The sequence below is a fragment of the Trichoplax adhaerens genome, genomic scaffold (assembly GCF_000150275.1).
Source record: "Trichoplax adhaerens TRIADscaffold_7 genomic scaffold, whole genome shotgun sequence".
In the NCBI taxonomy this organism is placed as follows: domain Eukaryota; kingdom Metazoa; phylum Placozoa; class Uniplacotomia; order Trichoplacea; family Trichoplacidae; genus Trichoplax; species Trichoplax adhaerens.
The window spans coordinates 2,709,392-2,763,312 of record NW_002060949.1 but is presented as its reverse complement, the minus strand read 5'-3'; the positions used below and the strand labels follow the sequence as shown (position 1 = coordinate 2,763,312).

Below are 53,921 nucleotides of genomic sequence, written 5' to 3'. Positions count from 1 at the left end.
TATAAGTTATTATATTTTATTATATTATCAACAATGGAACGTATGATCAAGGAATATCCATCTTAAAATATTATTTAATAATGACTAATTTCATTCTTAGAATGATATCTCAAGCTTCTGCGTGCTACTTCAGAGCGATAATTAATTAACTGATGTAGACTACAATAACAGATCAGCTCAGGGCAATTGCGGCCTCAGTACTAGAAATATGCAATAGGCCGTCGTAATATAAATATTGACTTCATTGGTATTTTATACCATTTAATATTAGCACTACTATATAGTAGTTTTGATCGTTACGTACGATCAGAACACATCTGATAAAATCGGCAGCATTTTATAGATTAAGTAAGATTGGGATCGATAGATCTATAAGAAGCGCTAATCTACCGTCAATTTTGACAGTTCATAATGGAAATGAATGCTTCTATTTGCCATATACGGTGTTGCTATAACTTCACTTATAAAATTGACGAAACTTGTATTTAATCTATACATGTATATAGATATATTCTAATATGATAAAGTATGAAATTACGTAGCATAGTATAAAAATGAGAATAGATATCACAACATAATAAATCAAACATATGGCTACAAAGTTCAGAGACAGCTCGCATTATCACATCTACGTGTGTACTCTTCGTAATACAAAGGTTTGATAGTACTGGTTCGAAGTTAATGCTACGATAAATGTTAAATATATAAAATTGTTGATTTCACCTTAAAATACTTGCTAACTATTTTTACTATTAAAAACAAGTTTGATTCATTACCTAATCAGTAACATCGGCGGTAATTCGGTGTATATGCACAAATAAAAAAGTAAACAATTATTTTTACCTTTATTGTAAACTTTAATAGCGAACAAATGTCATTAACCTTTTATCTATACACATTTTATGTTAATAAGTTACGCAAATAGCCTGTAGATAATATTCTTAGCCCTAATATAATTGAAGTCTTATTCCAATTACTCTCGAAATTAATAGAATTATATTGTTTCAGTAAGTCATCAATGTTTACGAGTTATACTTGTACTGCAAAATCATTCATATGTTTACTGTACCTTATCATATTTTATCTAACAGCCATATTCACATTTGAAAAAGTTGGTGATATGCATTTTACATCTTAAAAATGGTATACTTTCAAAGAAATTGGAATGATTTTCAGGGAAAGTCACTTTAAAATACTACTGTTATGAAATCACTTTTAAGAGAAAATTACTTCACGTAAAAATAATATTAAGAAAAACAACCCGAGTTTCATATTAATATCGCTTCAGGGTATAATTAATTTGCTATTGATGTTGTTATTATCATTTTCTGGACTTTTTATTTTGAATTTTATGGCTGTCAAGGGAGGATTACATGATTTTCCTTGAGATTTATAAGGTAGGAATAAATTCTTAGAAAACGTACATAGGTATCTATACAAGGATATTTTTATTAAAAATTTACGACCAGCTTCATAATGTTTTTAGACAGTCGAGATAACTATGACTTAACTTATCTATGAATACTTGAATAGCCATTAGCGATAATTTTATAATGCTATAAGGTGAGTATAAATGATTTGTATTACTAAAAAATGCCGAATTTGACCGTTGTGATGGTAATTAATGGCATGTTATTCTTGGAAAAGTATTAATCAAGTCGGTATCCTCTTTTGTTTTCAACCAATATTCTTTGAGGATCTTTTATACAATTATTTACACGAAGTATTACTTGATTGATTTGTTATAGGCTCCATGAAGCCCAAAATTGCTTTTAATTACATATAAGAGGATAAGTCAACTATATTTGGTAGCATAGCCTATAAATAGCAAAGTGATCTAAAATTTTTCAATCTTCAATTATATAATTATCTGATATTGTAGTAAATACAGGAAATGTCAAAAATTTTATAATTCATATAATTAAATGTTGTCGATGATATTTTTAATGGAAAGAATGGACTATTTTATTTATTGCTACTTCTTTTCAGAATGTACGTATATTGTTATCTTGATATGATAAGAAAAATTAAATAACAATCGTGGATATTAACTTAATGGCACTAATATAAAGAAGGAATTAATACAAGATTTAGAACAGATGTTCACTTAGTAGTCATCGAAAAGAATTTCTTACGTGTGCATAATATTTTCAACTAAGCTATGGTGAATATTTGACAACCTTTAATATTTCGTTTTGATTTGTGTCCCATGACGATTGAAATTGATATCTAGTAATTGTATTTATATCATTAATTAATAATTTTATTGTTCATAAAAGTAGAAAGGGTCGTTTTTTCATGTATTTATATTTATAGTATGACTCTGTCTATCATCGCTTTGATATACAGTAACACATATGAAATATGCTAACTGATAATTTAGATTCAAAAATGTTCAAATTAAATATGATCTGGTACACTTTGTTATCATAGCTAATTGTTTAATAGCATGTATTTTCGGGGTTCTCTAGAAGAAAATAAGAGTAATATCCCGTCATCCAAATCAATTCATCAGTTTCATCAATTACCACAGTATCTTACAAATGACGACTTAGGCAAATAATTTTATATTCAGTGGCATGTTTACTCTTATTCAATAAATGATATGAAGATGACATAACATTACATAGAAGCCATGATCAACATGAATTAAAGCCTTGATTAAAACATTACGTATATTATTTGATACCCAAATAACTACTTATGCTAGATAATTGGAGTATACGTAAATTACTCCTTTTAAGAAAAGATGCTACAACAAACATAAATTACTTTGCAAGCAAATAACTGATTCTTATTTTTATTGCCAACCAAATAAATATATAAGCATATCAATCATAGATTTTTTGAATAATATCTTCTTATTATTCAATAGACAAATTATATCGATGCCACGGAAATTTTCTTTCATTCAAGCTATAACTAATCATATGCTTCAGAACTATCTTGCTACTCGAATTAGGAACTTGAATTTACGCTAAAAAATTAGGTCCTGATAGGTATCATACTCTATTCTGCAGTTTAGCTATACGAGCATGTACGTAAATTATTTTTATTCAGAATATCTATGAATTAAAATTAAATACCGTCACATTTTAATAGATGTAACATTCAACATCAATACTTTATCACAATTTGAAAATTTGTTTATGTGTGCTAGTATCAGCATATTTTTCTTTGATTTGCATTACTATCGCTTCGTGGAAGTTAATCGGATACGGACTACTGAAAGGAAATGCAGTCTACTCAGTAGTTATCGTTATTTATAGCTTTGACAGTAAAACACTTGGTAATCAATTTTAAAAGAATCCTTAGTCTAGTAGCAGTAGTAGCAACAGATGAATTAGCATTGATTCTTTGTATTTTGGTCATTTACTAACAATTGACAGTCTAATGCAAATGAATTTCATGATGCTAAAATGCTTGATAGCTACTTTATTGTTGACTACGTTTGGAATTATCCTAACCTATCGTTTGCTTTCTAACATTTATGTATTCCTATATTAATCAAATGGATACACATTTTTACAATAAATCAATGCAACTTGATCACAAATAAGCCGTGAACTAATTGCTACTGAAAATTTACTTGACTCGGTGACTTGTTCACTAATTTCGTCTTCGCTATTAGTTGATATGACTAAAAGATCGCTAAGTAGTAATTACCTTATTGAAGAACGAAAACGGCCTTACCACTACTCTCATATCGTTGCAATCAGCGATAATCAATGCAGCTAATAAACATAGTTATTCATTACTAATTCACTATCTTCACTTTGTAAATATCTTAGATTACCGTAATTTACTTAGTTATTGTATTGTAGCTAGTGAAAGCTTTGGTTAACTGCGTAGCATTCGATTGCAGTTTAAATTGATATATCTCTCGATATTACAATGAAATGCGTATAGTAACAATATGAGTATGTGATGATTATAATTAATCAGTATTAAATAAACTTTTAATTCTCAGTAGTTCTATCCTATGTTAAAACAGTTAAGAAAGTTTACTGGGTCTTCACAACTTGAATTAGATTCATTAGAATTAAAAATTTATAAATGATCTTTTAAGTTAGAGCTAATGGGCAGTATTTTTACTTTTAGATGTAATGATTGTAGTAAATATATATGATTGATTTGCGGATTTTAGAGTGATGATATCAGTAAAATGTTGGCAGCATGTTCGTATTTCTTACCGATGGTTTAGTGATAAACGATGATTAGCTCATAGTCATAAATATATACCCTAAGATATCTGTCATTATAGTTACATTAGAGTATAGAACAAACTCGCTCATAAAACCTACTAGACGATCATTTTTACAATGTTCAGAGGGATGAGCAAATTTGGCAGGCTATGATACTCTCACTATTACCGCTATCATGCTATAAATAAAATACGGTTCAATCAAGTAGCTTAATAAACTATCTATCTACTTCATGAAGAGAAGTATTTCGTCGTGTGAACGCAAAGCACTCATTTTAAATTTGAGTGATTCATCCGAATGTAGCCAGCGAAGTATGCGCTTAATCATAGAGTACGAACGCTATTGCAGTATACACTAGTACACACTGTAAACACTATAAAACCGATGTATACGGTAATTAATATAGTAGTCTTAAATACTGGACTGTATAATTTAGTAATTATCGTTTGTTAATGTAAGCGTAGAATATCCATACAAACTCATTACGTTGTGTAGAAGTCACTTCCGATTCATATGCAAAGGTAAACTTAATGTATTCATAATATAATTACTATACTAATCACATAAATTAGACAAACAACATAATTAGACATTATGCAGTATACGGCTTAGTAATGACAGGAAAACTAATATATGCAAGAATTAATAAAGCAGTCAGTGCTAATTAGTCGTAATTGCTAATTTACGATAGGATACGTATAGCTCCATCTAATAATACAATACTGGGTGGTAACTGCCGTGATGAAAAGCTATTAGATTTGGTAAATAGTAGATGAGTAATAAGAATCATAGTTATTAGGGTACATCAAATCAGTGCTATAACTGGATTTTTGCTAGAGCTAGTTTTACTGACTTGACGAATAAGTAACCGATGAATCTCCAACAACAAAGAACAGAGATTTAATACACTACCAATAAAGTTCAGGTACGATACCATGCTATTACAATTATAGTTGCAATACGCACTAGTAAAATAAGATTGGCTTCGATTCACCATCATTAACATTTATCATTTTGTCATTAACTGATTTAATCGGTTATAAATTTTATTTTTAAACTTTAAAGATTAAAAATCAACTAACCGCCTAATTGTAAAGACATGATCCGTTGTAGTAGTATATCTTACTCACAACACTAAACATAGTATAGAAGAGACAATCAATAGAGATGTGAGATTTTAATGAAACAAACAAATGTTAAGTTTAGTTAATCTTGATTATTGCTTACTATGTACAGTATTTACTGTGCCTGTCGTATATCTTTACTGCACGGCATTGCCTCTACATATTCGAAAGCAAAAAAGCAATGCACAAGAATGAAGTGCAACTGCGTTCAAGACTGTAAACGATCGAACTTTAACCGATGATTTGAAGGCATGAATTTTTATTGCAGATTGTGATAAAGTGTCTTCAAAATAATAAAACACCAACTATAGTTTATTATAAAATTCACTTTATAATAAAAATTAGGTTTGTCTAACAAATTATCTAGGACTATCTAGCTGTAATCAGACTATCTAAATTACTATAGTATAATTCATCATTTATATACACTTAGTTAATCTTGCAATCAATCGTTCAACTTATCTATTTTCGTGCAATCCTATAATTAGACCTGTTCATGGTTTTACACAGGTCTTGCTAGATTCTATTGCACCTTTAGTGCTGGCTGTATACAACACAATTCAATACAATAATAGTGTCTTTATGTTATGTTACTAAACAATATAATAGCTCATGTTTAGAACTAGTTCAACTTTATAAGCCATGTTAACTAATAATCCAATTTTCAAAACAACTATCGACTATACGTGTACATCTTTTCGTATCTTGTCATCCGATAGTAATTACATGACGGGACCCATGCGATATCATCGAACCTAGTTCTAGCTCTTGTCTCAATTTACAATATCTAATGCAAACAGTAGAAAAGATTTATAGTAGTAATTATCTACGTCTCTGTAATGTGAACCTTTGACTTTAATATGAAAAATTTTTTAAGTTGTGTATGTTATATCGCTCTTATATAATGTAAAGGGTATGTGTATTATTCGTCAGTTTTAAGCAGCGTACTGTTAGTACATACCATGAAACTTTTATACAGATTTTCTATAGTCCATTTAGAGACCTTCATCAAATAAGAAAAAATAATAATGATATTAATAAATTATTAAATAAAAGGATTTAACCCTGCTAGTTTTTAAATTTTTCTTTACTATGATGTTCAGTAAAGATTCCAGATATTGAATGACAGTTTCAGGACATGTACTGGCCATAGAACACCAAATGCTAGACGTTAGTCAGTTTTTTTAATGTGTAAGCACGAAGATGATCGTAACTGAGTACGGCTATGCAAGATTATAGAAGATCGCAAGCCGCCGCTAATTTTACATTTTAATGAAAATTTTTATACTTTAACCGTGATATTATCTTTCAATATAAATCATAATACTTCAATGATTTCAACGTATAACTGAGTTTTCTTATTTTGTACTAAATAGCACTAGTATTACTAAGGTAAATTGAATGAAGGTCGCTAATAAGATGATCTTTGAATATAAAACGCAAACCTTAACCAGCTTAGCAGATAAGACTCAACTCAATCGAATGGCGCAATATACGTATATATATACAAATACAAAGATTTGAATATAATAACTATAGTACGCTAATACTATTTAATTATATTATAGGAATATTGTGCTTTGCTTATGTAACTCTTCAACATGATATCCTTGATAGTAATATAGTGTAGACGAAATCACGCAACATACTGTACTATGATACATCTAGTGCCGTACCATATTACTTGTACAAAGTCTTTAGTGTCATGGCCTATGGGCAGAACGGCATTTCCTAGGTGGCTTACAGAAACTAAAACGTCTATTTATGTAAAGCTGTTGTGAAAATACAGCGTTGAATGTAGAGTATTGTGTTAAATACTTTTCTACTACTACTTGGATTCTATGTTCATAATGTCTATACGAGCCTTCTGACCATAAATCAATAATAAAAGTTATCAATGACTTACTATATACATACATGCTATTTTGAATACGGTAAACATAGTATTTGATTTAGTGTAGTTTAATCATCACGACAACGTATTCGAAATTTAGGCCTATGAGTATTCCATACGAGATTTGAATAATCTAATGGGATATCAAAATAAGGGTTTTATGGCTATGATAGTAAATTTTTTTATAAAATAGCACATAACAGTACGTAAAATAAGTATGTCACCTTAACAGAACGGAAAATGCAGTAGTTCGATTTATTTTAAGTATCTATAATATCATTTGACATTCAATTGAACGAATAGTTTCTAGTAAAAAATAAAGATTTACTAAAACTATGATAGGGATGTCACTAGCAATATTAATGGTATGGGAAATTAAATATCGACGATCACCTATATTCGTATTATGATCAGTTTATGATGGTTTTGAATTCGCATTGATTCATTACCTATGATAAATTGTCATCTCATAATATAGACGAACAGCAGCCGTTAATCCTTCTGTTCGATGTGATTTATTGTTTCGGTATGAATGATTTATAAGACTATCGTGGTGTTTAGCGTTATTTTCCTATGAGTCTTTCTAAGTTCAACTTGTGAGATGATGGTCAAAATAATATTCTACATCGTGCGTTCGTTTATTCATCGGATATCAACGTGTCACAACAATCTGACTATATAGTACCTTCATGAACTGATATACTGTGCGTATAAAATGTTATTTTTGTTCTAATTTAAAATTTAAAATTTACCGTAGAACATCAATCGAAATTATGATTTTACAATTATAGTTTATTCTCTTCTGAGTCTACAGTATTCCAAGTAGTCATTATTACTTATAATTAAGTCATGATGACGTCTATACTCGTATTGTAGCTGTATTCATAATAATTATCATCGGCTGACGATAATTGCGTATAGAATGACTGCCATTTTTTCGTTACGTAGTTGAAAAAATAGCGTTTAGTGTGATCATTTAGTAGGCCATACCGTCTGACTATAGTGAGTAAAACTCTACAATGCCACTGTACGTCAATGGGTACAAATGGTACGCGAAGTTATTCACTATGCTTTTATTTATTTATTTATTTATTATTATTATATAACCGTATTATTATTCTGGCTCCAAGAGCGGTAGCAGCAGTAATTTCACTTAATATTCTATACCTAGTTGAAATTGCATTGGATACTTTTCTTGGTATCGAGAAATATTTGCAACGTGCAACGAAGTCGACTGAGTGCAGAAGAAGTGAGTAGGCGCCAATAAATTAAGTTATAGTATAACTTGAATTTTGATGGTTCAACTGCCCACCCGGCCAGCGCCGCATCTTTTACATTTCGTCGTTGTTGCCCTCTCTAGTATTACAGCAACGGTCGGACGAGTTTTTATATATTGTACTCTATACTAGGCCACTACTATACCAGATCAATCAGACCCAACCACTTTGTACATAGGTGGTTGTCATTTTTTTTTTTTTTTGGGGGTGCAATGATTCAGTCAGGGGCGACTAATGAAATGAAGGAAAAATTGAAGGTAAAGCTTTCTTGAGTAGCCCCTGGTTCTGTACCGCCATATTTAATATTGCTTGTGGTATAGTCCTACTACCACCCCTCGCTCTACGTCCATTTAAGTCCATGGTATCTGCAGTACTCTACACAAGCGTATGGCGCGAGATCAACAATGTTGTGTCAAATCAATGTAATAAAGTATTACCTCATGGCAAGATCTAATCTAATCTTTTTACCGTACAACACCAGTATCAACAAGAGACGTACGGACTATCACATGACCAATCTTTCCGTCTGTCTATTGGTGGAAATTTGCATAATAATCATTCCCAACAACATGGCGATGATCGCGCGTAATTCCGATCTGGTAGTATGTCGTGAAATTATGCCAGTTGTAAACTTAGAAGTTATGTTCTAATTGTTATTTTCATATTCTAGATGTGTTAAGAAATAGCCAATCTACCAATTGGTAAATTCAAATTGAGGCCTATTGATCGTTTAAAGTGTACATTTTCAAGGTATGTTGAAAGTAGAATGCAGGATGCCATGAGTAAAATGGATTCAGATTGAAACTTTAAAGTTACGAAACAATAAAAAAGAATATTTGCGTCTGTTTGCATTACTATGCTTTTCGTCATACAGTTCACATTTGTACTAGCATTCTAAAACATTAATCATCTGCTATTTTAATAAAAATAGCGGTCAGAAACGATCTTCTTTATTCAATATTATAACTGTAACAATTGGAATGGAGGCCTTATTTAATTGAATATATAAAAATGGTGATGAGGCAATGGTTGAGATCAGTGCTATTTTTTCCTTCCCCTACGCCGTATCCAAATAGCACACATACACACAAAATGATCATGTCTTGACGCAGCGCAAGATAGTACATCATGTAGAAATCAATGATTTCGATATTTTTACATATTCTGTTCAATCTTGCCAACTGCAGAGTCAAATCATTGCCGTAATCAAGACGATCTTGGACAGCACATTCGATAATACTATACAAATATTAATTAAGTTGACTGCAATCAAGGTGTGCTTCCTGCAAATAATAATACTTGCAATGCCTTGGGTAAATATATCAATTTGTATGAAAAGTGCTAAGCTATAGCGGCCCACTTGACAAACGTCTACTTATTAGTAAATTATTCGCCTACAATATGTAGGATTCATTTTGGGTCGTAAGCGTTGGCAATCCTATATTGACAAGCAACATCTGCTTGTCTTTGCGTTTCAGTATTATCAAGATATGGAATAGCGATATGGAATATGCTTAGTCATAAAATTGGTAATGTTTGCACAATTCGGACACGTTGCTACTAGAGTGAATACAAGCCTTGAGGGCAAGGAAAAAAAAAAATTGGTTTAAAAAAGGATATAGCGGTACGAGTATTTTCTCCTTCTACTTATGAAAAGTTCAAGCTAACAGAACTCTTGTATCGTACTGAAATTTCTTTCTAGTTGATAATAATAATTATTATCAAGTACGATCAGATAATTAATTTATTTATATTTATACCCATAATGTATAACGTGCACATAACTCCCCGATTCAGTGTCGGCTTTAAATAGTATTCCCTCTTCTATTCCTCTACTCCGTATATGACACTGACGAGGAATGGCCAATTATGAGGGCTGACGGTAACAAAGATATCGGTAACTATTTTAGGTTATTATGGAAGTACGTAGAATTTTTCAACTCTCCCTAATTGCAGTCTATTCATATTTCGTAAGATAGTAGAAAAGGTACGTGTATGGAATATTTTATGTGAACAACTAATTTATCTGTCTGATAAAAATTACTTCCTTTTGCCGCCTTGACCCTGTAGTTTTACGAAAGGTATAGAATTAACGTATTGTCCTGAGTTTGGGAGGAGTCTTGAAAGTAATGCGGATTACATTAGAATTTAAAATTATGATTTACCTAGCGTTGTTATTCATAATTTTATGATCATCATATCTGGAGATTGTAGAAAGCATCCAAAAAATTTTATATTGATTAGTTATCCCACTAAATTTGACCAGATATTGTCAATTCTTGATAATTGCTATCCAGCTTGCATCAATCCTATTGATACGCTGATTGAGTGGAAAGAATTTCCCAATTCTAATACACTTGATTGGGTTGGAAAGACTGATTATAGCTAGCGGTAGGGGGGATAGAAAAGAGTGGGATGTCGTAATCATACTTTCGCATTATTGCATTTCATCGTACTATATTTTAGTTATCAAATACACGTATTAAAGGTTCGCTTTAAAATCCTTCTATACGTATATTGAAAAATATGCTGACCGGCGCTTTATTTTGAATGTTATGAAAATTCAACCGTAAAAATTAGAGGATACTGCAAGAAAAACCCATCATATGACAAAGAATAAAAATTCAATATTGAACTCTGAAATTTGAAATGTTTATGCAGATTGTCATCCGTAAGTTATACTCTTAGTCTTTCAATGATAAGTTGACATCGTTGGTAGCATTTAGTGATAGGAATGTTAATAATGCCATAGTCATATTACTTAACATACAACTTGGCTAATATCGAGACGGGAATTAATATATCGCTTGCCGTTGAATGTTACGGATGGAACTCCTTTTGAGCTATTCGTATTGTATTATTAATAATTTTAATTATAATAAAATGTAAACGTCATATTATAATACACTTGGGGACGGACAGCAGAGATTCAATTTAAGTCTCCTTCATAAAAAATAGTTATATGACTTTATTTCAATTCATATTGCCTTAAATTAAAAATAGCGATGATAGATGAATAATCGACTTCGCCGATCACGATGTAATTGATTTGATACACTTGACTTAAAGTCCATACTAGGTAGGTATCACGACGTGACAAAGTTAGGAAAAAAAGACGTTGTGGCTTAAAATAAATAAATAATGCAACCCAGGCGTCCAGGGAGTCTGTCTGTGGTTTTGTAAGGTTGTTAATTATAATTAATGGGAAAGAGAAATATGGCGTTAGCGCTGTTGCTAATGCTTTACTATAGTTGCTACCACTTCAGTTGGGACATATTCAGCTTGTATTTCGATATCGAAATTTTTATTTGTCTTCTATCCATCGTATAGTCTTACTGTGACAATTATATAAACTACGCCTACAATTTTATGTCAGAACTGTAAATTAAAAAATCAAGTTACACTGAGTGATGTTGCAAGTAAATATCCGGTAGTCAGTGAAAGATAAAATAATACTACGCGTAGTGGTTCATTTAGTTACGGTATCCTTATATCGATTAATAAAATTATTATGACTGAAATTGAATGCAATGCAACTTCAAGTAGAGTTGATAGAATTAGTTATATGGCCAAGCCGTACGGCATAGTGTAAACGGTGTAATCGAACTCGTAAAATGAACCCATATTTTATGGATTTACTCTACCATACAGAATTATATATATATATATCTACACCATGTAGAAATAAATCATACGTAATAACTAAAATTGCACTGCTGACGGACTTTCATTATTAATTGGAAAATCGATATTCCATATTTAACAAATAAATTTTTTTGTATTATTTGTATAAATTGAAGGTGAAATGAAAAGTTAATACTTGAGGGTGATAATGCGATTGTTATTCCCAAACAATCTATTAAGTAGTTTTGCATAACTTGCAAAAGTATCGTGCTGAGGATAGTCGTGGTATGTTTGAAATCATTATTAATAACCTTTTTCTATAGGGAATACGTAAAATGAGTGTCGAGAATATTAAATTACTGCAGTAGTTATGGTATCGTTTTTGTAAATGGTATACTGTATATATATACTGTGGATACCAATATCTTCTAGTGGAGCCCTTGCGCATCAAATGGTAATCTTGAAACGTTACTCTACAACAGCTTGGAGGCATTGAAAATATCTCACTGCCGTCAATTACCTGGTTATTAACTATTTTTACAAACCGAAAATAAAAGATACCAAGTTTGACTGTAAATTCATATAGAATGATTAAATGAAAAGATCTTTTTAAACATCAACGATTGTATAAGCTGTAAAATGCTTATGATGGTAGCAATAATGTTTATGCTTAATTCCTCATTTTTTTCTGTCGATAAACTAGTTTAAAATGATAACATCTAATTCCGATGTTAAACATTTTTCAATAATATTATAGAATTCGAGCCTGGATTAATCATTTTGACTATAATTATAATTTATAGCCGTTGATGTACTATAGTGTCATCATCACAAAATCTTGATATAGGGTCGTAAAAAATAGACTAGCATAAGGTTATCAAGACGGGTAAGATACGGGTATATTGCAAATATTCATTTTTTGCCTACATCAACTTTCATTGAAAGAGATAGCTATATACAGTATAAACTTATTGAAACTGAAATAATACAGTAAATTGAATATATGGATATAATTAGAAGTATGGTTTCACCCTGTCGTTATAGAGAAAAGTTTATAACAATAAATACAACGTACGTAAGGCGATTAATCCAAACACTATGTACTATATATGTTTCAATCGAATAATGATATTTAGTATTATAGGCATGTGATGCAGCCCTGTCATGGTAATTGCTATGTAGGCGATATTTGTAGACTATCTAGTTTGCCAGTGCTCAGTAAGTAGATATGTAATTTCTATATTCGGTAATTAAATGAAATTGAATTATCCAGTCTACTTCTATACTACATTGCTACCCACTCGGCTATATAAGACCATACGATGTTATTGATACAACCATTCTAAGCCTTTGTTATTTGGTACTGTATGCCCCTCTTTCTATTAATGGAATAATATGCGTATACGTCGATGTGGTCTAAAGTCATATTTCGCCCTTGATGATCGTCGATATGTTCTATAGTTTACGTCCAATAGGTAAAGGTAGGATGTTGCCACTGTGTTATAGAGATGTTAATAAAGTAATAGGTAAAAAATATTAAAAGGAAAAGCAATCATATTGGAAATTATACTTCGAAAAAACGACGATAATATAAGACAAGATATGTCAAAATCGTTAAGGCAATTCAAGCCTTATAGGTAGATTAATTTATCCATTTTGTGGTTTTTTTATGGTGGTACGATTTCCAAGCTTTCTTTTAATTGTCGACCGGTTCTTTTTTTACTTTTTTTTGATACATAAATTCTATTAGTTTTAGTTGTCGTAACGTCTACATTTTTTACAATGTATTCCTGCAACGCCAGCGTGGAGTAATGGTCGACAATTATTATTATCTGTAGCGATTATGCTTGCTCAGCAATGTCTAATGGACGCGAGAAATGATGATTGTTTTAGGCAGCACGGTGTTAACATCAACTTTATGACTTGATATGTTCACGATACTAAATTATGAGTTTTTATCTAGCTGTAACTGTTAATCCCTTATTACGTATTCCCCGTAGTCCCAAGGAATAATTCACCAGTAATTTTATTTTAACTACTGGTAGACTGATGGCCGATTCTGTGATTTTTTCTTAATACCGGCTAGATTTGAAGTCATGGGGAATATATAATTTTTTAGCATCACGTCATTACAAGTAAATCATAGCAAAAGACAAGTAGTAACAATTTTTTATTTCATATAGTCGTTTGTAAATGATTCTTGGGTATGGTTAGTCTTTCATTTAATTCCCTTTTACCTTATTTACAAATTAAGCTACAGTAATACGGGTGCTCGTATTAAAATGTCGATTTCTACTAAAGGAATTACTTTGACTGTGATACTGATAAGATAATTACGACTTTTCAGCCTGTAAAGATTATTATTTTATTTCAGATAATTTTTTCACGTAACCCGCCAACTAATTGTTTATGAGAACGACTGACGTATATAATTATTATAATCTATAATTAAATATTCTCATTTCAGTTTTAATCACCGTTATGGGCCCTTTTGAATTAATAGGATCTTAAATGCTGTACAGTATAGTGATTGACTGTAAACTTGGCTGCTTTAGATTAATGTTTAAATTAAAAAATAAATTTTAGTAACTGCAATCAAATCTTTCTAGTATAATACTAATGAGATGAGGTGCTCAGATGTGATCTTCCTATTAGTAAACTTGCTAATTGTTTTTGTACTTTCTATTGTATTATCCATCTACTTTTCATATTACTGTACTCGATCCTCTTACGGTAATTAAATGAGGGGATTATAACATTCCTATAAAGCTTTATGATAGGCAATACTACCTATATACTTTCTCTTCAAAATTTTAGAGTTTCTGCTAAATCGAAAGCCAGAAATATGTAATGGCAAACTTTCTTATTCCCAATAAAACTCATCTAAACGTTAGATTTGAATATATAGGCTAATATATGCCCTTTATTACATTCGTTATTAAGTGTCTCCATTTTAGATATCCACCATTGTTAATACAACGAAATTTTTTACCAATGATATGCTGTACTTTGTGCTTTATTTCGTTATATAACGTACCCCATAAATAATTGTAATGATAATGGATAATACTGAGTGACGGTTAAGTGTTAATCTAAAATGGCGCTGTGTCGATAAATGCAATACGCGTAAAAGTATTTCTACCTTGGAAAATTGGCTAACAGTTTATCACAGTTAAATATAGTTTTTATTTTATTTTTTTTAGCATATCATGATGTCCAATTTATCTAATACCAACTATGGTAATGGCACTATGAAAGAAGCTTCTGGAGTTTTCAATACCATTAAGAATAATCAATCCTCTACTAGAACTTCACAAAAATTCTCATTAAATTCAGTAGCAAGTTTTAACGCATTAGAATGGGATGAAAACGGCTTTGCAAAGGTTTCTGGATCCAATCTATATTTCCAACGTACTGCTGATGGTATTAAAATTGTGAGTACTGTTGAAACTGACGATGGAAGAAGATTTGTGTGGAGTACTACTGCCGATTCCAAAAATCTTGATAATAAAAAATCTTTTCAAGGTAGACAAACCAAATATTATCAAATTTTCACTATTGGATAAGTAAAACATTATTAGATCGATATCAATGTAAATAAAAATCAGTAATCTTATAGATGCATTTAGTGACGTTGAAAACTGAAATTTTTATCACATCCCTTTCTTATTTATTGAATTAATAAACTATTTTTGTAGATGAAATTAGGGATAACAAAAATAGTTCCAAGAGTGCACACAATCAAAGCGATTCTGGTATCCTTTGTTGTATCAATTGCGGCAAATATGGTGTATCTAGCAATTTTACTGCGTCTGGTCGATTCTGTAGTCGGCAGTGTGCCGGTATGTACGCTGGAAAGCGCAAGTATTTGTTGAAGGATCAAAACCCGTCAAAGGCAAAGAAAGTTCATTCTGAACTTAAACGTGATGATTTACCTGATTGGCATAATAATAGTGCAAAAGATGAGGAACGACCACCTTCCAATGGTGCAATATCAACTAGGCTGCAAAATCGACAAGTAGTGCTGAAAAAAGTATATAGATTGATAAAAATAGTTATACACTTATTTAATATCGTATTAGAATGAATTAAACAAACTATTGATAAAAGTTGGTGTGGCTATTTAATTTAGACAAATCAGAGAAAATATGGCTGATCATAGAGTTTAAAACAATAAATATTTCTACTTGATTATACAGAGCCCAAAGTCTCAGATGAAAGTAAAAAGTCTTGCACCGGCAGGTTTGTCATATTTGATAAAAAACGATCTATTGGCAAATTCTATCAGTAATTAATTTCTGATTGTTGATATTTTATTGTAAATACATAGAAAAAAGCATTAATAGTATTTATGACTACCTTTTAGACAAACTGGAAAATCGTCATTTCGATTGGCCGAATTATTTAGCTGAAACAAAATCTGATATCGTTCCTGCAGAGTGCTTTGTTAATGCTTTACCACCCTTATCGAAGCGTGCATTTGAAATAGGTATGAAATTAGAAGCAGTTAGTATCAGACAACCCGATATTATCATTGTCGCAACAATCATCAAAATTCAAGGCTACAGGATGTTACTGCACCCGGATGGTTGGCCAGATGATTTTGATTTTTGGGTTAGTATGGATTCACCAGACATACATCCAGTTGGTTGGTGTTCAAGGAATAAATATCCTCTAAATCCACCCCCACGTATGTCTACTCTGTCGACCTAGAATACTCATCATTTTTGGATTTTTAGTTCAGCATATATTATCAAACTTATTTTTATATAACTATCCCTAGATATTCCTGATGAGAGATTTAATTGGGAAACTTACCTTAAGGCACAACATGCTAAACCCGCTTTAGATCATTTATTTAAATTGGTAATTATCTATTAAACTAATGCTGTATCGCTATTTTTATTTTAAGAGTATACAGATATTATTAATATTTTGGTAATGGTTAATTTTGTAATATAAAAAGGTAAAACCAGCCAGACATTCGTTTCGTATTGGTACTAAACTGGAAGCTGTGGATCGCCAAAACCCAGAATTAATTTGCGTTTCTACGATATCGGCATTACGTGGTGATCGATTTTTAGTACATTTTGATGGATGGGGTGAATCTTTCGATTACTGGTGCGATGAAACTTGTCCTTATATCCATCATATTGGTTGGTGTGAAGAAAATCACAAGACACTGATACCGCCAAATGGTAATATATAATTTTAGTCAGTTATTGCTTTAGTAGTGTAACCTAATACTTGCATTTATACGCTATAATAAAGGTCACTATACACCTGATATTTAGAATATTCTTGACATTATAGGATATCAACAGCCTTTTAATTGGAAGAGGTACTTATCGAAGTGTAATAATGCCCACATTTCGACAGCTGACATATTCAAACCGGTAATATATTTAGTAAGTAATTGGAGTGTATATAGATTGCGAAATTTTAATTTTCAGTTATCCTGTATTCTAGCAACGCCGTAGACGCATGGAAGCCGGAAAAAAATTCGAAGCAGTTCATCCTCTAAATCCTGCTGTTATTGGAGTTTGTACAGTAATTAGTGCCGATGAAGATGTTGTAAACTTTCGATTTGATGGCTCTGACGAGATTTTTACAGTTATGGTAGATTCTACTGAAATCTTTCCGGCTGGCTATTGCAAAGCTACTGATCATCCATTGACATTTCCGAAGACGTAAGACAATTGACGATTTATACCTTGAGGCGATGTATTTACCAAGCTGTAAGATTTTGGTACTAGACGTAAATCGCAGCGATTAAAATTTATTTCTATTCAATGTAGGAAAAAATTAAATTCAATAACTGATAGAAGATGGTCAACCAATAGCATACAACAGAACAGCACGAAGCTAGAAATACGTGATAAAAGTAATAGCATATGAGACAGATTTCAACAGTAATATCTTTTATATAAGGACGAAGCGATACGACATTAGCGTTCTCTTTTTATATATCATATTATAGAATTAGCACAAAATCATAAAGTTAATTCGGCAGATATGAAATCACTTTCTACAGGTCCAAAACCTAAAGCACTATCTGGTCGTGGCTCTAACGGTATTGCAGAATTGCACTCCTATCCATCAACGGTGATCACAAAAAATTGTGCTAAGAGCAATCCCGAAGGCGTCCCACGATCTGCGAATTATCCTATTACAAGCTATAGTAAATCAGAAATGTCGCCAACTAACGTTAATGTAAGTCGATTTACATTGCTAAGACATACGGCTTAAGTTCCTAAAAGTAGGATACATTTTTATAGGGCGGTACTATAACAAATTTACCTCGAATGGAAGAGGTACTGAACTGGGGTGTTACTGATCTTATGAAATATATTATTGCGATTGGTTGCGGAGAAGAAGCAACTATCTTTGCAAGAGAGGTTATTACCAGTTCAATATCACTGACTTCCTTTAACGCTCTTATTAGGTATTGTTTAATGTTGAGCTATCGTGTCTATTTTTCTAGTTAATTGATGGGGAATCCTTTTTGTTAATGACACAGCAAGATATGACTGAGCATCTACAATTTAAACTTGGACCAGCATTGAAACTATTTTATCATATCAGTTCTATAAAATCCAACTAAGCTTAAATGAAATACTATAAACGTTCTTTTTTCTGTTAATTTAATGATATATGATACAGTACTAGAAGAATACCTGAAGCATATTGTAATAATTCAGTTCTTTCTCTCAAATATCGTTCAAATTGATTAAAAAATGTTCACATTGGAGTATCTGTGCTATTATTAAGAAATAAACTGTTCACTTATAGTATTTTTTAACGGTTTCCGGTCTAGCTAACAGGATAATTTTCTTTTAGTCATGGGCCGCACTTATTCGTATGATTAAATATTAAGTCAATCTATCAATGAGTTATCTTGGATATACGTTCTTCTTATCTGAATTCATCGAAACTGCTCATGTCAATGCAAAAGTGTCTAATTTTTGTCTATGCTGTACTTACAGCATTACTCGTACGACTGACTGGACTGATAAAGTACTTCGTATAAACTCATTTTCAAAATAACCGGATATTGAACCCTGACGATTAAATATTGTTGTGACATATTTTTTAGTTCAACCCTGAATTCACGATAATACGTTCATAAGTATCTATGAATACTTAAAACAAAATATAACTTTACGTGCTAATACTGTTGATTGCAGATGGTCCAATATCACGATACTAGATGTAAACATAACCATCTTAGAATTTTAACAATTCCCTAAATTAATAATCTTACAGATGATACTTATTGTAGCAATAATATAATGGGCTATGATCTAAGCTAGTTCGCTACATAGTGCCCTAGTTGTCTGGAAATTTAAGGCTTAATTCATAAAATGATACCTAGAACTGCTTCAAATTTAAGTAGGACTAACAAACTATACTTTATACAGGAGTATTTACAGTCTTGTTAGCTGATTCGAAAGTTAATCAACTAATACGAGTAATTTGACGAATTTGTCTTAGCAATTCGCACTTAAAATTCATGTATTGCTGCATATATCTAGAACTTAGTGCAGTAATATAAATAAATAAATCACAATAAGTGAATGAAACGATCAGAATAGTAATCTTAACACTTCATCAGATTTATTAATCATAAAAGGGCTACATTGCAAAACAATTGTATACTTAACCATTTGAATCGATTTTGTTTAACGTAGAATAAATTGAGTCAGTGTTTACTAGTCCATATGCTATATCAAGGAAGGATATTATATACTATCTGTAAATCTGCATTAGCTGCCAATGAAATATATTTCAGTATTGCTATACGGTGAAAGATGAATAGGATGCACAGATGCTATTAATGGAATTGAAGAAATCATAAATAGATATAGAGCATTCAATCACATGTCCGAATTGCTATGAGTTTATACCAAATAGAATTGTAGTAGTGATCATTAAAAGTTTTTGTTTATCCTCCTTATACATAGAGTAGAGTGTGTTCGAATTTGTACAAAAATTTTACTATATTTTCGCATCATTTCTTGCTACAATTTCAGTCTTAAAAGTTTCGAATTAATGGTACGGATGAAAAACTTTACGCTAATTGTATTTAGGAAGTATTTCTACTTAAATCCTTTCTCTGTGAGAATACCGTCAAAATATTCAGTGTAATTTAAAGTTCAAGTTACTATAGAGCTAGATGCACCGGTTTACTATTGGAAGGTGAAATATATTCCTTCGCAATAATAGAAGCGTATATACTCTTATACCCATAAATTTATATATTTATGAGGTCTATATACATACAGTATATACTTATACTCTATATACAAAATCAAAGTATAATACAGTAGATATAAAAAAACTGTACATTATTTCGGTGGTTGGAGTAGAAAATTTAAAATTTGCGATTACTACCGCCGTACCTATAAATTAGATAAAGGTAAAATGTTATAATTATCCTTTTAACTATTTTTTATAGCCAAAATCTTTAAAAAATTATGTTGAACTTACTTTGAAGACCAATCCGTTCTAGCAATAGGATTGACCTTTTGTGCAGCCTTAACAGTATTATTTTGTAAACCAGGCATGAATTGTGATGTATTATTATTATAAGATGCTTTCCACCCAGCATAGCTGCCTTTATTACTATTATTTTTACTAGCGCCAAAGGAAGGTATGTAATTATTAGAATCATCACCGAATTCATCTAGGTCTGGTCCACCACGTTTTCTGTTATAATCTAAATAAAGATGTCGAAGAAAATTGTATTATATAAAATGTTAAAGTCACTCAAAGTAATTAATTTATCTGTAGATGATCTAAATTGAAAATTAATTTTTTACCTGTCGGTTTATGATGGCTTTTAATCTCTGTAGCGAAATCACTACTTTTTTTATGAGAGCTTCCAGTTTTTTTCGGGTAATAACGAGAATTTTGGAGATATCGTTGAGCAGGAGATGTTGGAATTGTGTCCATGATATCCGGCGATGCCGATATTCCGTTGATTTTAGGTGAGTATTCTCGGTTAGCTATATTGGCACTAAATAAATGAAATATCAGAGGTTAGAAATCTGGGAAATTATCCATATCAGTTACAAAAGCAATTTAAATATTATTGCTATCATATTACTTTTCTCGCCAATCTGGCAGTTTTTTGTTACTATTTTGTCTTCGAGGTGCAACCTAATAATGATTTAAAATATAATCCGCTTTAGATATTCACTTTTCAGAGCATATTATTATGTCTACGCTTATATTTAAATCTCTTCGTTATTGATTGACTATATCACTTACTTTCTTGCGTTTTTTATCGTCGAAATCGTCTAATTCGTCTAGAACTGCATCAAATTCTAGAGTATCCATTAGATCCTCTGCTTTCTTTTTAGAATTATTATTAGTTTTTGTATCTGTTGGCTTTTTCCCATCTAGGTATGAGTCGAAATCGATTGTATCTAATAACTTGTCTTTTGATTTATTGGTGGTATTTTTAACTTGCTGCATAGGTTTAGGTTCAACCTTTGGAGGGGAATCTTTAGGAAATGCTTCTGTCTCAGTTTTTGTAAGCTTTTTATCATCTTCCGTGAATGTATCTAGCTGCTGAAACTTTTGCTGCTGAGGTTGCTGCAACTTTTGAATGTCAATACCAACTTGAAAATATGGAAATCTTAAGGCCTAAGCATGAATGCGAATATAGTATTTAATTTAAAATTTAATTCAAATAATGATAAAATTAAAAATTAAGAGGTACTTTCATAACAGGATTAATATGTTAAATATTTCATTCTTATGTATGATTAGTAATTGAAATTAGAATTACCTGGCCAGCAGTTGGCCGTTTATCGGGATTCCAATTGAGTAATTCTCGAATTAAATGTAGACCCTCAGGACTTGCATTAGGAATGATATTTTTAAGTGGTGTCTGTACCTATTAACATTTTTAATTTGAAATAATTAATTTCTTTATTAAAATCATAGTGATTAGGAAAATATTAGAAATGATAGCGGCTCCCATTTACCAATTGTGGAAACTTAAAATTGATCGATGAAGCCAATTTATACCCTTCTGGCCAGTCCTCCTACGATATCGTATTAAGAAATACATTTATGTTTACAGTATTAACGCGAAGAAAACTTTTTAACTCTAAATTATTTTATTAATCTTGCTTTAACGTCATTAGGCTTACTATTTTAATTACATATGTCGTAAATAGTTACATTCTAAAAATGAAGCGTGAACAACGTTAATCATCAAGCTATATGTAATATTTACCTTCGATGGGGTACCCAGTACAGTACATATTTTAAATATTTCATCTACTTCAGAGGTACCAGGATATAGTGGACGTAATGTATACATTTCTGCCATAATACAACCGAGGGCCCACATATCTATCGGAGAACTATAGTTGGTCGAATGTAAAAGAACTTCAGGAGCCCGGTACCAACGAGTCGAGACGTAATCAGTGTAGGGTGGCCGCGATCGCGTCTCCCTTGCTAAACCGAAATCGGCAATTTTAATAATTTCTGAACCAGTACAAAGTAAATTTTCAGGTTTCATGTCACGGTGAAAGAATCCTACATTAAAAGGAAGTAAAGAACATTATGTAACTAGGATTAATTGGCTCGCGATCGAAAAAAGGATATTAAAAATAGTGGAGAAATTTTTAAGTCAATAACGGTCAATAGTATCGTATATTCTATTAATTTTTGCTTAATAATGGAGTAATTTCTAATATACCTTGTTTGTGCATGAAGGCTAGACCTTGCAAAATTTGATATGAAATGTTACGAATAACGCGTTCTGGAAATAGTTTATCTCTATTGATGGATAAAAATTAGGTACATGTAGAATTATGCTGATAAGGTAACAATGAATAGTTATGGTTAAAGTTATACGCCTATATCGTCAGTTAAAGAAGATTGCTATCTAAATAGCCAATATCTAAAATGATAAAATGAAGTGTAAGCTTACCTTTTCTTCATAAGTTGGTACAAATTTTCTTTCATATACTCAAAAACGAAATATAAATGATCACTTTCTCGTATAACTTCTTTTAAGCGTACAACATTAGTATGATTGAGCTTCCGTAATGACTGTCAGAGAAACAGAGATTGAAATAAACAATATTAACTCTTTCATTTTACCTTAATGACAAATAGTTGTGATAAATTAATGAAGCATATCGTTACTTGTCCAGAAATTATTTGTTTATACGCGAAACGAAATTTAAGACAGCAGTCACCAATTCAAATATTCTATTAAGTGTAATGCATTTAGCCCTATTTATTTCAATCTATCTGTATTTACATATAATTGACTAATACTTACTAAAATCATCGCTCATTTTAAAGGTATTATTTAAAAGCAGGCATGACTAAATATGTACTATTCCTAGTTTACGATGTATGTAGTCGATTTGTTCTGCTCCGTTTGTCAATCTATCTAAGCTAACCTCGCAACCTACTGTTATTTTAGCCTATTTAACAAGGCATTTAGTCAAATCGAGATTAACGAAAGGCATTCTATCCTAATTCATGTAATGAATTAATTACGCTCCATTTTTCAATAAATCTGTCTATTAAGATATTACAGATCAACATGTTGATTTACTATAATTTTAATATATTTGATAGTATTCTATCTTAAGCTACGGATTATTTTAAAACACTGGCATTCTCTAGCCTAGTTTGTGTAGTTAATTTATTCTACTATATCTAGTAGCGCTTTTTATATTTGAAATAAACCAGCAATATCATTTGAGACAAGAGCGAAAGAAATTGTATAAGTTTTTCAAGTAATACATATGCTATACTTGTGAGAGAATCATGAAGAAGTTATGTCTTATACTATCGTTATTGACTACTATACAATTTCACGGGATATTACATATGCGTTGTCTGACTATAGAGCCAACTGTTGTTTATGCTTTATTTTAGTATAATTCAGACAATATCATTTATTAAATATAACTATTATATCCATTTAATTTTATAATGTTAGAAAGGAAAGCATGAATTAATCACTACCGATTTATACAAGGATTTATTTGCTAAGCTATTCTACCTTGACTTCTCTCAAGTTCATACATTCTTCCCAAGAGTAATATTTTCTCTTCATTCTATCAATAATCAAAGAAGTTTATGAGAAATAGATAGAATTGAACATGAACATTTCGACTGATTTAAAGTTTTCTTGCCTCCATGAATTACAAAAATAATATGATCAATAATTCGAGACAGATGACTTACCTACCTTATCATCGTTACAAAAGTGTAAAATTCTAATTTAATAAGCTATAAAGTAATAATAACTAATGTAATAATGACTTACTTCTTAATAGCAACAGTTTCTCCTGTATCGTAATTTCTGGCCAATACTACTGAGCCATAAGTACCATCGCCTAATTGTTTTATACTTTGGTAACGATTCATGCTGAGGACTGTAAGGATAATCCAATTACCGCAACCCAAATTCCAAATCAACGAATAACCACAATAATTTGTATACTATCTGAATATCTACAAGTATAAAATAGTAATAATATTAGGGCGAGTCCTTGACTGAATCCAGGAAAAGTAAAGGTTACAATTTTTTCACTATTTACTTTCCAATCTTCACTTGATTCTCTTTAACCCACCATAGAGCTTTTACTTTATCAATCTGTTCCAGTAATGTCCTATTTTTTAGCTAGTTCATAGGTAGAAGCTAAAAGATGACTATTTTCTATCAAAATCTATCATTAGGAGAGCGAAAGAAAGAATATCACGGTTAAAGAGCGAATTCCATTGAGAATACTACTAAACAGATCTGACAAGCTATTAATGCTTAGTTTATTGTTGATCGTAATTATTATTACAGTATGAATCATAAAATTAATTTTAATATTAATTGAGTAAATTGACAATGCGATATCAAATATGTATTTCTTGCATTATTTTATTGGTGCCTAGTGGATCTTAAATTAAATAAGAATCATGATGTTCTTCATCTCCATAAGCTACAATATAATCAAGTGCCCCAAAATAATCTACACTTATACCATAGTAAAAAAGGAAAGCCGCCTAGATAATTCATTGAGGCTATCTTTTTACGCAATTGATTCTATTTCTACCGATTTAGAAGTGATCATAGCATTCTATGATTACATTCAATGTCGGATTTGTCAATTTGTAACTACTAAGATTAAGATCATAGCTATCAAGAGGGGAGCAAGGGTAGATATCGTTGATTTACTGCGTAGGAAATTATGTCATCATTCCAATAGTTATCTTTGCAATAGCCGTATTAACCTTTAAATCAATTACAATGACTATCTCGATAATGTCAATTGAAAACACGGTAGTACCTTACGATCACATTACTAATTAAAAATGAGCAAAAGTATTCTATTTTCAGTCAACTTATAACAAAGACATCAATTTGAATTTAGTTTACATGAGGACAGGTAAGATATCGGTAATATTAACCATTTAAAAGCAAAAATGTTGGTAGTACCAGTACTTAGTTATTTCCGTAGCGTAGGTTTAAAATTGTGATCAAAGTTAACTGTCACTACACCCTCAAGGTATAGTAAAATTAATTGATCTTCATGAAGACGAATTATAATAAGAACGGTCGGTAATGATGACTGTAAAATAAAAATTTTTCATCTAGATGATCCGTAATGATCGTAAAATAGGAACAGAAAGTCTAGTAGATTAAATTGAATCGTTTCGTTCACAGCATGGTTAGCATACGGTTAACAAATACGTTAATAATGTAGATAAATCTCGATCTTTATACCTAGAAATCAAACTTAGGAAAATTTATCACCATGAAAAACTGATGAAATTAAAAGTAAAATTTCGTAGCCCTATCTATTTATATTCCAACTTTCGAAAGGAAATACCAAAAGCAACTACACTACAAAGGCAAATTGATATCGAAATTTAGCAGACATTTATCATAGGTATAATAAATAGCCTTTAAGATTTCTAGAAGGGAAAGTATCTATCGTGCGCAGAAAAATAAAATAACGAAAATGATAGCGAGCTGTCGTTGCTTTAGATAGATAGGTGAGAAGATCATTACATTGTGTTGGTTATTATAAAATACAGCCTTGACTGATATGTTAGCCATCTAATCAAATCAATATGAGCAACATCATGGAGATGATCAAATAGAGCACTCTAGTAAGATTTTTGGCATCCGTCGCGACAGATTAGTTGAAAAAATTTCAATTCGAAGACTGAAGTAGGACGGTAATAATACTATATTTAGTCTTGCTACGCGATCGAAGTGATTAACTCAGGAGTACTATAAAAAATACTCTTTTAAAAAGATATCTTCATGTTAAAAATCGAATCACAAGTAGAATTTTCTATGTAAGTTGTAATTTACTACATATAGGAGATGAAATAAATATTCAACTAGGATTTTCAAAATGGATAGTGAGAAATAAGTTGAAAATTTTTACTGAATGTTCAAATATATAAGTTCTATCTTCTCTTGTTGGGGGTATTGATGTGAATAATATAGAAATAGGATCGATAAAACTTTAGAAGTTGAATATATTTTGTTCTTAAAATCAATGTAGAACTTTCGATATAAATTACGATAGATCGCTTGAAAAATTTCGATTAGAGGATCAAACATCTATTCCATATCTTACCTTGCGACGAAATTAATACAATTATTTGGGAAATAACGGAAGAGCAACTTTTAAAGTTGGATATTTTGATTTTATAATTCAATTCTATCGATTTAGCGTTATTTTTCCGTTCTTTTTGCCTCTACACTATCGATAACAGTAAACTTGAGTCAAATTGCCTACCTTGAACAACCCGTCGATACTAAGGAAGATTAATCAATTTGATCATATAGTTTAGATCAAGTCTTTTATCTAACTACAACTACCCAACCAGAGGTTGGAATCAAGGCCTTTCTATAATGCTAAATGGCGCAATCATCATTTCGGCTAGTTGCCAATCAACATTGTCCATTCCATCCCACAATGCACTGGTTTATGCAGTTGCTTAGCAACGTGGATTTTGTTTGTATGCAATGAAGGTGGCAAGGTTGCTTATAAATGGTGCTAATCGTAACTTGATAGTAACGGTCATAATAATTCACTATTTTACCTTAGACTGAATATTGGATCATCATAGTAGTGCAGTAGTAACAATTGATGGTAATGATTGGTAAGCCCATAGTTTGCTTGTTTTAATTCACACCTTAACAGATTCTCGTTTTACCCGTTTCCCATTTCCCTTACTATGTTATTATCATTCTTTAAATCGGAATATTTACATGTATGCATGTAAAATTATTTTAGATTTTAGAATTAGTCAATTTTGCATATAGCAATCATTAATTTTATAAATTCTGTATAAAATGATCAAACCTAGAACCCAACTATGGGGACATACAAAATGATCGAGATGATCAAGATAAAATTACGACCATTCAATAAATTGATTATGAATATCAATTAGCCAGTTTAGTGCTCTAGCTTGGCTTAGAGTATTATTCATTTCCTAATTGTAGTAAATTTGACTGCAGCATAATTGGCACTGAAGCATAAAGATCAGATCAATCCTTATCTTTCTGCTTTCCTTTTACCTAGACAAGATAGCAATATTTCATAGCATAGATTACTAAGTATTGTAAATTACATAGAAAGTCACGAAAATTAGGAGATACGTATCACTTATTCCTCTTTATGGTAAAACTGACTACATTCGTGGGAGATGTTGTAACTAAATGATATCGCGCTATTTTCAAGCTATTTTCTTCTAAACTAGATAAGCATGACAATGTTTGATGAGTAATATCCCCACTTTTTTTAGATTATTCTGTAGAGAAATAGCTAGAAATTTTATATTCTTTATTAAAAGAAATCTAGACTATTACATATAAGAGATTGCAGCAGAAGGATATAGATCAGTTTCTAGCTGCTTTCCATTTAAGCAAGGCCTTACCATAATAACTGATGAATTGTATAGAAGTCGTCAACATTAAGGTATCATTAGTTATTATCGTAGCTAAGCAGCTAATTAGAAATTATAATATTCTATCGTCTTCCAACAAACAAATTATCGAAATATCGAATGTATCTATTTCTAAGTAAGATACAAGCCATTTATAATACTACTGTGCTCAGATTAATTATATCTTATAGCTTAAACCTTAAATATTTATATCTACACTAAATTAAATGATCAGCTATTAAGATATCATTTTTTTATAGAAGACGTAAATTTATTTTTATCTAGTTCTATTTTAATAATATAGGTTGAGTTCAGACCTGATCGAAATTTAATGCATGAAAAAATATTACGTTGATCACTGTACTGGAGAACGTAAAATAAAGATTTCTTGACGATGGTATTAAATTAATGATAAATACAACGATAATAAGAGGTAGCAACATATATTTTTCATTAAACATATAGCCTGAGCTTTAAACATATAGCCTGTTCTTTATCAGGAATAAATATGTATCAGAATGCCAGCCATAGTATCTATATTAATACTTGGAACTATTACAATTCAATCGTGTCATTGTTATGAAAGGTACCAAGGTTTTCTGATGATGCGACTATGATATTGTACAGCTAATAAAAACTATTCTTATTAAACAAACACACTCATGATGAATAACCGCATGATCAGAAATAGTTCAAAATTATGACGTTATAATTGTAATGTATATTGTGTCTCAGTTTAGAAAAAATTTAAATATAATCTTATAATTATATAATTATTCATCCGTAAACTTTGAACAATGCAGAATAAATAGATGTGTGCATTACAACATACGATATAGATTCACATAAATAATAACTGACGTGAAATTGATCGAGGTTTGATTGACCTTAATCACGTTAATCGTTTTCATTACATAACAGTGATCAAGTTGAAACTAACTATGATAGGCTAATTATATCTAATCAACTACAAAGCGATTCAATATTTATATCTTTTGGTACGTGTTAGGGTAATGGTAATGGTAAAATATGGTAAAATTTTGTATAATTTCAAATTATACGCATATCTGTCTTTACGTTTACGTTCTGTTATGATTTTATCTATGTTATGTAATTTAAATTAGGCTCGGAAATTACAATAAGGATGAAGAAGATTAATATTTTAATAATATTTCCCTTAAAATCTATATTGTAAAGATTGAAATAAATTTTAATTTTCCTGTTAAATCAGTTTTTTAAGGATACTGCCTTCGTTGCAATCTTCAATGAGTATTTCAACTAATAATGCAAAATAATAGAATGATACTGCTGTATTAGGGCAAAGGTAGGATTCAAATAGCTGTGCTTGAAACCGAACATGGCTTATATATAAAAATGGACCACGACAATTCGTAGTGAATATTATGTCACGAACAATCATTTACTAAATATTTGAACCAGAGAAATGCATTGATGCTGATAACGGTTATTGCATACATTATTTATGGTACGTATTGCGATACTAGCTAGTCAGGAGTGTATTCTTAATAATTATTACAAGTAAATATTTCAACTTATGAAATAAATCGATGCTAAGAGTGTAGCCTAAATTATTTCTCTTAAAATCAAGTAGGGTTAAATGTGTGAAATAGATTTCGCTGATGCGTAGTAATAAGTATGTCTTAAAAAACGAGTCAATAAATAAATCTTTTAACTGATAAAAATAGATCAATGGTGTTATATTAAGGGTGCATTTATCTAAAATACTTTACTAAAAGTGAATACGATTTATAGGAACCGTTTGTCGCATCCTATAGTTAATAGCGCATAATAAGAATAACTACAGAAATTATATTTAGTATTTCTCGTTGTCTTACTACCAAAATGGTGCTACGGCAATGTTGGCAGTAGCTGAGCCAGTATTTAGAATTTTAAATATATGATTCATACTTGCATATAAAATACATTACTGGAAACGATAGTTTTAGAAATATATCCGCTATCATTAAGAAATAAATCATTAAATATTTTTATAACGCTTGTTAAATATCAGCGTGATGATTATCGACAATAATTAGGAAGGTATTTAGAATGTCATTAATATTAAAACAAATAACTTCAAGGACAGATACTATAATATATGTGTAATCAGTGTATGTGTAAGCAAAATGGTCCTGATATCATTGTGTCTACAAAATAAAATATGTTCATTTATTGGTATCATTGCTTTAGAAAATTACTTATGAGAAAGAATGGACGAAGAGTTGAGTGATTTTAATATCTCAATTAGTAACCATGGTAATAAAAAGTTGACATAGTTAGGTAAGAATACATAATATCTTTAAGTAAATATAATTTATTTCAACTAGTATAGAAGTTAAGTTTGTGACAAAAAACTCTCGTCATATTGCCGTTTTTGTTAAGGAATAATCCAGAGTGGTATAGGTATCAAATTTCGATGATAATCACTTTCTATATATAAGACGAAATATCATTTATGATATAAATTTACAATACCAGTAGGATAAAGAATTGGAGATTCGTCAAGTTTTAAATGAATCAAGAACTCATTTGCTGTACAATTAGCCGATCAGAAATAATTTATGAGATTAATTATTGGCGCTATTACATCTCACGAACAATTGGATACTCCGCATAAAGAATGTTACAGAACTTTTAGCGAAGGAACCGTAAATAATGTACGAGTATATAATGAATCACAGAGCTCTCGATTTTACAATATCTTTACGGAAAAATGGTTAAAATTACTTCATATATGTTTAAACGAAATCATTGATCTAATGATACTTGTATTAGTTTTTCATCTATAAATGTCACTCTAGAGTTTTCTAGATAAACATTGATTTAACGATATGAGATGTTGGTATTTACCAGCTTTAGCTACAGTGTGCTTAATTTGAAAATGTTTTGAAATATGATGAAGCTATTAGTATATTTACGATCTAATCAGACTTGGTATATTTTGGATAGCCGTATAGAAGAATATCTTTTAATTGAAGGTAGCCTTATTTTAAAGTAATCATAGGAGACTTAATTAAAACTATACATATGAGAACGAATCAAATATCTATTGTCGTAGATACTGGAATACAGACTGGAGAGCAATATTGAAAATACGACTTTATGTCGGCAATAATCTGTATGTTAATGCGAATAATAAAGCACTTTCATAGGAGTAAAGTTGTTGTCGAGAAGGTAAGGTATAAAGTAGCTCCGAAATAGATTAAGCCTATAGGATAGATTATAAGATTATTAAAGTGTCTCATTGCCGAAGATGCCGACAGTATGCAATTTGAAATATCTTCACTCAAAGATAGGCGCAGAGAGCTCCTACCAGTAGATCTAATTCTTGTATTAAAGTGAAGTTAATAAGAAACCAAAGTTCTTGTCATGATATTCTTGAATCACGTTATTATAAATACTAGCCTATATCATGGCAAAAATTCCAATGAAAGTTGCATCAATTTTATTATTAACCAGTAGCATTCCATAAATATTGCAATTTTGTTATCATGTCGAACCATTTGATTTTAGACTTAGGTATAAAGACGTACTTACTTTTTTATACAATAATAAAGAGTTCGGTCATACTACTTTATACTTTGCATAGATCATGACAGAAAATTCTATAAAAGTTGCATCAATTTACTATAAAACAGTAGCATTGCGTAGATATTGCAACTTTGTCATCGTGTCAGATCATTCGATTTTAGGCCTACATAGAGAGACATACTTACTTGTTATACAATAGCAAGAAACTAATCATACTGCTGCATACTTTGCATATATCATGGCAGAAAATTCTATAAAAGTTGCATCAATTTTTACTATTAGCCGGAAGTATTATATAGAAATTACAATTTCGTTATCGTATTGGACAATTCGATTTTAGACCTAGGTATAAAGATGTACTTGCTCTTTGCTGTATACAATAAGAAGAAACTAGTCATACTTTACTGTAAGCTATGTTACCCAATTAATTATTACTTGACAGGATTATAGTCAATACAGGTAGCACATGAGTTTCTGCCGATCGATAATAATTACAAAAGAATAAGTCTAGCAATAGACTGAAATAAAATGCATTTAAATTTTAATATCATTACTAATGCCACATGGATTTTTTCATCCCTCTTTCAGGTAAAGATCTTAACATGAAATGAGAACGTAGTGTACTTACAGAAATTTGGTTGCTTTCTTGTAACGAATTAATAAGAGTGATATTGATAGTATGGCTCATTGTATTCCTTATAAAACCTTTTGAACTCAATTAGAAGAAAAAATGACGAAGCTGCTTCATACGTCATGAACGAGAAAATTAATAACCATATGGTGAAATTTAGCTGAATATACTAACGCGCAAGACGATATAGTAACGGTTTTTACTGGTTACTTACAAATAGATTGCCGTCGATGTAGGTATCTTTATATATAGAAAATATCTATCTGTTTATGCTGGGTCTGGTATAGGACGATTACTTGAAAAGACTATGCTTTTCCATTCCGAAAGTTCGGCTAACCGATATCGAGTAGGGGAGTACTGACTATATTGGTAGGACAGAGTTGGGCTATTACTCGTCAAGCATATACAAGTTTTGTGGGCTGTAACAACGCTAAAAGAAAAAAGAAGCTGCTTATATAACCCTTCTTGCCACTATCTCTTAAAAGTTCAAGTTAACCTTGTGAACGTCATAGTTAGAAAGAACTATCTTCATATTTACCAAGGAATTGAAAATCTAGCCGTAGGAACAGATAGGATTACTCAGCCATGTCGAAAAAAACTTACGATCTCCTATTTAAAATATTATTGATTGGTGATAGCGGTGTTGGTAAAACATGCATCCTGTTTCGATTTTCTGATGATGCATTCAATACCACATTTATATCCACTATAGGTAAGCCTAGCACTACCATATGTTATAATAACCATGATGTACTAATATTGAATTTCACCCTTTTTGTGTTCGCTTGGAGACCTCTCTACCTTTCTAGCTGAATTCTACTTCTTAACCTCCCGCTATATCTTCCTTGAATCCATATATATCAAATTTATCCATCTTATTCTATTTCTGATGCAAACTGACATATCTTCTCAGTGCTTCTAGCTGAATATCCAGGATTTATGCCTGACTAATTAAAATTTGACCGATATTGATTATCGATTTCGTCTTTTTATCATCTATTTTAAGCTTCAGCTGATCAACTCCGTATATTACTTAAACAAAGTGTCAAACCAAACAAGGAATTAATCGATGCTCTACAAATCTTTTACTCTGTTTTAGTAAAATTTATTTCGTTCAATTGCATGTTAGATAACCATAGGGCTTCTCCTTCTATCGATTAATAAAGACTATAAAGTAGATGCTAATTTTGAGTTCATATATTTAGGCAATTGCTAGTTAGTTCAAATTTTATCTGATCAAAAAGGACCTTTTGCAATCATCATCCTTCGCGTAGGAAAGTGTTTAATGAAAATACGTTTTATAGATTTATTGCATGAATTCCTAGAGCAAATAGGAATTTCTTGTCTATGTTTAAGCTATTGCAAATATTCATATATCTTTATAATTTACTTTAAATTATAACATCAAGAGTTAGTAATACATGCAATACGGAGATACAATATGCACCTAGAAGATTAAATTTCTAGCGGAGGAAAAAGTTGTAACATTACAAGGCCCCTAACAGATTAGTTGTTTTGCTGTTCTTGCACGATACCTCAAGAAATCATAGATTGATTAACTTATAGTCTTAGCTATCTCTAATTTCTTTAGCAATATATTGCCAATCTATTTACAGGAGGAGGATTAGTTTGATATAACCGTTACACGAAGCATTGACATGTGGTCATTTCAGTAGAATTAGTGGGATTGTGCTAAATTAACCTTGTGGTTAAGATATCTACAGAGCAATATATTACAACAGTTATCGCCGTAACGTATACGAAGTGTCCAGGTAATCGTCTGGTTATAAGGAAAAAAATTAGTAAGGACGCAACTCACAATAAGAAATTTCGGCCTGGTGATTAATCGATCTTTAATATTACTTTACAATTGATGAAAAACCCCTCGTTGATCATCAAGCTACTTAGACGAAAATTTTTTAGCATTCAGTTCCCCATACGGTTCGCGATAAGAGAGTTCAATTCTTAGAACTTGATCGCAAATTCTATTTCCATACCTAAAGCAAATATAGTTGACTGCTATTAAATCCGATTATAAGATAAATTTAGTACAGTAATCGGTTCCCGATCTTACTTGCCATAAAATTTCCATCGGACGTGACCTTGATCAGTTTTTTATTCACAGGACTTATTTCTCTATCTAGTAGCTATTTTCACCATCAATATATGATAGTTATATTCACGAAAACTGATACATTTTATAACTCCAAATATGTTAAATCAAGCCACATTTGTATTTTCCGTTGATGTGGATATTGATTAAGTGTAATGATCTTTACTGTCATATCCCCAATTTTCTAAAGCGTCCGCATACGTTAAAAACTTATAATTTCTTGTTATTAATTAAGACATCTAACTATAGTATATCAGATCATATTAGATACGACAACTATTACAACTATGCTAGCTACTATAGTAGCTAATACTTAGGCAGTCTTAGAATAGTCAATATTTTACTTATTCGAAATTGTAAGTGAACGGCTAGAATGTTCATATCGAAATAAACAGAAAAGATTCTCATTCTTTAAAGATTTTGACAATCGCTTTAGAAGTTCGCAATTTCTAGAAATTTATTTACCGTAAATGTGAATACTAATGCCGGATTAAATAATGATCATTACAATAGGAATTGATTTTAAAATCAAAACGATTGAACTGCAAGGAAAAAAGATTAAATTACAAATATGGTAAGATTGGATAATTATTAAGTTATTGCATTTAGGCATATCATGAATTGATAATTTTAATGCCTATATAGAATTATATCTTTTTATAGTTAAGAGTATACTCTGCATAGGTTGGAAATCGACTCTATCTTTAGTTTATATGTCCGAGATACGTACTGATAATACTGTAATAATTTTATGTTTGATATAGTTTTTATGAAAAAATACCAGCTATAAATGAAATAATATTTGTTTTAAAACTACAAATCTTCTCTACATTTCATTATTTCGTCTATTTTTAGGGATACAGCTGGTCAGGAGAGATTTCATACGATTACTACATCCTATTACAGGGGTGCAATGGTAAGTCGGCGGTAGATTCTAATTTTTAGCTTCAAAGACTGTCGAACTTCTTGAAACATGCTATAGGTTTAAAAATTCATAGGTGGGGTTCTTTATTGCTACTTTAAAACTTTACTAGCCCATAAATTGCTGCATCTATTCACTAGATACTTTAAATTTTAATATTTAATCTCCTTACAACTTGCGCATCATAAGTATCCTTTATGATGCTAATACCTTAATAAAACCCAGGTGCCAACTTATAGCTATTTCCTTTTATTGATACTACTGGAGTTTATTACTTTACATGCCAATCTCTAAATTCGTCAAAAACCTAGTTCTTATACGACATTTCATCTTTTAGTATTGAATCAGCACTTATGATTAGTAATAGCTCTTGCAAAGGTAACTATTGCCAAAGATATAAAACTCTATATAGTCGTACTTTTACAATTTAATTCTAGTGTATGGCTGGTGATAATATTTAAAATGTCAATTTATAATTTCTTCTATCCCCCGTGATAATAATAGTAAAGCTAGTACATAAAAATATAGCTGAAAGTATAATTCTTCTGATAGAAATACCCAGTTATAGATATTAATTAAGCGTTGCGGTAATACCACAATTGCAAATGACAAATTATATGTCTACAACTATATAATAGGTGGACTAGATATAATAGTCTAGTTGATAGTATCATATCATCAAATGCTATAAACTACATTTTCTGTTTAAGATCACGTAAAATAGCTATTTGATAAATAAATAATTTGAAAGATACGTAAGTTCACTCTCGGATAATAAATAAGTAAACTGTTATAGCGAATCACTGCTTATCTACCTGAATATCGCCATAATAAATGTGAACTATTATAAATGTGCAGGGAATTATGCTGGTATATGATTTAACACAGAGAAAATCATTTGAAAATATCAATAAATGGATTCGCAATATCGATGAGGTATGGAGTAATTAACTTTAAAATAACCAGGATATCACAATATGTATCAATTATTTATAATGTTGCCGATAGCAACTAATTGTATGACGATGGGTATTACTATTAAAGTGATAATCAATTATAAAACGTTCAGAATCTACTACAATTTGATATTTAAAATTTTATCACCCAGCATGCTAGTAAAGACGTAGAAAAGATAATTTTAGGAAATAAAGTTGATGAAGCAGATAAGCGAGAAGTATTGAAATCTGAAGCAGAAGAGGTATCAATCTCTTATATTCGCCAAAAGGCAGCTTCGATATTTAGTGATATTGATATTTCTAATGCTGACAATGTTTTTCATTTTTAAGTTGGCCAGGATACACAGTATCCGATTTATGGAAACAAGTGCCAAAACAAATATTAATATCGATGCGGTAAGTATCAGGTTATCTAGCAATTGCATGCTTGCAATGTTTGCGTATATCTATACTTTCATTAATTCTATTTCAATTGCAAGAATTTACGAAGTATTTTCATCTTTTTTCATCCAGGCATTTCTTGGACTGGCCAATGACATATTAAATAAAGTACGCGTATACCCATACATTAATATTTTACATCAGTGATATAATCGTACACGGTGTGTAATTTCTGATAACTTATTATTTATTTGGATATTGTTATTTTAGATGCCAGGAAAACGATCACAAGCAAGTGAAACAATCTCTATTCAAAATCATTCCCGCCCTAATAGTAATCAGAAACGTGGCTGTTGTGGTAGCAGCTAAAGCAATCTCGATATATATACTTTTATAACCTACTCTCATAATGGCCATCTGAGAATTTTTTTCAAATCAATAATATTGCCTATGTGTATTAACCTATAGCCAATTTATAAAAGATATTTTATAAGTGCACAAGTGAAATAATCTGATATCAATCATGCAAGCATGATTTCAATCTCTTTATCGTTACCAAAATTGAATTATAATATTTACGTTAAATTGTATGTAGGTTTAAATGTTGTGGTTATAATCTAATGTATCTGTTCTGCTTTATGATATCTGTATAATTCAACTGTACGGTAGCTGAAAGAAATATTAGTTAATGTACGAACAAAAATGATTTTAGCATGCAAGTAATTCTATTATAAATGAATTAAGTTAATTTAAAAGAATCAAAAATAGTTTGTCATTTTCTGGGCTGGTATCATAGCACTAGCTGAAGAGCTATAGAAAGTAAGATTGATTTGTTTTATTTCAAGTTGATAGTTTTAGCTTGTTAACAATATTATTAACTAGTATTATTATACTTTATATTGTTATGTTTCTACTATGTGTTTGGTTTCTTATCTGGAATTATATCTTATTTTAAGTTAATTTACTACAGCATTACACCGTATTAGAATTCTCCATTAAATTCTACACCAAGCTAAGTCACTTTTAATTAGAATAGTTAGCTATATTACGGATCATAACTTCTCCAACTTTTCATATCTCTATCTGCTAAGCAATGATATCATGATATCATAATTTTCATGGAACAGTACCAATCTACGCAAATTGCAGAGTATAGTGTTTTTAGATATACGGATACGAGTTCAGTTGTAATAATAGCAAAAATAAGATTTTTCATAAGCAATCCTCGACGGACTGAGTGTTAACGTACCCAAAAAATAAATAAAATCTATCCTTTATTAGCTATTCCCGTAAGAAATTTCCTTTACTCAAAATAATGATGCGGAAATCTGATATTATTCTATGGTATTTCTTGTAATGCTAGTAATTTGAAAAAGTTACACCTTTACTAGTACTACAGTAGGTAGGTTATTTATACGGCACAGACTATTCTAGAACTTGTAAAAGATCAAAAGTAACATAATGAGTGAATATAACTTTATTAATCGAGTAGATTGCCAATTAAACATTAAGTATAACCCTAAAAATAATTTTACTTTGGAATAGGAAGTAATACGAGTATTTTGCGATTTGGTAAGCTGTAATTACTTTACTAAACTTAGATTATGACGAAGGATGCCTGACTAATACTGGTTGCATTCCTATCTACTACAGAGAAGGAGTCTTTTTCCTATTCTTTTGGGTGGAAGTAATTATTAGAGATTATGAAGAATGAATCTAAAATTCCGTTGCAATTTAGAACGTAGTCAATTTACGGTGTTTATATCTCATGAAGAAAATAAGGGGTAGGTGTAGATATATGTTATCTAACGTATTGACATGTGTAAAATAAATAAGGGTCTGAATAATTCATATAAGAATTCGTCATTCAAATTTAATCTAGCTACATTTAATCAAGTCACGTGGACTCTCATTGCAGTACACCAATGAGTGCTGCATCAAGTTAAAATATATATTTTAAACAGCTATTAATCCCGTAGGAGTAAGCTAATACTGTATAAATGTAACTGTTAATATTGTACAGACTACGTAATTCCAGGTCTCACTTAAAGTAAGTATGGAACTAATTGCCTGAACAACGAAAATTTACATAACAGAAAATTCTTCATCATGGAATTGCGTAGATTAGTGTAGATATGTCATAACATGGTATAGCGATACGAAATATATAAATATATGTATTATATATTACATCGTAAATCAACAGAACCAAGCACCTAATTCGCAGCAACTGCAATTTTCATAGCGTGGTACATTTGATATATAAAATTCGGGTATGTAGCGAAAATTGTACAATATAGTTCAATGGAATGATTAATAAAATGAGCTGCAAATTAAAAGGTGTTTTTATTTAAAGCAACATTTAATTTGAATAAGTCGTCATGAGAAGAAATATTCCAAAACGGTAGATTAAGAGTTCGACTAGCAGATTCTTCAGCTTTACCATCTCCAATAACAAAATATTGACAATTACGATAGCGCTCAATGATCCGACGAAAGCATTGTTCTTTGCCTAAGTGATATAAAGATAACGTTAATATGATAATTTCTAAGATGAATTATGCAAGAATCAACTGTTATTATAGTTACATAGCACTAACCAATATCTGTTGCACTATAGATATTCTCTAATGGAAAGAGATCAGCAATGGAATATAATAAACACTTTACAGCTGCAGGTACCAGTTGTGTTGTGGTTACAATAACGTTAACGCTATTAAATCTGGAATCAAGTTCAAAAATTGTAAATTGGTAATAGAAATATTTATCTTATTTCTACCTTCATCTCATTTCTTTGCCATTTTACCTCGAGTTGATAGAATCAATACAATTCCTTGCTAAATGTATCCATTTGTCCGTAAAAGATTGTAATTCATTGAGAGCTAACTCCCAATTACTATGGTAGTTCACAGATACCAATTCTGTGTATGAACAAAATAAGAGCTATGAAGATATACGTAAGAAAGGTAACTAGTTATATAGGCTGTAAACTATCGATAATACTGCACCAACCTTTCACATTATCGCGATATTTTTCATATATTTCCTTTATATCTTTAAAGTAGGTAGCAACTTTATCTTGTTGTAATGACGAGCAGAACTTGTCCCAATGATCGACCCTGTATTGCGTAAAATTATAAGGTGCAGTATGAACCGTAATGATAAAAAAAGGTAAGAAATGATGGTACATAATAATTTCTTACTTAGATTTTTGGTCACTATCTGGTTTCTTTCCGTAATCAATGTCATCAATGTGAGTTTTGTTACTTTTCTGAAAATGATAGGATAAAAATCGTTCTACCAATTTGAAAAGATTTTTTTTCTCGCTTGTAAATGGTTAATACTCCTACTTTATTAATAATAATTACGAGTAGGAAATCTTACCGCAAGTTCACGAAAATGAAATTTTGAATCAGCCAAATCAAATATTAAAGTTTCTATTTTATATCCCAAGCATATTGCCTGATTATAGTCCTAGCGCGAAGATACAGAATTAAGATCGTATGTTAAACTGATGATATTTAAGATTGTACAAAGTGACAGAACATGAACTTGATTCACTATAAGTAATAGATGACTTACTTTGCTAAATTTTCTGGCATAATCGCCATTCAACAAAGATTGAAACACGATAATAGTTTCATCCAAATCCCATATATAAACTTTCTAAGTATTTAAGAAGTGAACTTGTTTTCAACATTTTATCAAACCTATTTGTCATAGGGTTTATATTTAATTAAAATTAACCCTAAGACTACTAATCCTACTGTGAATGAAATGATAGTAAATCGTATAGCTAACTTACTTCAATCACTTTTTTATTAGTAACAGTAGGTGAGTGTAGTATGCGATTTGTCGTATTGCCAATCTGACACTTTGCATCATTTACAATTGTTCCATTAATACTTGTATTTTTGCTATCTGCTTCTGGCGATGAGGGTGGTGTAGAAGAAGTTGGTTGAGTAGGGGAATACTTTTGCTTTTCATTCGGTTCTGTCATAATAAAATTGTGGACTAGTTTAAGTTTTCGCCATAAGTACGTCATGGTCAGTATAAAAATATAGCGGCATTAAATTATTCTATGCCGAGATCGAAAAATTCTATAGCATAATTGCTCTAAAAGTTGCTCAGATTTGCTAACGACAGGGTATGACTAAAAAAGTTCTATTAGAGGGTTGTACAAAAGTGCTAACTATTGTATCTACCACTCTTGCATGTCCACACAATTTAAATTCGTGGGCAACCGATCATAAGCCTGTATGGAACGTGCTAGTCCATGCGAGAAAAAAAACTTTATTCCTTTACAACATTGATATATACAGTGTCAATAAATAAATAAGTGCATACGTAGATATTATAGCCAATATAATAATAATTTATTTGACGATGTGTAAAAATTGTATACCTTTAGAATCCACGTTATATTGTGAAGTTGCTTTACTTTGATCAGTCTTTTTCCAAGAAAATTTACCCCAGCTGCAATTGCTGCTTGCTGAAAACATACTGTTAGCAGCAATAGAGGAAGTATATGTATCGTTATCATGATTATTAGTTGATGGCAAAGTCGTCATACTATTCCACTGAATTGGTGTAATATTTTGATAGCATTTCTTGATCGCCCAATCATCATTTTTAATATTCAACCAATCATATTCGCGACTTTTATAATCAACTGCTTTTTCTGCATGATTTTTACGTGCGTCATGTCTAGACTTTTTTATCCCATCAGATCTATTATTTTGATTGCCACTAGCAGTAGATGATACACTAGAGAAAATAATAATAAAATAAGAATAATATTATTATTATTACTCTTATCTTGACTACGGTATCTAAGAATTTTATTCTTGACAATAAATTCTTGCAATGTACTTAATTTAATTATTATTGTTTAAAACACTTACGACAGTCGTATACATGGTAGATTATCTATAAACTTTTGCTTGTATACTGTACTGTAAACAGTTCCAATTGACATCACAACTGGTTTCTACTACAAATCGATAGGCTATCATACGCAAGAAAAGCATTCTACTCAGAAACTGAATAACAGCCATGATTATATCATCAATATATTACCTATCATTGTCATTTCTTCTTTTAAGTCCCTTATCCTAAGTGATTTAATTGAAAAATAATTTAGACAAAAAGTAAAATGTATTTTTTCCTTATTGTCAAGTAGTGATACATTAAGGAAAATAACACTATTTTTGGTAAGCCGCTGAAGAAGCTTGTGAAACGGTATAGTTTACACCTCTTAATGATTGTAATAGTTTACGAGCATCATCTTTGTATATATATATATATATATATATATATATACACAACAATATTAAGATCACTTGGTTTCACCTAAAGCTTCTTTAAAATCGATATCCTACTCTAATTAATTTTTATAACTGAAATGGAGTACAATTGAAATTGATCGTAGCGTTTTCTATTTATCGTTATTGCAATCATTTGCTATCTATATTTGCGTTTACTCCGTATGCTAATAAATTAGAATAATTAAAAACTAGTGAGCGGAAATAAAGTCGCTTATAGACAGTTTTTATAATAACGTTTGAAAGGAATGTCCAAGGGACTGCGATAAATAAGTTTGTTCCATATCCTACGCCTATGTGTAGTGAATAAACTAACCCATTCCAATTAAATTACTACAAATTCACAGCGTTGAGCATATCTGTCGTTAATGCGGTATTCTATGGATTACCATCACAATACATAACCTATAGGTTATGGCGGCTTGCAATAGGCGTTTGAATGAGTATTTGATCTATCGATTGCTCTATCAAATTATAGAAATGGATGATGAGAAACTATAATTTACTGTTGAACATTATGGCGGCTTGCAATAGGCGCTTGAATGAGCATTTGATCTATCGATTGCTCTATCAAATTATAGAAATGGATGATGAGAAACTACAATTTACTGTTGAAAGGTTTGTCTTTCTTTAGGATATTAAAATAATTCATAAAACAGGACAGGGATCGCTAGTAAGGAGAAAAAAAATGGCATTGCTACGAGGGTACTTTGAAGGATTGCAAATCCCTTGATCATCGATTCTTATCGGGTATTCTACTTCCATTTTATCAAGTACGGTAGAAGCTCATCCAAGAAGTATTTCTTTATTATAGCAATTTCCAGGGCAGATTTAAAAGTGGCATACTGTAGGTAAGTGTATATAGTAGAACTTGTTCGTCAATAGTCAAGCTATGCTTCTATCAAGTGGATTGCCTACACAATTTATAAGGGGGAAATTAAAAAATAAAAAATAGCGACACCACTATCACTTTAAAATAGTTCGCAATTTTCAAATAGAAAGCGTTTATCTATCATTTTTAGATAGGCGATCATAAAATTGGAAAGGAAAATCCAAGATTGGCTTTTAAAAATGACAGTGACAGTGCTATATAAACTAAAAGATGATCAAGGATGGAAATGTTTTCAAAGTATAGGACAGTAAATTTTGATAGGTATAAAAAATCAAAAGAGAAAAATCAAAATGTCTATCGGTGGAAATGAATGCAAATTGCCGACAGACGTTGGTTCAATTTCAATGGACTTTAATGATGGATAAATTTCGATTTGAATACTACTGTAGAAAGTATAAAAGCGGCCCGTTCAAGTTACATTTAAGGATATAGGATAGCTCATTAAGATGCTATTCTAAAGTTAACACTTGCCACAAAGTCTCTTCACACCTTTGACCACGGGGCATACTGAGTAAACATTACCTCTGGGTTATGAGCTTGGGAATATAACTTGCAAGGACGACTAGAACAATCCTAGCGTACTCTGGTCAAATAACGTCAACAAGATGCATTGGGTAGTATAAATTTATTGAGCAATATGGAAAGGATAGGTTTAGGACGTTGAGGACTAGATTTAAATACAAGCAGCTCATTCCTCACCCTCTAGTCATTTTGAGTAGAACAGATATCAGCAATCGATACTATCCAATGGGTATAAATCAGCGACTTTTTCTGGATTCAAATGGTCTTCGAGGTACGCGTATGCTTGCAAATAGGCAATATACTAAACACCATTGAGTCATGTTAACAGAATAAAGTTACAATTCGATAATAAAATTAGCAATTATCGCCTGACTAAAACAGATATAGCTATCTACGAGTATTGTCCATGATTGAGTGGTGTTAACAGGATTCAGGTAGAATTGGACGATAAAATTAGCAATATTCGCTACTGAGTGATGTTTTACTCTTATGCGATAGAGATTAGGATTACATCATGAAAAATAAAATAACCTATCACGATGTGACGAAGTAGAGCATGGATGATATCATGCAATGTATCACTTTTTCCTCTAACGAAGGCTACGTTGATGTAGAAAGAGCAGAAATTAAACTCCATCAAATCATTGGTAGATGAGATCGTCAGAGCAATGCAATACTGAGTCTAACACTGCAAACAACAATAATAAAAATAAGAAATAATGAATATTTGGATGCTAAAATACTGTAAGCAATCTTTTCCTGTGGCGATGCAACATAAACAGTAGTATTGCAAGTAACCACCTCTCCCCTCTAATTCCTTCTGCCAAATATTGGTTATCATGTAATACAAGTACACAACTTAGTCCATACTTTACTAGGACATATTCTCCTATATAGTAGGTTTTTGTCGTTGGATCGGCATGTTGATACTTTTTTGCCGATTAGCTATCGGCACAATTGCTGTTTGATTTGTAGTCGAAAGATCCAATGTACTGTACTCCGAAGTTATTAAAGCAAAATTGCCCATGATAGACGATCTAAAAAAAGTGCAAGCCTAAAGGATAGACGGATAATCTGGCGTTGCCAATGAAAAATAGAGTTAAGATACGCCATCATGATTTGATGGCGTACGGTAATAGTTATGAAGGCAAGAGTAACGAACAATCGCCGCATCAGGGAGCCATTTTCCAGTTAGGCAATGTACAGAAATAAAAAAAAAAATTGACATATTGGCCGTGAAACTCTGGACGAAGTAGCCAACTGTAATGTACAAAGTGGACTATGTAAATTCTATCAATGCTTCTTGCATCGATAATACTATAGACGTTCTAAACATGATGTAGAATCAGCTGAGAAAGGATCAGCAATGGAAAATTTTCTCCATTGCAGTAAAGTCTACAATTGCTTGGAGAATACTTTGTCAACAGTGGAATGGCCAGACATTGTACTGCATAGATACGAATTATGGAGAGAGAAAAAAAAATAATTTAAAAAGACGATTTTGCATGATTGATCAGCATTGACCGCTTGACTAAATTCAAGAAATAAAATTTCTATCACTTGTTGTGGGACATGATGAGCGATATAGGATAGAAAAATGAGGATTAAATGAACCTAGTTAGCAGTCATTTTACCATTATAAAGAACAGCCTGATGTTTATAAGTTAGAAAGTAAAAGCAACATCACTAGCCTCTATACTATTAACTGAGTTTGACAGATTGGAAATAGGAAACCACTTTTTATCTGTAGGAGAGTCTAAATTTCACGTTATGATGGTATTGGTGACTGGATATCGAGTTTATGGATCTTTTCGATCGATAGACTAGCTTTCAATCACAAGTAAAAGTAGCGTGAAATAATGGAAAATCTTCCATCTTGAAGGGGTCAAAATTCTGACTGTCGGTTGGAAATGAATATTGGAGAAATAGTTTCATCTTAGCTCTGTATAGCCATGAATTTGTCTACGATACTCAATCAGTTCACGGTTGATTATCTACAATGCTATCGTCGTCATTTACTCTCTCTCCATCATGGAAACATGAAGGACTGTTTCGATGGCTCGATCGATTGGCCTCTTGTACCAAGATAACTTGATGCTATCACAGTTTGATAAAGAAGCATAGTCTTCTTTGCTAGCAAACAAACGATACTTTAAAGTCTATCAGTCATCATGGCTAACTATCGATCCGATTGCTGCTATTCACTACCATTCTTAGTTGATGACATGGAGAAAAATATCCTTAGTAAAGATAGTCAATGGTCTAGTCGCTAGGGTAGAAAAGCAATTCTTATTTGTTAGCCGATAGCCACAACAACTTTTAAGAGTTGTCAGACGATGATCCAACAACATCTCTCGATCATACGGTCATTAACTGTCTCATCTGCAGAATAAAACGGTATAACGCAAAATCACTGTTGCCAGTAATATTGTATCCTGCATTTCCTCCATCGATATGAAGACGATGGACGAATTGGATGAAGGAAAGAACTGCAAGTTGGCCATGGATTGCAAGGCGACAAGAAAGGACACAGTACTGTACTCTCTACCCCACGGCTAATTTTCAAACACATCGTGATATTGATCTTTCCTATGCTACTATTGTATCATCAATCCATTGTAGGCAGTATAAAATAAACTCCATGATATCATTTCAACATACCATAAGCGTTAATCTTGCTTGATCTTGCTACCAATCATCATCATCATAATAATAACAACTTGATCATCAACAGGATGGTTTTGGCAATGGTGGACACGGTTCTAGACGTTTTGCCAGCAGGACAGCCACGGACTACTGGAAGGAAGTACTGTGGTCGTTGGTATAGTGTACGGCTCAAGACATGGCGGATAATGCCAATAACCAGTAAAAAAAGCAACCAAGCCATAGGAAGCCGTCTCTTGAATCAGTGGTACAGTCACGGACTGCTGGAAGGAAGTAGTCTATAGTCTAGTGTATCACTCAAGATGCGGTGGATCACGCCAATGACCAGTAAAGCGAAACAGCCTTACAATTTTGACCGTTTTGGCCGGGGCTAATTCAGTCCGTCTCTCTGTCTATCTTATACGCTGACAAACCCGTCTCTCGTTTCTCCTTCGCCTACTATGCTCAGTAGTCACTAGTCAGCACTTGTCAGTAGTACAGTAGTAGTCCCTAAACACAGCACTGGTCGAGTATGTCGTATATAGCGGTAGAACATCGGCAAGTCGACTTAGTGGTATATTGGCCTGTCACGGACTACTGGAAGGAAGTAGTCTGTAGTCTAGTATATCACTCAAGATGTGGTGGATCACCCCAATGACCAGTAAAGCGAATCAGCCTTACAATTTTGACCGTTTTGGCCGGGGCTAATTCAATCCGTCTCTCTGTCTGTCTTATATACTGACAAACCCGTCGCTCGTTTCTCCTTCGCCTACTATACTCAGTACTTGTCAGTAGTACAGTAGTAATCCCTAAACACAGCACTGGTCGAGTATGTCGTATATAGCGGTAGAACATCGGCAAGTCGACTTAGTGGTATATTGGCCTGTCACGGACTACTGGAAGGAAGTAGTCTGTAGTCTAGTGTATCACTCAAGATGTGGTGGATCACCCCAATGACCAGTAAAGCGAATCAGCTTTACAATTTTGACCGTTTTTACAGGGGCTAATTCAATCCGTCTCTCTGTCTGTCTTATACTACTGACAAACCCGTCGCTCGTTTCTCCTTCGCCTACTATACTCAGTAGTTCACTAGTCAGTACTAGTCAGTAGTATAGTAGTAGTCCCTAAACACAACACTGATCAAATATATCCTGTATAGCGGCAGAACATCGGCAAGTCGACTTGGCGATATATTGGCCTGTCACGGACCACTGGAAGGAAGTAGTCTGCAGTCTAGTGTATCACTCAAGATATGGTGGATCGCCCCAATGACCAGCAAAGCGAATCAGCCTTACAATTTTGACCGTTTTGGCCGGGGCTAATTCAGCCCGTCTCTCTGTCTGTCTTATAGTACTTAGAAACTCGTCGCTCGTTTCTCCTTCGCCTCCTATACTGTACTCAGTACTCGTCAGTAGTACAATAGTAGTCCCTAAACACAGCACTGGTCGACTATATCGTGTATAGCGTTAGAACATGGGCAAGTTGACTTGGTGGTATATTGGCCTGTCACGGACCACTGGAAGGAAGTAGTCTGCAGTCTAGTGTATCACTCAAGATATGGTGGATCGCCCCAATGACCAGCAAAGCGAATCAGCCTTACAATTTTGACCGTTTTGGCCGAGGCTAATTCAGTCCGTCTCTCCGTCTGTCTTATACACTGACAAACCCGTCTCTCGTTTCTCCTTCGCCTACTATACTTAGTGGTCATTAGTCAGTACTTGTCAGTAGTACAGTAGTAGTCCCTAAACACAGCACTGGTCGAGTATATCGTGTATAGCGTTAGAACATGGGCAAGTCGACTTGGTGGTATATTGGCCTGTCACGGACCACTGGAAGGAAGTAGTCTGCAGTCTAGTGTATCACTCAAGATGTGGTGGATCGCCGCAATGACCAGCAAAGTGAATCGGCATTGCAATTATGACTGTTTTTGCCGAGGCTAATTCAGTCCGTCTCCCTGTCTGTCTTATAGTACTCAGAAACTCGTCGCTCGTTTCTCCTTCGCCTCCTATACTGTACTCAGTACTCGTCAGTAGTACAGTAGTAGTCCCTAAACACAGCACTGGTCGAGTATATCGTGTATAGCGGTAGAACATCGGCAAGTCGAGTTGGTGGTGTACTGGCCAGAAAGCAATCGGCATCGCTACTGTTGACTTGGGCTAAAATGGATACAAAAAGCGAGAGAGCGTTTAACGAGTTTATTGCTGACAAGAAAATGCACTCGGAAGTCGCCATCCAATGTCAAGGCAGACTAGGTTTGCTGGCCATTTGAACTGCCCGTGATGTCTGCAAGCGTACATTGTACTCTTGACAATGGCCAAAATGGCTGACTAGTCTAGTTTTGCTGGTCCATTTCTTGAATTGCATCGATAACTCTACTCATTTTAGTCTTGCAATACTGAGTAATAGGACTAGGCCAAAGTAGGCAGCCTTGGCCATATATGATGTGTAGTCTTAGAAGTAAGCAATTCATGGAATGATACAGAGTGGAAATCATAGAGATTTCTAACGGAAGCCATGGTCAGCAACTGCGGGAAAATCAGAGGGACGTCAAGCTATAGATCGTCTATAAAGATAGACACTAGAACGTTGTACTCTTAACACTTTGGACTTCAACGTACCATAGTATATGTAGTAGGGTAATTCGTGAATATGAGAGTATACAGATTCTATTACAACAATATTAGCATATCTATGGACGGGTAAAAATTGCAGGCTATTCCATGCATCATTTATACCGTGATTTCTTACTATAAATGACAACATTCATTGGAAAATAGTTCATGCGAGCTAAACGATTAAAGAACGTTGATCTAAATAGCAATCATATCATGGAAAGTATTCAGAATCGTATTACTATACATGACATTATCCATTTGAAAAGGATGATAACGCTAATACCTGTGTGATTGCGAGTGCACCTTTCTAGTGTAAGGCTTAAGATAAATAAAAGGAATAGATTACGTTCAACATCGAATTTCAAATACTTTCAAATGATTGGTGATAGTCATTAATAAAATGAATAAAACCAAATCCATATATCAATAATATACATTTTATGCTATTGTAGCTTGCCTTTATAATAGTCTATGAATTATCTTAAATCGACTGAGTTTGATGCTTTTAAATCCACTAAAACTATCTCTTTCAATTTTATTGAAATTTGTAAATGGAACTAGTAGGGTATCATTTCAATTCCAGTAGAGTATTCAATTTCTGAACTGTAAGTATAAAAATTACTATAGCAGCTATCTATTGTATAATTCATCATCCAAAAGTCTACAAGCATACAATATATACAGCATTATACCTTAAACTATTATAGCCAAAAATAATTTACCTACGGGTATATCCTAATCACTGCTAGTCCTAAAAGATATCTTAGATTAAGACTATATTTGATGATTTTATATGCTCCCTAGAGACTACTATGTACCATTACTATAATAGCAATTCCAGAAATTTTCCAAATATCTCTAGTTTAGAGACCGATATTTTAACAAGGCTCTTTCCTGAGCCATTCATGATTTAACAGGGGCTTATAGCTTTTAGAGAACTCACTTGCTATCGTTACCTATTCTATACACTTTTGACTATGCTATCGAAACTTTTAATTATTTTCATTGTTGTAGCTGTCTGTAAAAAATATTCAAACGTGTACTTCAAAGCACTTAGCAAATTTACTTATATTTCATATTCATACTACTGAAATTATGGCCATCTTGAGATAATACACATAATACTATTTGCCATTCGAGCTAAATTATGGATACCATGATATGCATGAACGCCAGCTTGAGACTGACAATTTTTAAATGCTGTAATAAATCGAATTGAAAAATAATAACAGTTATAAAAATACGCTTAATCGATTACCAAATATTTAAAATATAAAACTAATGGAATAGAATTGCTCTACAGGAAATTTATGCCTAGAAATATTCATCTATGCTGGTAAAAACACAAATACATCATTGTTGCTTATTTAAACTTTAAAATTAATTGATTTGACTAATTATAATTATAATATTTCTAAGTTAATCCGTAATTACTTGAAAGATGATGAGTAGGACAATACTTTAGTTATAGACTAGTCTTCAATCACAAATACATCGATCATCCTCGTGCTATTCTCATTGTTGATTTTATTGATCGGCATATTGAAAATTGAAATAGACAGTGACTAATTTATGAATACATTGCTATTATGGATACCATATCTATTTTCAGTGTCTTTTGAATTGGCTGTGACTATTGACTCGATTGATTAATATTTAATTACTGACGTTGATTGATTTTAATTTCGCCTTAGCAACTAGATATGATTAATATAATGCATGATATAAAATAAAATAATTGATGATGTTGATCAGAAAACTAGCCAATAACATAAAGAGAACAACCAACAAAAATTGTAAATAATAAAAGGAAACATCAGTTGAGTATTCAATGACTGCAATTCTCAACTGATTGAATCATGGTACTGTTGTAATTGCAATCATATAATAGATGCGGCTAACATTGATTACTCAATATGAGGTATTTATTTATTTGGTAGTAGAATTGGCTATTGTTTTCGATTCCTCTTACTAGCTTAAACTAGCTGAAAAGTCGAGAAAGGATTTAATGAATAGAAAGAGTAAATTTTATTTCTTTTAAACTACTCTTAGCAGTACCCAACGTATCTATCTTGCTGGAAAGCCTTTCTCTATCTCTGGAATTAATATCGATGGACAATTATTTCCATTGATTGTGTTTGTATTAGTTCAACTATCCTAACTCAAAATACCATAAAGGATATAAATAAATAGCACTATAGATAGGATAGGACTAAGTTAATCATTTCTACAAGCGTTCTTCGACCAACTTTCTTTCTCACTCTCTCGGTATTGATTTGGAAATAACAACAGTACACGTTTTAATCTTCAGCGATGGCCACAACTACTTCACAACATCGTCCTAAAGGCCTTCTATCCAAAAATTCAACCAAAAATCCAATTCGATTTCCACTTTTACCTAATGGCAATAATACAACTTCAAATAATAATATTACCACCAATAAATCTACCAATAAATCTACCAATAAAGATAGTTCTTATGAGTACGGTAATATTCTTGCCGGCAGTAAAAAACGCCTTGGAAAAACGAAGATTAATATTGTTGAGAAAAAAGATTTGTTAGTTACTGGTATCGGAACTATACAGCCCACTAAAACATATCCAAAAGATGAGCCTTTTCAACACGAAGAAGCGCCTATTTATTCCAAGGCTTTACTACAAGGTATTATATTGCCAGTCATTTTATAAGCGATACTTATTTAAAATGTAAAAATTTTAGCTGAAATCATTTTGTCTATTTTTAAACCGTTATATCTCATCATAACTCAAAAAATTGTGCAACTCATTTGTGAATTAAGAAATTTAAGATTGATTGCGATATCTTAACTTACTAGTAGAAGTAGGGCAAGGAATAAATTCAAATACATAATAACAAACAGATAGAATGCTGCACTGAAGGCGATCCTTGATGATCAGAAAATCAAAAACTTTCTGACTAATAACAAACACTAATTATCTATGGAAAGATTGATATTTTAATTTCCGTCTAGCAATTTAAGTCCTACTAGTAATTAAAATGATGTACCCTTAATTATATTTCTTATAATACTAATAGTTAACTGAAATATTATACTTTCCCGAATAGCTTTGTAGAAATTTTAACACTGGGTCTAAAGTAGGTATAGATTAAGAGTTACATATTCTACGCCTGGATAATCTCAGCTGATGATGTCAGTAGCCGTTAGTTAACCTAATTATTTCCTCTTTAACTTTATAGACATAAAATCACTGTAGTTAAAAATCTGATAATGGCGTTGAGTGAGATAATTGTCATTTTACGTTAAAGATTCTTTTCTCGTACAACAATTTTGATGATGATTTACTTTTTCATTTCCAATATCGATTTCATCTCAATGGTAAATCATAAAACAAAGTAAACCCTAGAATCCGATGTGTTAGAAATGTAGGAGTGGATAGCAAATTGCTTGTTTAATATTATATCGTCATTTCCTCGATACCATTGCTAATTAATTGCAAACCAATACCACTTCATTAATATTCATCGTCCTGGTAGCAGAAAATTAACGTCAAAAGTATAGCAGTCAGTGCGATTGCTTTAGTTTTATAAATGTCATCGTATTTACAAATGTAATATCATCAAATCTTTCCTCATCCAACGATTACATATGCCATTTGGATAGATAGATAGATACTACAATACGATAAATGATATATTAATTCGTTGTAATTTATTTCTTTGCCGTATTTGCAATTGATCCTCAATATCGATTACCTTGTTCTAAGCATTCAATTTTAATAATTTCTAAAACCTGCACCAACAACATCATCAGCGTCATATTATCAACATAAGAATAAACCAGGGAAGCATTTATAAAAATTTCGCTCAGCTTTGCCTTTCCTATTCACCATAGTGGCTTCTGCCACTTTCATTTTAACATGCCGTCTTTCGTAATTTTTATACTAAAAGATAATGATATTAAATCGTGTAGAGTAACCGCATATTACCTTGGCACAGTATTCTCAATGAAGAAATCTAATTCAACTATTAATGAAGTTCATATTCACAAATTAAAAATATTTTTAGCGTGTAATCATCTTTCGTGATTTTCATACTAAAAGATTATGATATTAAATCATATAGTGCTACTGCATATTACCTAACACAATCTTTCTCAATGTAGAAATCCGATTCAACCATTAATGCACTTCATATCTACAAATTAGGAAGTCAAAACTAATATCTGATATTTACAGCCAGTAAGATTATGACCGAATTTAGCTAATCATATTCCATTTTTGATGCTGTAGTACGCTCCATATTGACTTTAGCACGGTCTCCTCCAGCCTAAAATTCGATTAAAGTCTCAGCTCGTATTTATGACTTAAATAATTAAAATGAACTGCCATCATCAGAATATATACTTTAATAAAGGATTTTAGAACCTTATTTAAGATATATTTGAAATTGCCACACTTTTAAATAGAGTAACATGATGTGATTGCTATATTTGATTTATTCATTTTGTCCTGGATACGCCTAGTGACCTCTAGAAATACTTCTGAATTCAAATAACAGATGGCGCAAGTCATTGATTATAGTACAAGATAATCACGTTATTTCAACATTGATTTTTGAATGTCAGAAGAACAATTTTGCCAATTATAAGAAAGAAAATTAAAGGTTCAAGCTTTGCTGCCAGAGTTTATTTTCCTGAATAATTTCAGCGATAAATGAGTAATTGCCGTCTATTTATGGCATCAAATTGCTATTAATAGCCCACTTGAAATTAAAATTTTGATGACAATCATTCAACGTGGCAGCTATTATTTGTACTAAATTTATAGTTTGCGAAAATTCTTTGGCTATAATTCATAGTTTCCTCTATCTACTAGCCTTTTACGGCAACATCTTAACCCATTAACAGACACTGCATAGTTCGTTTTCAAACCACAAAACAGCCAATTTAATTTAATTATCACATTTTAGTATCAAAACTTGTAATTATCTGGGCACCACTGCGTATCTTACTATTCCATATCTTCTTTTTATCATAAATACTAGTTAAACACATAGAATATTGCTGCTCCCGTTAGAACTTGATAGCAATTGACAGCCACTATTTTTTGAACAAATTATAATGTTAATTTGGAGTAACTTTTTTATGTCATTAGAGTAGGCTAATATCTATTTTAAATCAAGTCAGACAATAGAAATAATGGCATTACAGAATTCTCGACAAAATGCTTTCGTTAATAATTAAAGACTAGTGATTTTTACAACACAAAAATAATTAAATCAACTCGAAACAAATGTGAGTGGCAGATATAATATTTTAT

The 53,921-nt window shown here is 31.7% G+C and overlaps 6 protein-coding genes across 6 annotated transcripts; 4 read left to right on the top strand and 2 right to left on the bottom strand.

Annotated features, from left to right (window-relative positions):
- Positions 1-15,336: 15,336 nt before the first annotated feature.
- Positions 15,337-17,333, top strand: TRIADDRAFT_58097 (uncharacterized protein; the record flags this gene model as incomplete). Its single annotated transcript, XM_002114327.1, has 6 exons — positions 15,337-15,649; positions 15,823-16,157; positions 16,324-16,366; positions 16,491-16,814; positions 16,908-16,990; positions 17,091-17,333. The coding sequence occupies 6 exons, from the start codon at positions 15,337-15,339 to the stop codon at positions 17,331-17,333; spliced, it is 1,341 nt and encodes a 446-aa protein (XP_002114363.1).
- A 275-nt stretch (positions 17,334-17,608) lies between these two features.
- On the top strand, positions 17,609-18,728 carry TRIADDRAFT_58096 (uncharacterized protein; the record flags this gene model as incomplete). Its single annotated transcript, XM_002114326.1, has 5 exons — positions 17,609-17,814; positions 17,923-18,008; positions 18,105-18,337; positions 18,403-18,522; positions 18,609-18,728. 5 exons carry the CDS (start codon positions 17,609-17,611, stop codon positions 18,726-18,728), a joined length of 765 nt encoding a protein of 254 aa, XP_002114362.1.
- Positions 18,729-21,887: 3,159 nt separating this feature from the next.
- Positions 21,888-24,535, bottom strand: TRIADDRAFT_27686 (uncharacterized protein; the record flags this gene model as incomplete). The annotated part of the gene is made up of 7 exons (XM_002114004.1): positions 21,888-22,028; positions 22,120-22,179; positions 22,374-22,678; positions 22,842-22,921; positions 23,076-23,197; positions 24,168-24,222; positions 24,435-24,535. The coding sequence occupies 7 exons, from the start codon at positions 24,533-24,535 to the stop codon at positions 21,888-21,890; spliced, it is 864 nt and encodes a 287-aa protein (XP_002114040.1).
- An 8,305-nt stretch (positions 24,536-32,840) lies between these two features.
- TRIADDRAFT_50496 (uncharacterized protein) lies at positions 32,841-36,996 on the top strand (the record flags this gene model as incomplete). Its single annotated transcript, XM_002114325.1, has 8 exons — positions 32,841-32,967; positions 34,882-34,942; positions 35,224-35,284; positions 36,149-36,226; positions 36,399-36,488; positions 36,577-36,642; positions 36,760-36,795; positions 36,898-36,996. The coding sequence occupies 8 exons, from the start codon at positions 32,841-32,843 to the stop codon at positions 36,994-36,996; spliced, it is 618 nt and encodes a 205-aa protein (XP_002114361.1).
- A 1,964-nt stretch (positions 36,997-38,960) lies between these two features.
- TRIADDRAFT_58093 (uncharacterized protein) lies at positions 38,961-41,684 on the bottom strand (the record flags this gene model as incomplete). The annotated part of the gene is made up of 10 exons (XM_002114003.1): positions 38,961-39,139; positions 39,228-39,349; positions 39,434-39,548; positions 39,640-39,746; positions 39,831-39,898; positions 40,012-40,101; positions 40,210-40,293; positions 40,433-40,620; positions 41,033-41,394; positions 41,584-41,684. 10 exons carry the CDS (start codon positions 41,682-41,684, stop codon positions 38,961-38,963), a joined length of 1,416 nt encoding a protein of 471 aa, XP_002114039.1.
- A 9,252-nt stretch (positions 41,685-50,936) lies between these two features.
- Positions 50,937-51,311, top strand: TRIADDRAFT_58092 (uncharacterized protein; the record flags this gene model as incomplete). Its single annotated transcript, XM_002114324.1, has 1 exon — positions 50,937-51,311. The coding sequence occupies one exon, from the start codon at positions 50,937-50,939 to the stop codon at positions 51,309-51,311; it is 375 nt and encodes a 124-aa protein (XP_002114360.1).
- Positions 51,312-53,921: the final 2,610 nt, after the last annotated feature.